A 72,089-nucleotide genomic window follows, 5' to 3' on the forward strand; every position below is an offset into this window, starting at 1 on the left:
ATATGCCTTCCTGGAACTTACCCTGAAACATTCTGATTCAGTTAGTCTGGGGCGAAGCTCATTTGGCTATATTTTTCTAAAACTTTATAGATGATTCGCTGCATGGGCAAGTTTGGACACTGGATGAATTCTAAGCTCTTTGAGATCAGGAAACACGTAAATCTTCCATTCCGTATTCCACAATGGGAACTCAGCACCTGGCACACAGCAACACTTTAGAAATTGTTACTGAGTAAATGAGCAAAGGATGGTTGAAAATAGGGTGGGGAGTACAGTCAGCCTAGCATCTTTTTTCTTTTTTTGAAATGGAGTTTACCTCTTGTTGCCCAGGCTGGAGTGCGATGGCATGATCTCAGCTCACTGCGACCTCTGCCTCCTGGGTTCAAGTGATTCTCCTGCCTCAGCCTCCTGAGTAGCTGGGATTACAGGTGCCTGCCACCACACCCGACTAATTTTTTGTATTTTTAGTACGGACAGGATTTCACCATGTTGGCCAGGCTGGTTGCAAGCTCCTAACCTCAAGTGATCCACCTGCCTTGGCCTCCCAAAGTACTGGGATTACAGGCATGAGCCACCAAACTTGGCCAACCTAGCATCTTTTAAAATAATTTTTAAATTGACAAATAATTGTACACATTCATGGGGTACATAGTGATGTTTTGATACATATCATATACAGTGATCAGATCAGGATAACTGCCATATCCATTATCTCAAACATTTATCATCTCTGTGTTGAAAACGTTCGATATCCTCCTTCTAGCTATCTGAAATTATGGATTGTTAACTATAATCATCCCACAGTGGTATAGAACAGTACAGCTTATTCTTCCTATCTAGCTGTAATTGTGTTTACTTTAACAAACCTCTCCTTATTCATCCCTTCTCCCTCCCCTTCCCAGCTGCCAGTGTCCTTGTTCTACTGTTTACTTCTATGAGATTAACTATTTTTTTAGCTTCCACACATGAGTAAGAACATAGAGTGTTCAACTTTGTCTTCCTGGTTATTTCATTCAACATAATGTTCCTGCATTCTACTTATGTTGCTGCAAATGATAGGATTTTATTCTTTTTTATGGCTGAATCATATTCCATTGTTTTACACACACACACACACACACACACACACACCCCATGTCTTCTTTATCTATCCATTTGTTGCTGGACACCTGGTCAACCTAGCATCTTACCTAAAGGCTAGGCAAGAGTCAATGGAAGCAGGTCAAACCAGTCACAGTGGGGCCAGGGATAGGAATAAGGCCACAGCAGGGGGGTGGAAATAAAAGAAAATGTAGGTAATCTGATCCCCAAGTGGGAGAACATGGCCCCTGTCCTTGAAAGTGCTGCTACTTTCAGTGATGCTGCCACTTGCTGCCCCAGGGCTGGGACTTTTATAGGACTTCTGTTCTCCAGCCCCATCTAAGAAAGCAAATTGGATTGGTCATTTCCCTGTTTAAAGCTTCCAAGGCCCTGTATTACTCTCAGGATGAAGTCAAGGCTCTTTTCTCTGGGAGTCCTGGCTCCTCCCCAGCCCATCACTGCTGCTTGCCCTCATCTCTCTGTGCCCACTGGCCACCCTGCCTTCTGGCAGGTCCTACTGCCTGCTGTGTTCTCTCACCAGCTAATGTCCTCTCTGCCTGCAATGCTCATTCCTCTCCCCCACGTCTCCTGGCAAAGCCCATACGACCATTAAATTACAGCCTAAAAACATCCGCTTCTCTTTTCCCCGGAGGGGCTGCCAGTTCCCTGGGGGTAGGGGTCAGTCTGTTGTGTCCAAAGCCTAACCAGAAGATGCTCCCATGTTTGTTGAATGAACAGAAGTTGGGACGGGAAACCAACAGACAGCCAGGACTGGGGTTTGTTTCTGTTCCTGTAACACTGGATTGATTCTGCAGAGAGAGACACAAGCCCACTGATTTAGATCTATAGAGGATGGGGTAGGGGCTGGGGTGGGAGTTTTGCTAAGAAGTAAAGTAGGTGAAAGTGGGAGATTCCAAAACAGACCAGAGAGAAGGCAGCGTGTCATGCCCAATCTGCCGCTAGGGTCAAAGACCAGCTACCTGGTCACACTCGGCCAAGGCAGGCTGTCGAGCTGGCTCCAACCCTGAGCAAAGCCAGGCAGCCGCCCAGGCGGGCGAAGGCTGCAGATTGTGCTCAGGCGTGACGCCGGGGTGCAGGTGGGAGGGGCGCCCGGGTGCATGGGTGCAACGCTCTCCCGCCCCGCGGTCAGGCGCACCGCGGGAAGCTGTCAGGTGTGCCGCGCGGGACAGGGCGGGGCAGGGCGTGCGCCCCCAGGCTGGTGCTAGGAGCAGGGGATTCATTTCGCCTGCTTGACGCGCTGATGCCTTGATTTGGTCTGGCAAGTGGTGGCTGCTTTGAGAAGCGGCCTGGATTTTTGACATTCAGCAAGCTAGAAATAACCAGCTGGGCTCCTGGCGCTCTGGCTGCAAATGTCTTGCCCTTTCCAGGCAACTGCCAGATTGAAGGGGCTTTTCCCCATGTAGACCTGTGTTCTGTGTGCTTGGAGGCCTGGGTTCCAGTCCAGGCTCAGCTTCTGACTCCCTACTTAAGGAGGAATCACTGTATTGACTGCAGCGCAACTTCTGTTCTGTAAAACGGGCTGTTGCTAGCTGAGCCTCTTCTGCCTCTGGTAGAACATGATTCCAAGTGTCTGCCTTGTCCATCCTTTTCCTGTGGCTGAACTTGTCCATCCTAATCCTGCGGCTGAACTTGATGTCTGCTGCTTCTAGAAGACTAGTGCTCCAAATTACTGCTCTGGGAGGGACTTGTGGATGATTCTGGTTGGAAATGGAGCTGATTAACATTTTGTGTATCATTGACTCTATGAGAATCTGTTCAAACCTAGGGGCTCTCATCCTAGGCAAATTAACATACCAGCCAAATATAGCTTACAAGTACAGAGAGTCGCTGGTTTGAACCACAGACCCCTGGTTTAACAACTGAAATCTGGTCAACTCCTCCTCTTTCTTGAAGGCTGAACCAAGCCCGTAGGGTTTTCCCCACCTTCCAATCTTCATGCACGTGGACACTCTCTTTTCCTGCTTTCTCCCTTCAACCACCTTCCTCACCATCCTCCATGCTACGGCATGTTCAAGAGGGAAATTGTCTTATAAATATCTATAGAAGGCATGGTATATCCTGTAGCAGAAAAAGCAAAAAAATAAAAAAATAATCCCCCCACCCCTGGCAAGGCATGTGCAGAACTCTTCCTGATGCTTCTCTCCCACAAGCCTGGGGGGGTGGGTAAAAAAAGTGGGAGGTGAAGCGGCTGCAGCGAAGTACCCCCTTCAGGATCTTCAGTACCCTTCAGAATCAGCACTGTCATCACTATCACATAAACTACAACTCCAACGTCAACCAGCAGCCGCCTGGCTGGCAGCAGGAAGAGCCAATGCCATTTTGCACAGTGGCTTGCTTACTCAAGGTATCACCTGGCAAATGGGCTTCTTGTGCAATGGGACCACAGGGAGGGGTCTTCTAAATGTACCTGAAAGAAACAGCTCTAACAATGGGTGATTCAAGAGGCTAGTAATTGACACTCACTCTTACTACGTTGTTTTGATAAAATGACATAGCCAACTAGGGATATGAAGGCAGTAAGTAGAAAAGCCAACCTCTTGGCCGGGTGCAGTGGCTCACACCTGTAATCCCAGCACTTTGGGAGGCCGAGGCGGGCAGATCGTGAGGTCAAGAGATAGAGACCATCCTGGCCAACATGGTGAAATCCCGTCTCTACTAAAAATACAAAAAAATTAGCTGGGCATGGTGGTACGCACCTATAGTCCCAGCTACTGGGAAGGCTGAGGCAGTAGAATTGCTTGAACCTGGGAGGCGGAGGTTGCAGTGAGCCGAGGTAGCACCGCTGCACTCCAACCTGGCGCCTAGTGATGGAGTGAGACTCTGTCTCAAAAAAAGAAAGAAAGAAAAAGAAAAAAAGAAAAGTTAACCTCTTGCTACTCAAATTGTGGATGAGACCAGCAACATCCCACCACCAGAAACTTGATGGAAAGGCAGGCTCTGTCCCAGACCTATTGAAAGAAGATCTGCATTTTAACATGATTGGGAGAGGATCCACATACAACTTAAAGTTTCAGAGGCCTAATCCAAATACTTCTGATGATGATCGTTAGAGTCCCAGCCACTCCCCTCTTTCCCCTGGGAAAACCACAACATATAAACCAGATTCCTCTAAGCTCTGCTCATAAGAACCCACAAGCCACAGACACTCCCTCACTCAACTAGAGAGCTCACCCACCTGTTTGCAGAGTCACCCACCTTGGGCTACTTCTTTTCTATTATTTTATCTTCTAGGAAGACCAAGGTCTTATGTTTGGAGATGAAAGTGACAAAGGAGAACCTCCTGAACAGAATCCAGTTTGCCTTTAGCTTTAGCCATCACTCTGACCTCAGTGCTGCTGGACTCAGTTCTGACTATCAAATGCTTTAGGGGAAATGAGAGGAGAAGTCCCTGAAGTTACCCGTGTGCACAGCCTGGCACTGTTTTCACTTGCCTTTGGAAATGAAGGTGCAGAAACCATGGGAGGTAAGGAGGGCACAGACTAGTGACTTCCACAGTGGGACAGAGGGGAAAAGATGGAAGAGAAGTGCAGAAAAACACTCAGGAAAAGACAGGCTAGAGTGATGCCTGCTGAGACACGGCACTGATCTCCCAGGACTTCCCTTCCTGCCTGTTTTCTACAAATACTTAGGGTTTTGTGGTTTAGGAAAAGAGATGCTTAGCAAGCTTATAGAAAAGGTAATGTGGACTCAAAAGCAGATCAGCTTCAAGGTGTTAGCTGCTCTGTTTGCAGCCTTAGAAAGACATCCTTGATCTTTTATGGTTCTGCCTTTGCTCAGAGCTGGAAACTCTCTCTGGGGAAATGGCTTGCCTTGAAAGAGATGCTATTGTAGCTGAAAGTGTTTTAGCGTCACTTCTAATCTCTGGTTCCTTGTGGGAAGTAACTGCTGCTGTGGTTTGTATGCCCTGTGCCTTTTATTGCCTCTTTACCTAAAAGGACACACCTGGTTAAAACTCAGTAGAACTTGTGTTTCCATGGAGATTGATTGAGACAACGGGAAAAACAAGTGTAAGCAAAACTGCACAGTGCAAGTTATAAGATTCAGGTTGTAGAACAAAGTGATTACTACTTAGAATCCTGGATTAGCAAGAGAATCAGAAAGATGCTGAGATTACCTAGTGTTATCACCATCCACGTGAAAAGCAGAATAAAACTTTTCCCCCCATCACCTAGATATTGGGCAGTTTATTATAGATGCTACAAAGGGATTTATTCGATTTTTCCCAAAATGGTTAATTAGAGGCATCCCAAATTACAACTCCTTTAGCACAACTCACAGCTCCAGGCATCCTACTTAATATTTGCCCGGCTACCGACAGCTTAGCTCTCTACCCCAATCCAACATTTTTTCCTGGTATGCTCAAACTTTTCTTCTCCAAGAAGACTTCCTAAATGATCTCAGTTCATAGGGATCTTGTCCTTAATGCAGGGGAAGTTCACTGTTCAGAAACAGTCTACCATACCATCACATTCTTCTCTTTTTGTAATCCTGGAATTCTTCTCCAGCTTTTTTATTCTTGCCTATCCACGCAGATAGATGAGTAGCCTTCAATAGTCTGCCTCTTCTGTTATTTTACAGACTCCTACTATATACAGTAGGTGCTTTTCTTATGTCAGCTGGGTTGACATAGACAGTAGTCTCTAAGTGGCAAGTCCTTGGCTCATCCATCTGAAACCAATGACCTCTTAGGCAGACTGAGAAAGGGTTAGGACTGTTGACTCTGGGACATCCTTGGCTCTGTATGAGTGTTGTTTTTAAAAGCAGGGGTTTTGTCTCCAGTGCATTGAGGAGATAAAACCCCATTGTCAGCATATTTCTTTAGGATATTTCTGTGTTAGATCTCACTGCCAAGCCAGAGTCCCCACACACGGACTCTCACTTTTCCCTGTGCAATTCCCAGCAATAGGCAGAAGTGAGGCAAGTGGTAGAATATGTTCAAATCACAGTCTATTCTTAATAAAAGAAACCAGGACAGCTTGGGGGCTGGCTCATCTCTTCTCAAATTCCCCTAGGTTCTGAACCATATGAAAAGAATAGATTTGTTTTATTCACAGTATTAATGCTTCTCAAAAGGAGTTGTTTGTGTGGCTGGAATATCAGTAATCATTGACCAATAAGGCTTGTAGGTGTGAATCAGAGAAGTATTCTGGACTTCCAGAGTAGAGCTGCCAGCTACTACTTTACATCACCTTCATCCTTACAGAATTACTGAGACCGTTCATTCATTCACAAGCAGTTGTGTCTGCTACCTGCCAGGCACTTGTGGTAGGCATTAGAGATACAATGACAAGTGAAACAGACACTACATGTAATCCACTGGAAGAGACTGGAATTAATTCAATAAATAAAAGTAAGTATATAATTATCAATTGTGATAAAGTCCCTGAAGCAAAAGAATAGGATGTTCTGCAAGAATATTACAAGAGGCTTTATCTGATCTAATGTGTATGGGGAGGGGAAGCCTCAGGGAACGCTTCTCAGAGGAAGTCGCATGAGGAAGTGACATTTGAGCTGAGCATTGAAAGAATAAAAATTAAGAAGTAAAGAGGGGGCTGGGTGCAGTGGCTCACACCTGTAATCCTAGCACTTTGGGAGGCCAAGGTGGGCAGATCACTTGAGGTCAGGAGTTTGAAACCATCCTGGCCAATATGGGTGAAACCCCATCTCTATTAAAAATACAAAAAAATTAGCTGAGCATTGTGGCAGGTGCCTGTAATACCAGTTACTTGGAAGGCTGAGGCAGGAGAATTGCTTGAACCCAGGATGTGGAGATCGCAGTGATCCAGGATCACACGATTGCACTCCACCCTAGGTGACAGAATGAGACTGCGTTTCAAAAAAAAAAAAGTAAAGAGAGGTTAGAGAATGCTCGAGATACCAAGAGCTAGTTCATTGGAGGAACTAGAGTGAAATCCATGTGGCTGGATTAAAGGGCACAAAGAAAACCAGGATATAACGAGGGAGGCAGGGGCTGGATCACCTGCACACAGTGTGGAGGACTTAGGCTTTTATTTTGGAATGGTGGAAAGCCATTTTAAACAGAGGATGAGAACATTAAATTTATATGTCCAGAAGTTTGCTCAGATGAGACAAGCGATGAACAAAAACATCATTACTCAGGTTTCATTCAACTCTCCCATTGTATATTCTAGTAAACCACCCATGTTCTGCTTTCATCGCTGAGCCAAAGTGAGTTATACCTCCCCAGGCCCACTGAAAATCCCAGAGAGCTTACTGAACGGTGTGGGGGACCTGGTAGAACTCATTGTTCAGGCATTTGAATCTCGGCCACTTTTTTACCAGCAGCATTTTGACTCCACTCCCAAGGAATAAATCCTTAAAATTATAACCTTTGAGCCCCCGTGCCCAGGCAGGCTTGCTTCTCTTGGATCACAGCAATCATGGTTTTGACTATGAATTGCTGATCCCAAATTAAATGATCGATGAGCTAGTCTGCTGCCACACCAAGGACAGATTTTCAGTTTCCTGAACTCAAGGCAGATGTACTCCTCAGGAATGCCGTCAGAGGCTTAGAAAAAGAAAGTGTTCCATGTTCCCCAAACATGTAAACCTATTCTTTGATAATCATGTTTATTCTGACTCAGAAGTTCCCAGGATTATTTTCTGGGGTGATCAAAAACTTTCTTTGAGTGGGAAATGATTCCTTACTTGAAAAGTGTTTTTAGCCAAGTTCGTTCTTCCGTAACTGTAAGCATCCTTTGAGGATGATGCTGGCTTTCTTGTGGACTGCCCCACCTTGCTATTTCCTGAAGCTATTGAAACAGTTGAAATAGGCATATGAATAAACCTGGGGTTGCCAAAAAGACACCTAAATCCTTAACAGGTTTTGATCTGAAAAGGAGCAGTTTGTTCACTTGATTTGCTTCACGAATTTTGCAACATTGGCCGGTTGTGTCTGGGCCTTTCCCAGCCCTCCCTGCAGAAATGAGAACCAGGGTTACTCATTCTCCTGTATTTTAAAGGAATTCCAGGAGTGCTCAGACAAGCCACTGGAAAAAAAACTGGTGTTATTTGACAGCTTCTGAGCATGGATGTTTCAGGCCCCAGTAATGCCATGGAAATAGGAATGAACTTTGTGCCAGAGGTATTATTCTACTTGTATCCGATGAGGGGAAAAGGCATGCTGAGTTTTAGGGGTGGCTCCCCAGAAGAGAGGCAGCTTGAAAAATCGGACCTACATGCCCAGCTTTGTCCTTGCAGGCAAAGCTCCTCCTTCAACCCACTTCTTACTCTATGAGCTGATCTGTCCTGACAGCTGCCAAATTAGTCCTCTCATTCCTGGAGCTCGCTTTGGCACTCTCACGAATATTTCTTTCAAAGTCCACTATTCATTTAGAACATTGCTCAGCCTTACTTCAGGAGTGAAATAAACTGCTTTAAAATTTTTTGTAGAAAGGGGCAGTTTCAACCAGCGAATAGGTTCCATAGAATATGTAAATGTGTAGTTCTAGAAGTTACCCACCAAATTCAAATCTGCATTTGGATATAAATGATCTATAAACAATTCTGAAGAACACACACATCAGAAGCAATTCCATGATGCTTGTTACCATCTTTCTGTAATTTTTCAAATTTTCTTTTAAAGTGACAAATAACCATTGTACATACTTATAGTATACAATGTGACGTTTGGATACATGTATGCATTATGAAATGATCATATCAGCCTCTTAATGAATCCATCACATACTTATTAGTTTCTTGTGGTAAAAACATTAGAATGCATTCTTTTAGCAATTTTGAAATATACATTATTATTAATTATAGTCACCTTGCTGTGCAATTTTCTTTCTGATCCACGCATCATTGGAATATCTTTTCTATTTTATTTCTCCAAATTGGACCAGTCCCTCTGTTTGGTTCTAAGGCCATGTTGGCCAAAAAGCAGAATCTGAATCCAGTCTAGAGTCCGATGGGAATAAAAGGATGTGCTCCTCCCTCAGTTACTGACTGATCATCCCATCTGTCACCAACTTATGCAGTGGCCCTGGACAAACCACCTGACTGCTCTGTCCTCACTTCCTTTGTTGGCAGGAAAAGGATAACACTACTCTTACGCACTCACAGAGTTCTTGTCAAACATTCTTACGTGCAGTACGTGGGTGAACTTTGCAAAGTTTAAAAATAGTGTAGAAGTATAATCATGTTATTATGTGAAATAGTGTTCTCCAACCCATTCTCTCTGTTCTTCCTGGAAGACAAACAAACAAAAGTTCCAAACTAAGCATTCGTGATGGCAGGCCTAATGTGTGTCTTGTCCAGAGTGAAGAAAGCTGGCACTATCGTGAGATCCATCCATGGGTCCCTCAGAATACACACACTCTGCATCTCTGCCTGTGTTTGCTTCTCTGCACTGTCTCCATGGCCTGTACCTCAGGTTGGGGGTAGAGGAAAAGTCAGTACCAGTTCCTGGAGGCATAGTCTGTTGAATATTCACATAAATTCCACCAAAAATTTTAGCCTGGCTGCCAGTTTTCAGAGGGCTTGAAAAATAGTTTTGCATGTGCGCTGACTCTCACAGTCTTTCTTACACTGGAAATTACTGGGGACAGAAACCAGTCCCTGCCATTCTTCTTTCATGATGCAGTGACTTCCAGACAGTAAGAAAATGCTTCTAAGGGCAAAAGGCTGTGGTCCCAGGGTTGTCACCAACTAACTGGCACGCCCGGGGTGTGGTTCTCCATTTCTCTGGACCTCATTGTCCTAAGTTGGAGGTATTCAAATAACGTTCAGTGAAATGCTTTGGTATATGTATTATTATTATTATCACTTTGCATTGTGGGTATCTGTATACAGTTTGAGCTAATAGAAAAAGTTTAAACACTGCTGCCTTCAGCACTAACCTTCTAATGCTCCCAAAATTCTGCCAGAACCCCCACTGATTGCTGTATGAGAGATTGATTTTCATCTAGTCCAGATTTTTCTTCTTTTTCCTTCACAACTAATACATATGGAGTAATAGTGGTTAGAAAGAGGTCATGGCCCTGATGTCTGGTAGAGTAGGGATTCTCGACTCGATCCATCCAGTCTGGAAAGATTACCTGTGGGAAGTGACAATAGGGGTTTGGTCAGGTTAAACAGGAACCAGGACTGGAAAGCTTATAGCATGTTCATCTCCCTAGAGAGTACAGGCACAAGGTAGAAAATTGCAGGTAACTCCTGAGCCTCTGTACTAGCCAGTAATGAAATGTGTAGTTCTAGGATTGGTCCTATGTTCTGTCCTCTGAAGTAATCTTAATTAAAATAGACAGACCAACATAAATGAAGAGGTGGACAATTCATTAGAAACCTAGACTGTGTTGTCTTCTAAAAAAGTGCCATAATATGCTTAGTCTTCTGGCTGTCAGTAAGCTGTGAGTGCCATTGACCTAAATGTTGCTGTGTCTTTGCCAAGTGACAAAGGACCAAGATTGTAAGTCTGATGGGCCCTGGAGAATGGCATTGCAGAGGAGGCCCCCAAAGGGGATCTGCTGCAAAATGGGTAAGGTCCTCAAGATCCACCCGGCCAACCCTACTCCAGCCACCATTGCCTGCTGTGAAATCGGGGACATCATGCATCTAGAATCCATGTTCTCTTCTTCCATCTCCAGCAATTATTCCCTACCATGCAACCCTCCCAAGGCTCCAGTCTAAAACTCTCTCCAAACTCAAAAAAGGTTTGTCTTGCAACAGAGAGATCTTGTGAACACATTGGGACTAGTAGATTTTTCTGAACCTATCCTTAAAGCTCTTCTCGAAACCAAGCTCTTCTTGATCCTCTGTCTCTCTTCTCGTCTCTCTCTGTTTCTCCCTCCACCCTCACTCTTCCTCTTTGGTGACACCATAATGTTTGTCCCTATGTCTGCTCTCGTCCTCCATCACAGAGTCTACATAATGCTGAGCACCTGGAAACAATCTCTCAGTAATATGTTGACACTTCAGCAGTCTTCTGAAGTCAAGAGGCCGATTTCTCAGCAAACATTTAAAAGGAGATTGAGTGTCTCTGTTTTGAATTATGGCACATGGAGAGAAAAGTCAAAACAGAGTATTATAATAGGCTTAGTGAAATCCCAGGACTGAAGCTCCTTAAATATGCTTTTATGACCTAGTTGGAATGTGGCACAAGTTGTCTTTTTGGTTCATTTATTTAAAACAATTGTGTGACATCATTGTTTAGTCCCTGGCCTGTGTTTATCCCCAAGGCAATTGCTAATGAATGGTGCTGGCAACTGTAGGATGCTGTTTTATATACAACAGGTATCATGGTCAACTCTGCTAATTTGCAGAATATACAGTTTTCTCACACAACAGATTTTGCTTAATCAGTGAGACAGAGACCCTTCAGAAGGGAAATTATGACTGGTAAATCACTATCCTTTTAAAGGTCAGAACTATTTAGATTTTAAAGTAAAAATATTTTAGATTTAAATACATCTTACAGATTTTTAAACTTTTTATTTTGAAGTAATTTCAAAGTTATAAAAAAAATTACAAAAATAGTGTAAGAGAAAGTCCTGTATACACTTCACCCAGATTCGCCATTTCTGGGATAACTTTTACCACATTCACTTTGCTTCTCTCTGGACATGGTCGCCATCATTATCATCATCATCAGCTGATCCATTTCAGAGTAAGTTTCAGGCATTACATGCCTTTATTCCTAAATATTTTGTGTGTATTTTCTAACAAAGACATTCTGTTACTACAAAGTATAATTATCAAAATCAGGAAATGTAATATAATACTATTATTTAGTCTACAGATCTTGTTCAAATTTTGTTAGTTACCTCAAAAATATTCTTAACAGCATTTTTTTTTTCTGGACCAGCTCTTGCAGGTTGTGATATGAGGAACTTTCACTGTCACTTACTTCTAAATATTTATCATTTCTATTATGAATTCCTCTTTAATCCATGTTTTAGAAGGTTTCCTTTTACTAGTTTCCAAACATGTTATAATTATTATTTTTAACTTTTCATTTTTTATTTCAAATTTCATTTCATTATAGTCAAAAAGCAATGGTCACACACTGCCATGTGTGTACCTATGCAACTGTCTTGCATGTTCTGCACATGTACCCCAAAACCTACAATGCAATAAAAAATTAAAAAACAAAACAAAACAAAAAAAAGCAATGGTCTCTATGACAGCCCTTTCACTCTTGTGGAGACTTCTTTTGTGATTTTAATAGGTGGTAATATTCTGTCAAAATGTATTTGAATCTACTGTTGGGTATAAGAACTTTTTTCTATGTATCTAGTAGATTTGTTGTTGTTTAAACCTTTTCAATTCTTGCTAAATTTTCATTTTACTTAATCTTGGTAACCTACACTACAATTGACGATTTGGTGATTTCTCCTAGTTCTCTCAGCTTTGGCTTCGTGGTTTTCAGAGTTATGCTATTAACTGCACACAAGTTCATGAATATTACTCCTCAGTGGATTACTGCTTCTATTATCATGTAGTGCTTTTGCCTTAATTATATTTAGCCTGACATAAATATTGATATACCAGGTTCTTCTTTATTTTTATTTGCATGGTACCCCTTTTTTATTTCTTTACATTCAGTCTTTCTCTTTGGTTTTGTTTTCATTGTATATCTTATAAGAAGCACATATGGCTGGTTTTTTAAAAAAACAAATTGATACTCTTTACAAAGATTAATATAATCTTCTTATATTTGTTTTATTTGAACTTATGCCTTCTTATGTTGGATTTTCTCCTCACCATAATTTTTTCTTGCTTTGTAAAGAAAATTTTTTTCTTGTGTTTTCTGCCTTCCACTGAATTAATGAAGTTTCCATATGTAGTATTTTAATAAATATAAATTTTTCAATTTCAGTGATTCCCCCTAATTTTTAAAATACATATACTTACTCATAAACTTTTAAGTCTAGAGTTCTTCATTTTCTGTCCTCATTAATATTACATATGCCTCAGAGATTGAACATGATGTTGCTGTGTAGAGTTTTAATTTCACCCTTTCTTAAATGCAAAAAGTTATTAAACATATGGTTAATATGTATGTCCTTATGGTCAATAATTAATTAAGCTAACTTGATTAATTTAATAATTAATGAACAATCAAATTAAATGTTACCACCTTTTACATGCATCATTATTTCTTATATTTCATGCCTTAGGCTCATTTTGCTTCCTAGTAAATAAAATCCTATAATATTTCTTTTAGTGGCGTTCCAACCCTGTTACTAGTGATAAGAAATCTGTTGTCAGTGCAATTATGACTTCTTTGTAAACAATCTAATTCTCTCTGGAGATTTCTCAGCGCTCTAATGTTGATGCCCCGCAGTCGTGCTTCAGTGTGTCTGATAGATGTGGGTTTTCTTTATTTATGCAGCTTAAGTCCCCAAGTGCTCCTTTAGTCCAAGGACTTTTCTCATTTTTCATTATGGAAGTCTCTACTGCATCTCTCTTCAAATATTGTTCTTCCTTATTTTCTTCTTCAGAAATCCTATTCAGCACATATTGCAGTATTCAAATTATGTTCCTTATTTTATTTCATATTTTTAAATCTCTCTGTATCTTTGACCATGGAAGGATAATTCCTCAGTACTCTTTTCCAATTGATTCATTCCCTGTGTAATTCCTGTGAGTCTGGAGTTTGTTCTGACTATTGAATGTCTAAACAACTATAATTTTGATTTCAAAGATTTCAAATCGTGTATTTTCATATTTATACAGTATTAATCTTTTCAGCCTATTTGTGTTTCACATCTTGCTCTTAAAAAAAAAGGAAGCCTGGAGTTTGGAGAGAGGTCTGAGTTGAAGATTTTAACTGGAAGTAGGAAGTAGATAATATTTAAAGCCATGAACATAGATAAGATCACCAAAGGAGCGCATATGGATGAAGAACTGATGAACTGAATCCATGTGTCCTCCAACATTAAGAGTTTGGGACGAAAAGGAAGAACCATTAAAAGGGAAACTAAAAAAAAGGGCGAGTGAGGTAGCGGGAAACCAGGAAAGCGTTATGTATCCTCATGCAGAAAGGAAGAAAATCTGAGAGGATCAGCGATCAGATTCTGCTTAGTAAAATGAGAACTGAGAACTGACCTTTGGTTTTAACAGTCAGGTGGGAGAGAATGCCTGGCTGGAGTGATAATACTTGACAATGATTTTTAAGCTTTCTTTTCATGAGCTGGCAGAAGTGGGGATGCTATCCACTCCCACAACCTTTGGCTCAGAGTGGTAATTAGCGTTCATGCTCTGCCTCAGGTGGATCTCCTTAATTCCCTTCAGTTTGCAGAGACTAAACTCCCACCGATTCCCTTATTTTTAATCTTGGAACATAAGAGATTTCTGGTTTGTAGAGATGTTTATCCATGAGCTGGCAATACCATTTTCTAGTTTCTATTTTCTCTCTTATTACTGTAATTTAAGAGCACCAAAATTAAAGCATAAATTTGAAAGCCACGTGAATGACTGGAAGTTTCTTACATTCTTCAAACATCTGAATATTTCGGATGGTGTGTTGGTTAACTATTGCTGCAGAACAAACAACCCTATAAGTTAGTGGCTTAAAACAGCAGCTACTTATTTAGCTTACGATTTTGCATATCAGCAACTTAGGGTGGATCAGCTGCACATTCTTCTGGTCTCCTGGGTGCTTTCATGCATCCATGGTCAGCTACAAGCCAGCTAAAGACCCCTGCTCTGAGGATTAACTGGCTGCTGGCTGAGGCCACAGGGGTTACAGGGTTGACTTGGCTGTGTGGTCCTTCACTGTCTAGAAGGCTAGCTTAAGCTTATTTACATGGTACATAGGGGGCAGACTTCTGAGAGAGATAATAGAAAAATCCCAAGGCCTCTTAAGGCCTGGGCTTTGGAATGGCACGTCACTCCTGCTTCCATGTATTGACCAAAGCTGATATCATGGTCAGCCCACATTCAAGGGGTAGAGAATTCTCTTTGATGAGAGGAGCTAGAAAACCACATTGCAAAGGTGCATGGATGCAAGGAAGAGAATGATTTTTGGCATTCCTGCAAACGATGAATGAAATGGACTTAACTTGTTAGGGGATAAATTTAAATTAGATTGAAGGAGATAAGATGTCAACTCTAGAGCACGTTTGTAATTTTTGAGCATTGCATGTACAGAGGGCAGCTTTTAAGACCAGGCCCAGCTGGAGCAGAGGTTCTGCATCAGACTCAGGACCAGTTCAGTGCTGTCTGCCATTAAGGTACATGCTGGGAGCCACAGGAGATCACAAGGAATTCCTTCCTGCCTTGCAAGAAGGTATTACTTGAACAGGGAATTCAGGGCAAGCCTCCAGCTCTACAGTGAGGCAGAATAGTAAGTGCTATGAGCTGACTGATTAAGGGAAAATCTTTGGAAGGAGGTGGACTTCCAGCATGGGCTGAGAGGAAGAATCCATGGAAGATTACAGACTCCAAAGGGTCAAAGATGACAGACACTGGTTGCACTTTGGCCAGCATTCTTTCTTACTTGTTGGAGAGGCCAAAAGGCTGAGCAATGCATCAATCCTCAGGAGACTAAAGGGAAAAGAACCAAGTTTTCCCAACTGATGTTTTTTCCTTAGCTAAACCAGGAGGAATTTATTGCTTTTAACTGAAAGGACACTTGTATCAACAAGAATTCTGCACACTTTAGCAAAGATGGGTCCTAGCTTGTGGTAGTTTTGGCAGATTTTTAGAGTGTTACCAATATACCCCCTTCACAGGTATAATGTCGCAGTCCAGCTGTTGATGTTCTTGGTGCCCAGGCCAAACGAGACCATAAAGAGAGTGCAAAGGCAGGTGTTTGGAAGGTATGTTGACCTGTGGGTTTTTAGTCCTGACTCTGGCAATATCAAAAGTTTCTTTTTATTTTATAGACTATGTAAAACTGAAGGCTGCTAATAAAAATGTCCTGTGGCTACATTTCCATTTGTCTAATCCACCCAGTGATTTTTTTAATACTATCAAAACTTGACTAGGATTTCCACTTCCAAAAGTTATTGGCTGCATTCTGACTAATTCTTAGATTGAAGACAGGAACTAGGGCCTGAAAACCACAGCCCCCAAGGGAGCCAGTTCTGTTCAAGGCATTGCTTCCAAGTCAGAGACTCTTCACCAAGCCTTTTTTCTCCTTGGAGACTAATGGAGCAGCATTAATCTGGCACAGATAAGCATTCCCATAATGCTCAACATTTCCAAGAATGGAGAGAGATGATGCAGAGATTAGTCAATCATCTCAATATATGAATTAGCGAACATTGGCAAATGGGAAATTTTTTTTGGGGGGGAGGGGCAAAGTCTCACTCTGTCACCCAGGGTGGAATGCAGTGGCGTGATCATGGCTCACTGCAGCCTCAGTCTTCTGGGCTCAGGTGATCCTTCCACTTCAATTTCCCAAGTAGCTGGGACTGCAGGTGTGTGCCACCATACCCTGTAAATTTTTTGTATTTTAAGTAGAGACAGGGTCTCACTATGTTGCTCAGGCTGGTCTTAAACTCCTAGATTCAAATAATCCTTCCACCTCAGCCTCCCAAAGTGCTGGGATTAGAGTTATGAGCCACCACACCCAGCCAGGAAGTATTTAATAATTGTGTTGTTCATGCATCTATCCCAGAAATGAATTCAAACACTGCATTATGAGCATGAATTTGTGTTACGTGATTCTATTCTAGACTCAGGAAAGAGCAGAGAAGGAAACAAAAATATTTGAGTGCTACCCTTTTCTCACAACTATGCTTTATTTCATTCATTCACCATGTCTAATCAATTCCCCTGTCCTTTCATTTCTGGTTTTTTAATATTTCTAGGATTCAATCCTTTCTCCCCATCCCCACTGCCTTAATCCACAACCTCCAACATCTTTCAGTAGATTTATTATAATAACCCTCTGTTATGGGCTGAATTATATCCCCTTTACAACCTCCCCACACCTCAGAATATGACTGTTTTGGGAGACAGGGCCTTTAAATGGGTAATTAAGGCAAAATGGGGTCATATGGCCAGGCCCTAATCCGATATGACTGATGTTCTTATAAGAAGAGAGTAGGACACAGATGCACACAGAGGGAAGACCAAGTGAAGACAGAGAGAAGCCAGCCAGCTGCAAACCTAGGAAGGAGTCCTCAGAATGAAACCAACCCTTGTGACACATTGATCTCAGACATACAGACTCCAGGATTGTGAGGCAATCCATTTCTATTGTTCAAGCTCCAGTCTGTGGCACTGAGTCATGGCAGCCCTCTCAAAATAACACAGCCTTCTGCCTGGGCTCTGTGTTTCCAGCCTTGCTCCTCTCAAGTTGGTACTTCTGAAAGTGGAATTATCTACCTCAATCATTAGTCTGACCTTGTCACTTGCCTGTTTAAAACCCCCTCAGTAGCACCCCTCCTCTCCCAGCAGTGTTTTCCGCAATAAGTTTACTGAAACATTAGTTATGTAAGATCCCCCTCAGTTATGTAAGTTTGGGAACTCCACAGGTCTCCAACTTGAGGGGTCACTGCATATTTGCATATCAAAGACTCCAAGAAGTTTTGCGTCAGAAAACCCAGTTAACTTTGTTTCACCCAGTGTTTGCCAAACTCATTTTTCTTGGTGTCATCCACATTGTGTCTACTGCAACGTGTGTTCTGTCGTACAAACCAGGAAATGATGCCCTATGCAATTAAGTCCACATGCTTGACTTGTCATGCGAAACGAGGGTCACCAGATTTAGCAAACAGGAATACAGGATCCCCAGTTAAATGTGAAGTACAGGTAAATGTAAAAAATGATTTGTTGTTTATCTGAAATAACAAATTCAACTGGGTGTCCTGTTTTTTATCTGGCAACCTTGTACAGAACGCTTCGTGATCCTAGTGAATAGACTGAACCAAAATGAATTTGATAAGAATTGTTTCCCCTACTTAACACAATAGAAAAAGATAAAGTTAAGATTGATTCTTGGCTTTCAATGGTATTCTTTCCATTTACCATCCACCCTTGTTCACTTAAAGCAGTGGCTCCTCATCCTGGCTACCCATTAGAGTTATCTGAGGAGCATTTAAAAATGTCCATACCCCATCCATAACCAATTAACTTAGAATTGGGGGTTACCGAATGAGGAGTTAGAAAGGCAGGGCAGAGAGAGCGAGGCAAGGCAGGTGTATAGCATGAAAACTTAAGGGGGTGCCCACTCTCAGGAGCCAACCCTGGGCTTGCACAGCCCTGAGAGTGAGAACCTCCTTAAATCTTGTGCCCTATACACCTTCTGGCCTCACCCTAATCAGAGCCTATTTAAAGACGTAGTTAAGCCAGCACACCTGTAGTCCCTAGTGTGAGGAAGACAGGATTGCTTGAGTCCAAGAATTTGAATCCAGCCTAGACAACATAAGGAGGCCCATCTCTAAAAGAAAAAAAAAAAATAAGTTAAAGAAAAAGATGCAGGTAGGTACAGGGCTGTACAGAAGAGATTGCATGGGATTTCTGAGCAGCCCTGGGTCCTAGCTCTGTGTTTCATTGCTTTAGAAGGAAAATTGACCTTTCCCAGCAAGGAACATTAGCTCCGGCTCATAAGCATGAGTCAGGACAGGCTTCACCAGGCCAGGTTTTCCTGAAATATAGCAGGCTCTGCTCTCCTCTAGAAGACCACTCCTAAAAAGTTTAAATGCTTGGACTCCTCATTCTTTTACAGTTCAGGCTGGTGATTGAGTAGCTTCTAGTCACTGGCTTCCTTCCTATAGATTCTGTTTCACACTCAAGCATGGTTTTAAATTTCTATAAAATGTAATGAAAGTATAGGCTTCACTCTTCTCTCCAAGGCTTTATAGACTGTCACCCCTGCTCTCCCTGCTCCCTCTTTGCCTTCTGCCCTTTTCTTGCTGGAGATTTTCTGTCCCATCACTGGCAGCCTGGTCAGAAAGCACCTCGTTAATCCACCCACTGGGACAGTGTGCCCAGAACAGCCAAGGCCAGCCTTGCCTGGGAGGGCAAGTCTCTGAACTGTCTCTTCCTTCACAGCCTCTGAGTTCTGTGATGTCATCAGCATTCTGCCCCTGGCTGGCGGCCAGGTCCTTAACTACTGATTCCCAGATCTCTCCAAGTTGTAAAATTCTAGGAAAAGAAATTGTACTTTTCCAGTGCTAAAAAAGGATGGGAACGGTTGGGTGGAAGCTCCCAGCCCAGCTAAAATTAACTTCCTTCTTTTGTGATAATTGAATGATTTTCAGTGATGTTCTTCCTGTAATAAGATTCAAAAAGTTTCCTCAGAGGAAAATTTAGAAGAGAAAAATACAAGGGAAAGGGTCCTCTCAGGCAGGGTTTGTAGCAATATCCTTGCAATATGAAGCTCATGAAATTATATGGGTGTATCTCACTTAGCTTAATAGACCACGTCCCTGTAAAGTTTCATATAAATGGAATGTTTAAAAAATTAAATCACTATAAGTGCACAAGGAAAGATTGCTAAATAAAGGAATCCTGGGGTGACTCACGTTATAAAATGAATTATCTTTATGTAATGTACATTATCCTCCCCCACACATACATTGATTTATATATATATATAATTTTGAATTTCTCAAAGGCTGGATTCTCATAACGTAGGGGTGCCTCTTATAATGACAACTGGTCTAAGGTCACAGCCGTTCTCAGACTCTGAAGCTGAACTTTTTATAACGTTCTCTGGGGAGTAGGTAGCTGCCAGGGTTCTGTGGGGACTTTTAAGCTCTTACGCTGATCCAGAATCCTCCTGGCCTATCCACGGAGTGATGTGGACTCTGGAGCACCCAGGGAAATTGTCGATGACTGGACAGTGAAGAAGTGATGGTAGATGTGCTGAGGCTAACGGTTGCCAAGTGCAACATGAAAAGCAGTGTGGTGTAGCAGTTAGAAGCATGAGATCTATGGCCAGAAGTCTACCGCCCTGCCTCTGTCCTCTAGCTGGGTGTTTCTCTGAGCCTCAGTATCCTCATCTGTAGAATGGGGATGATTTTAATAGGACCTACTTCAAGTTATTGCTAGGACTAAATGAAGAAGAGGACCTGGCACATAGGAAGAGCTCAAAAGCTTGCTAGCTACTTTTAACTTGCTTAGATATGGTCTATTAGAGTAGGAAGGAAACTATAATGAGAAAAGAAAACCGAAGATGCTACTGTCTACCGAGTGCTTCTCCATGCCAGATACATGCTAAACTCATTCATTCAATCCTTACATCGCACACACGGTCATTAATATTATCCCTGCTTCCCAAAGAAGAAAACTACAGTTTAGAGAGGGTAAGGAATTATTCTAACGCCACACACCAGATAAGGCACAAAGCAGATTACTTGAGGCAAGTCCTGTGTGCTCTTTTCACTCTGTCTCAAGCCTGAGAAGACCAGGGCTTAAAGGTGACTTTTCAAAGATGAAGCCCTCAGACCTGCAGGGTATTTAGATTGGGAATTAAAATGGTTCAGGAAGTGACATAAAGAAAGGAGGAGAGAGAAATTTTTTCAGCAAAGATTGACTGAGGGTCTAGAGTGTGCAGGTTCCAGGTAACAAAGGGAAAGAAGACCCCATCCTTGGCCTCAAAGTCTAGTGGGGGGTGAATCATGTAAAATTACAAGAAACCCCAGCCAGTTGCTAGGATTTGGGCGTGAAGACTGTGCTATTGGATTCTTAAGCAAAAAATGACTAACTTTGAGGAAGACTTCAAAGGAGAGGTGACATTTGAAGGCTTTACAAGTACTATCTTATTTAAATCCCTAGTATTTGGTGAGATGGGCAATACTTTCGCCCTGGGGTAAGGACAGCTGATTTGCCCACCCAGTATTTAAAAGCCACTTTTTAACTTTACATGACAAGGCAGTCTGGGCGGCTGAAAGTCTCTATTTTCTAGTTTCCCTGGCAGCCAGCCATGGCCCATAAGATGGAAGCAGAGATCACCGGGTCAGACTTCAAAAAAACTTCTTAAAGGGGTATAGGCTGCTTACATGGAGTTTCTTGCTCTTTCCTGTTCTTCCTGATTCTTGCCTGTAATGAAGACAAGATGGCTACGGCTCCAGCACCAATTTGTGACCTTGAGAAAGGCAAAGGGATTCTGGTCCCTGGTGACTGTGACTTGCTGTAGCAACCTTCAACTGCCTAGCTCCAGACTTGCTTGTTTAAATGAAAGAAAAATAAGCTGTCTTTCTTAAGCCTGTGTTATTTTTGGCAATTGTTATTAGCATCTGACCCAATCCCTAACTGGCATAAGCCCTTGAGGCCATTAGGCAGAGGTGCTGGGTTCTCACTGCCCTACACTGTTGGGACAAGCCTGTGGTTCCAATGCACCCAAAGGGCCTAGAGTGTTTCCTGAAATTCCAGTTCCTTTTTTGTCAACTCTTCAGGCCCTGGCATCAAGCACACAGCCTGGTACTCAGTCACACTCAATAATGTGCCTTGAAAGAATGCAATGAATAACTGCCCCTCAAACATTTCCTCGAGGAGCTGTTTTTCTGAGGGCTTTAGAATGATCCCTTCTCAGATTTCCACAAGCAAGCATCAATACGAAGCTTGTGGGAAATCCAAAGTGCTTTGAGATATTAAAAGAGTAAAGAATAAGTTGGAAAGATAAAAATTTAAACAAAGAAGATCTATATAAAGCCTCAATTAAGTAGTATGTTTTAAATGGTGAAGCAAAATTGTATGTTTTTGTAGATATTAAAAATATAATTAAATGAAAATAAAATAGTTGCTGTCCCAAATCCCTTTTAACTCTTTCTGTACATAAAAATCATATAACTATTTGAGTAAAAATATGAGCTCATGGTGTGTATATTATTTTGCAACCTTTGATTTTTTTCACTTAGCATCCTTTCACCACATCTGTGCATTTAGATTAACCTCATTCTCTGTAAGGTAGAAAAGAATTCTTTATCCTAATACCCTCCTTTCATAAAAGTTTGTTGGGATGTAATTTTAACCTTGCACTCTAAAGAGTCATCAGGTGTTTACCTGAAGAGGTTGATGAGAAGGACATCATAACCCCTAACTAAAGTGAGTTGGGCCCTGGAGTAGTCAGACAAGCTGGCAGATGTCTACAATGAGAAATAAAAGTAACCCAAGATCAAGGTTTTGTGGCTAGAAAGCCATGAAGCTCAGAGTTAGGAACAAACAGCTTGGGCCCATCAAGACCGTGGAGGAGCTTCTAGAATCCCTGAAAATTGCTGCCAGCTGCAGGTACTGATCACCAGAGAAGCAGGTATCATTCCCCAACCCTGAAGGGCACTGCGCCTCCAGGGTGCTGAGCACTGGCTACTCAGCTTCTGGGTACTGGGGAGGAAGTAATCAAAAACTTGGGGATGAAAAAATACCTCTGCCCTGGGGAAGTGAAGGCTCTAGGTGTGGAGATGAATTATGCGAACCCCACTCCCACCACAACCAAACCCCATAAATCACCCCAGTCAGCTACCATTGCAGGAGCAGCTGCTATCAGCTTGGGCAGCCAATGAGGCCCGGCTAAGAAGCCTTTGGGGAAGAGGTGAGTAAATAAATCATCAAGCAGGGCTTTAAAAGTGGAGACAGGCCAGAGGCCAGAGTAACTCTGGTGCAGATGCTCAGAACTGTGAGAGAGTTGCAGGCTGTGGGGTGGCGTGGGGGTGACAGGCGGTGGGGGTATCAACAAGATTAGCTCAGGCAGGGAGAAGAGAGGGAATGTAAAAAGCACAGGAAGTGGGACAGGGAAAAGAATGGATGGGGAAGGGGGCTTTCCAACCTGTGTTGAGGAGATTGACTTGGATAGATTAGCAATGGGGAACAGCTGTGGCTTGGGCAGAGTTAACTCTGAGGCCAGCCAGGCAGACCATAGCTGCACCTGCTGGGCCCCTTCCTGACATGCACCTGTAAGGAAGCAGCTCCACCAGAAACCTTACCAGCCTCTGTCTTGTGCCAGTTGGGTAATGTGCACCCGGATGCATCCAGTATTATTGTTTCATTAGCAAAGCAGTTCAGGATTTTCTAGCTGACCAGTTGGCCCAACTAGAATTTCTCCCTCACAGATGGCAAAACAGTCGGGCCTGCCTTCCAGTCCACTTTGTCAATGTTCTCTAGCTAGAGAACTGAAGTCAGACAATGTTGGGTTTATGGACTAGTTGCAATGAGGGATAACACATAGATAGCTTGGGGAGCCACGGGGCATATCAGCAAAAGGATGTGATAAAAGACTTCTTGTAGGATTTGGGCTTGGGTTAGGTGATCCTGGTGAGGATTCAGGGAAGTGGGAGATTGCTCTGGATTGGATGTTATCAGGAAGCAGAGATAAGTCTAGGACTGCAGATGTTAATAGTTCTTACCTAGAAGGCACAAGGAATGAGATGAGGCTAAAGGTGAACTAATAAAGAAGCAGCAATCACTCATATTAGCCAGGAAAGGAGCATCTTTGGTCATTCTTGTGGTTTGGACAATATTCTTACTTTTGTCTGGGTCTAGACATGATTATGGAGTCATCTTGTTTTCTTTTGCTCCATTACAGTAACAGAGTGGCTGTATTTGATGTTGATGTTCTGTGGAAATTATAATCAACAGGAGTACATCATGGCCCAGAGGTGAGTGCCAGGCTTGTGTATAAAGGCAGCCAGGAATCCTGCAGAGAAAAGATTCTGGGGGTTCTCAGTGTTCCTATCTAAGCAGAAACTCCTCTTGTAGGGCTAGGGGCATGCTGGAAGAAAGCAGGTGCTCTTGTTGGAAGGCTGCCTCCGGTCTGTTCATCCATTCAACACATATTTTTTAAATGGGAAACATACTCAGGCACTTGGGACAGAGCTGTGACATGGATAGTCCTCATGGGAATACATTTTAGTGAGAGACACAGACAATATGAGTGAACAACACCAGGGCCTGTTGCGGGGTGGAGTGGGGGAGGGAGAGTATTAGAAAGGATGGTAAATGCATGCTGGGCTTAATACCTAGGTGATGGGTTGATAGGTGCAGTAAACCACGATGGCACACGTTTACCTATGTCACAAACCTGAACACCCTGCACCTGTACACCGGAACTAAAAATTTAAAAATACATTATTTATATATACATATAAAGTCATGGGTAGTACTGGGCATTACAAAGAAAACAAAAGTAGTTGTCAGAGAATGACTAGGGGACACTCTGTAGAGGTGGTCAGGTAGATGCTCTCTGAGGAGATGATCAGAAGTTTCCCTGTGAGATTCTAAGGTGACACAAGCAACAGGAAGAAGGCAGGGACATCTGTCATGTGGTGACTGAGGGAGAGATGGGCCGAGATGAAGCTAGAGAGGTGGGCCGTGTTAAGGAGCTTAGGGTTTACTCTCCATGCCCTGGGAGGCCACTGGAAGACCTTAGTGAGAAGAACAGCAGGCCCCACATCTCTCTGTGAGACAGCAGAGGCTTGCAGCATACTGGCCTCTCAGCATCCCAAGGCCTATCCCTGACCCGCCCCGGCCCCCCATCTAGGCCTGGGGTTTTGGGTCTACTGGAAGTTGTCTGATTTTCTCCTTCCCTGCTGAGGTCAGTCATTGTTCGGAGTGGTGTATCAGTTCCCTATTTCTGCTGTAACAAATTACCACAACTCAGTAGCTTAAAGCAACACAAATTTATTATCTTACAGTTCTGGAACTCAGAAACCTAGTATAAAGATGTCTGTGGGGCCTTGTGCCTTCTAGAAGCTATAGGAAGTACCTGTTTCCTTGTCTTTCCTAGCTTCTAGAGGCCACCTCCATCCCTTGGCTTGTGGTTCCTTCCTCCACCTTCCACCTTCAAAGCTGGCAGCATAGCATCTTCAAAGCTCACCCACTGTCCCTCTGAACATGACACCTGCTTTCATCATCATAGCTCATTCTCCGACTCTGACCCACCTGCCTCCCTCTTATAAACCCCTGTTATTACATCAAGCCCACCCAGATAATTCAGGATAATCTCCCTATCTCAAGGTTCCTAAATTAGCCACATCTTCAACATCTCTTTGGCCATATAAGGTAACATAGTCACAGGTTTTGGGGGTTAGGATTTGGACATCTTTGGGGAGCCATTCTGTCTACCACAGAAAGTCAGTCAGTCACCTGGACAGCAGAGAACTGAATTTATCTCAAACCATTCTACTAATCAGATGTGCCATTTAGCCACTGGAAACCTACTCACTTATCTGTAAAAATGAGATAAGTCCTTGCCCCACCTACCTCAGGAAGTTATGGTATCACATGAATTAACACATTTGGAAAAAAAGAAATGCTGTAAAATATAAGGAACAAGTATGATATGTTATGGAGCCTGTCAAACATAGGTACCAAGGGCATGTTATATATTAACATAAAACACTAAAATTGAGGGCCAGGTGCGGTGGCTCACGCCTGTAATCCCAGCACTTTGGGAGGCCGGGGTGGGTGGATCACGAGGTCAAGAGATCGAGACCATCCTGGTCAACATGGTGAAACCCCGTCTCTACTAAAAATACAAAAAATTAGCTGGGCATGGTGGCACGTGCCTGTAATCCCAGCTACTCAGGAGGCTGAGGCAGGAGAATTGCCTGAACCCAGGAGGCGGAGGTTGCGGTGAGCCGAGATCGCGCCATTGCACTCCAGCCTGGGTAACAAGAGCGAAACTCCGTCTCAAAAAAAAAAAAAAAAAATTGGAAGAGCCAGGTTTGAGTCCTGCTGAATCACTTGAACCCAGGAGGTAGAGGTTGCAGTGAGCCTAGATTGCACCACTGCACGCCAGCCTGGTGACAGAGTGAGACTCCTTCTCAAAAACAAACAAACAAAAACAAAAAAACAAAAAAACAAAAACTTGCTGTGTGACCTTAGACAAGTAACTTAAAAAGTCTTTGGGTTTTGTGTGTACAATTTGGAAAATGCTATCTTCTCACAACAGTATTGTGAAGTTAAAATCAAGTAACATAGGCTGTGGTGCTGTGTGAAATGCTACACAAATGTTCTTTACTAACTATTTCCTAGGCAGGTGCACAAATACTTCTTCCTAGAGAGATGCTTAATGAACCCAAGTAGCGGTGGTACCTACCAAACCAATGCCAGCCGGTTTGGAATCTCCACCGTATACAGTTAATGAGAAACAAAAAGAAGATAGCAAACAGGAGTCTCTCCCATTCCCTCTCCCCTCAGCTACTGAGGGTCATAGAGCAGCAGGAAGAGCCTGCAGCATCTAAAATGGTTGGTCAGAAAAATGCAGAGTATATCTACTGAGAACACAGAATCTTCCTGCAACAAAGACGTTTAGACTGAGGCAGACTTTCTCCAGTATAACCATCTGTGGTCATATTTAAGACATTCAAATAAGTTGCTTACTGACAGCCTTGTGTATTCAGTGCCTATTATGTAACTTGAGCAGAAATGAGCAGGAAATGTGTGCCTTCTGAGTGTGAGCTATAGACCCACAGACATATTAATTTATTCAGCATACCATTTTTGAGCACCTAGCAATGTGATAGAGACTCTCCTGGTTCTGGGACACAACAGAAGGTAAAGACAGAAAACCTCCCTGCCCTCATGGAGCTTATTGTCTAGCTGAGGAAATGAACATAAATCAAAGGATCCACAAATGAAAGTAAAATTATATTTATAACTCTTCAAGGGCAAGGTTTACTGTGCTATGAAGCTTACTACAGGGCTTAGTACTTGGCCTCTGAGAGGTAACAGTTCAGCTGAGATCTGACAGCTGAGCATGTGTATTAAGAGGGAAGAGCTTTCCAGGCTGAGGGAACAGCGTATGCAAAGGTAAAGAGGAGGCATGAAATGTTTGAAGATCTCAGAGAAGCCCAGTGTGTCTGGATCTGCATTCAGAGTGATGGGGACAGCTGTCAAGATATAGACTGGAGAGATGGGCAGGGGAGTTCTAGCTACAAGGGTCATTATGTGGGCAGGTACAGTGGCTGACAAAGTCAGTACATAAGGTTTCACCCAGTCCAAGGATTTGTTTTGATTTTAATGCTCCTAGAAGAATCTTATCATTGCATGTTTCTAACTAGAAAACCCCTTATATATGTAGTAATTAATTAACTTAAATTCTCACCTGGGTAAGAAGCACATTAAGTCACCCTGTGTAGGTAAATGAAGGGTGCCCAGGTTGGTTTTATGTGTCCATACCTGGCATTGCAAAGACTGGCTCCAAGATGGGATGCAAAGACCAAACCAGGTCACAAGGGCACTGGCAGCAGTTCTTGCCTCACTCTTGTGCTTTTCCAAGGATTTTACATACATGAGCGCATTGGACTCCTGCAAGACATCTGGGAAATAGAAAGAATGTAGTAGTTGTGAGGAGATGCCCAATCACTTGCCCCAGTGCCGAGAGTGACAGAGGGAAACCTTGAACTCATATTCACTGTTTCTAGACACAAGTGGTTTTCCCCACAGACCACAATTGAGTAACCTACATTCTTTATTTCTCTCTCTCTCTCTCTCTGATCTCTTTAAAATAATAGAACTTAGAATGATCAAACTCAAAGAGGACTTTAAACATCACTCAACTTTCTCTCCTTTGGAAATTGCAACAAGTTTAAATATTTTGAGAAACAATATTTTCCTGAAAAAGATTAAAAGTGACTTCTCTCTTTCCACTAAAGAAAGAGAGAAGTCATTATTATAGTCCTTTCTAGTGACTCATTTTTGGCTCTTGGCGGATATGCTGTCATGGAAAGACTCTTCCTATAATTCTCAGTGACCTTAGAAGGCAGGTCACTTTACCTCAGATACCCTCTGTTTTCTCCCTGTAAAATAAGAATGTAAAATAACTACAATCAGCGATGACAAATTCATCTTACATCATAACCCAGCATACACACACACACACACGAGAGAGAGAGAGAGAGTATTCAAACAAAAGTTCAAGAATCTGCACTTATTTTTACTAGTACAATGTACGCCATTTTCATTCTGTTCTAGTCCATTTCATTCTATTCTTCGAAATAGCTCTTAGAAATCCAGTAAATGAATTTTACTACCCACTAAAATCTGAAGTCCTCGGGTGGACAAGCACTAGTCTGGATAATCTCTAAGGCACCCTGCAATCCTGGTTCTCTGACATCCCTGGGGCTGCCCAGAGTCTCCTGGAGGCCTCTTTTCAGCAAGGCAGGTCCCCTTCTGCAGCTGCAAGAGTGACCTGGAGACTCTCTTTATCAGTCCTTGGGCCTCACCAACTAGTATATTGGTCTTAGGGCAATTCATCCCTGCAAGTGTAAACAAAACACTGAACTCAGCTTTCTGCTCACAGTTAGCCAAAATTAGGTGGAGAAAGATCCACATTCAGAGTCAAACTGCAGAGTTTCAGAGCTTGGCCAGTCTCTGCAAGAATCCCACCCAAGACACCCACACGTCTCACCCATGTACATAGACCACACATGGTAATCCACACCTACTCACCACACATGCCACATACACACATGTACAGCTCCCTCAACATTCACACATAACATGCAGTTATCCACACATAAATACCTACACTCAACACCGATGTTATGCGTACATACATACACACACTTTACATATACACACATTTATATATGTGTACCCACACACATACACATACACACTCACCATACACTACACACATATCACACATGCATACACAACTCCTGAGAATCCCCACAACTCCTTTGGTATAAAGCAAGAAAACATATAATTTGAAAGCGAATGAGTCAGAAGGAAATAATTTTGTTTTTTTGAGATGGAGTCTCGTTCTGTCACCCAGGCTGGAGTGCAATGGCATGATCTTGGCTCACTGCAACCTCTGCCTCCCAGGTTCAAGCAATTCTCTTGCCTCTGCCTCCCAAGTAGCTGGGATTACAGGCACCTGCCACCATGCCTGGATAATTTTTGTATTTTTAGTAGAGACAGGGTTTCACCATGTTGGCCAGACTGGTCTCGAACTCCTGACCTCAGGTTATCCACTCGCCTTGGCCTCCCAAAGTGCTGGGATTACAGGCGTGAGCCACTGCACCTGGCCAGAGGGAAATAATTTAAAGTTAATCCATACTATCTCTTCACTGTTCACTCACTAGCACAGAGTTGGAAAGAGGATTGTTTCAACAGTTGAAACAATTTGCATAAAACTATGCTGGCAATGCACTAAAGGACTTTGCTTTAAAAATTGTGTTTTTAAAAACAGTCAAATAGTATATTGCTACTCTGGTATTTCAATGAAAGTTTTTCAAATTAAATTTTCATTTTATGACTAATTATTTTTCATATTATCTTGTTCATTTGTCTGCTGATTTGTAATAGTGTAACCTTATCCTTATATCTTTATAAACATACACATTTGCTTCATGTTTTGGAACAGGTTTGTAATGTGTGCTATAAATGTGTGCTCTTGTAAAGTACTATATATATCATTTACTGAAGCTTTAAAGTTTATGAATTCTGAATGTTTACAACTATAATAACAGTATCAATCCAAGCATTTCAGGATTAAGTCAAGTAAATCCCCAAATCCTGGTACTATTTGGCCTTGAAAAGTGCTATTTCCCACGCTCCCATCATGATCCTGAAGTGGCTTTCTGTGCCCAGAACAGTGCTTGCTATTCTGAAACGCTCTCAGGAAATGTCTGATGAAAAAATGAGTGAAAAGGAAGAAAGAGAGGCAGAGAAGAATGCGGGGAGGAGAAGAAAAAGAGAAAAAGGTAAAGGAAGAAAAGGAAGGAATGAGATTGGAGGTGATTGGATAAAGAGAGTGAGATAGAAAGACAACTATAGGCTGCTTATGACTTGGATATCTTTTTGCTGTGGAAAGCAGAGACCAAAGACCATGTCAGATCTTGTTCAAAATATTATTGCTGGAACCCACCTTGTGAAGTGGCAACTTCACGGGGCAGTCACTGGAAAATTCAGCTTTCCATCTGCAATACGGGAAGCAAATCTTGCCGAGACATTTGACAGACACAGATGTTTAGTCTTAAACATTATTCCTATGGTCACTTTGCTATGGTAACAAGAACTGTGTCATGGAAATATTTGCATCATTCATCTGCAATTGTTTTCTTTTCATCTCTAAGGCTCAGTCATGAGCTTTGGAAGGAGGGTTATGGTTTTATTGTTTCTCCTAATAATAAAAATAATACATGCTCATTATTTTTTAATAATTAGAAAATAACAGTAAGCATAAGCAGAAAGTAAAGTAATAATGTCTATTATTCAAAACATCCAGAGATGATAGTTATTAACATTTGGTTTTCATAAGATGTGTGTATATATGATTATACTGTATATTCCATTACATAATCTCTTGTTTCACTTAACATATTAAAGACATCACTGTCCATCTTTTAAAATTATTGCATAGCTTTCTGTTCCCTTCTGACAAATCTTTAGGTCTGTCAATGTTTTCTTAAGATAAATGACGTGCTAAAGAACATTCTTATACAGGCATTTTTATGCACTTATTTGGCTATTTCCTTAGGATAAATTCTTAGGTGTGAGCATTTAAATGTGAGTATATACATTTTAAAATACTGTTTAAATTTGCTAAATTGCCCTCCAGAAAGGGTGAATCAGTTTACATTCCCTTTAAAGTGTTTGAAAGTACCTATTATCTCATGCCTTCATCAGCACTAGTTATTATCATTCTTTTAAACCTTTTTCAATTTTATAAGTTAAAAGGCATTTTCATTTTTATTTTTATTGGCATTTTCTTTATACTGGTGAAATGAAAAATCTTTCATGTTGGCCATTTGCATTTCTCCTTCTTTGTGTAACTCGTCTGACCATGTTTTAACTGTATTCTACCTTTTTATTGATTTCCAAGAGTTCATCATAATTCAACAATGTTAACCTTTTGCTGTCATATATGTTATGAATTTTTTTTCGGTTTTTCATAACTGATGGTATGTAGTTTAGACACATAGAAGTTTAAGTGGCCAGTAGTCAATGATTTCCTTATTGTTTCTTATTATTAAATCATGCTTAGAAAGGTATTCCTAATTCCAAAATGATATAATTTTTTACCTATACTTTTTTATCATCTTTTGTTTTCTACATTTATATTTTTAAGCCATTTGGAATTTATTAGATGTGTGGAGTGAGGTAGGGAATCTAACTTTTTCTTGTTAACAAGTTGTCCCAATAACCTTTGGATTGAGTAGTCCACATAGTCTTTCTAATGATTTGAAATGCCTTCTTTGCCATACTCTAAATGTTTACAGGTTCTTGGGCTCTTCTGTCACTTATCTTTTTACTTGCCTGAAGCCCTGAAGTCATGTATGTTAGTCTTTTAGAGCTTTTTTTATTTTGACTATGCAGATTGAAAGTGCTCATTCCAAAGTCTCCTCCAGCTTTTAGAATAATGACTGCCACTTTTAATAGAAAGAGCAATGTCAATTTATTTACTTTGGAGATGTGGTAGAGGAGGGAATTTCCCCCTCACCCCACCACATCCTAGAGTTTCATATGTGGATAGACCTAAACATCTTCTATTTTAATCTCCTAATTTCACAGATGAGTTCCAAAAGTATAAATTGATTTGTTCAATGTTAACATAGCTAGCAGAGCTGAGACTAAGCCAAGACTATACCCAAAACTAATTAGTAGAGAGCTGAGACTAGAACAAAGGTATATATACCTAAAACTATACTGGAGGAAGATGGTCACAGTGAGAGTTTGTCAAACACAGCAAACACAGGATTAATAAAAGGATGGTCCTCTCTGTTCTAGATCTCCGGCATCTGACTTCTTTAAGGGAAGATGAGCAGATTCTGGAGCACCCATTTAAGAGGGGGGTTAAATGTACAGGAGCCCTTTGATGTTAACTGACTGAGTCCTCAGAAAACTCATAAAAAGGAAACAGCACAGGCACACTAAATAGCACACAAGTGCACATGTGCTTCAGTAGTGGTAGCTTACCCAACATTGAGCTTTCAAAGAGAAGTTTCAGATATTTCTCAGTAGTATCCCTATCACCCTGGTTGGCTCTGTTAAGGTCATTTAGGTTAGACATTAGCAAACACAGACAGCTGAGAGGCAGGAAATGTGCGGCTCTGTAAGCAAAGCAGAGGAGAAAAGCTTTTTATAGCCAAGGCATGGGAGGAAGCCCTGATAATCGGAGAAGGGCTGTGTGTTTTCTTTTCTCTATTGGGAAAACTCTCCAACTATGTTCTTTAAAAAGCATCTAAGCGCTCTCTTATCTTTCCCACCTCGTGGAAAGTCATTTGCTAGCAAACAACCTTCCATCCGAGGGCACTGAAGTTTTAAAAATATGTTTAATTTCCTAAAGATGTTTTATAGTTGTAAAATTCAGATGTATAAAAGGATATATAATAAGGAAATTTCCTTCCATCCATAGCCCTCAATGACGAAGTTCCCCATCCTGTGGAAAACCAGTTTCTAGATTCTTATGTACCCATCCAGAGTTATTTAGACAAATTAAAATATATAAGTACATATACATATTCTTTTGTGAAATTTTTTACAGAAAGGGTAGATACTACACACACTGTTCTGAACCTTGGTATTTTTACTTCACAGCTCGAGAATGTTCTGTATCCGTACATACAGAACTAACTTATTCTTTGTCATCACGCACTACACTCTGTTGCATGAAGAAAGCATACCTTATAGTTGCCCTAGAGATGGACATTCATGTTGTTCCAAATTTTGCTATTATAAACAGTGCTACAATCACTATATTATTTTATATATCAGCAAATTTATATCAGTAATAAAGTCCTAGAATGGGAAATGCTGGATACAAGGATATGAGCATTTGCAATGTTGTCAGAAATTGCTACATTTTCCCTCTTAGAGATTCTACCAATTTAAAGCCCTCTCAGTAATATGGAAAGCACCTATTTTTTCACACCTTTTCTGATATAGTGTGTTGCCAGCCTTTTTATTTAACCTTTGTTACCGTAATGTGTTAGGTAAATAATAGTATCTCAGTATAGCTTTCATTTGCATTTCTTGTATTACGAGTGAGACTCAGAATCTATTCATAGAATTTGAAGGTAATTTGTATTTCTGTAAAGTTTTTGAACTCTTAGTTTTTTTAATTTAGCATGTTATTATTATTTTTGTTTTTGAAATGGAGTCTTACTCTGTCACCCAGGCTGGAGTGCAGTGACACAATCTCAGCTCACTGCAACCTCCGCCTCCCAGTTCAAGCAATTCCCCTGCCTCAGCCTCCCAAGTAGCTGTGATTACAGGTGCCTGCTCCACACCTGGCTAATTTTTGTAATTTTAGTAGGAACAGGGTTTCACCATTTTGGCCAGGGTAGTCTCAAACTCCTGACCTCGTGATCTGCCAGGCTCAGCCTCCCAAAGTGCTGGGATTACAGATTTGAGCCACTGCACCTGGCCTGGTCTTTTTCTTATTGCTTCATAAGGACTCCATATACACGAAGAAGATTAGTGATTTATCTGTGACTTTAGTTGCAGTTGCACATATTCTCCCAAGTTTGTTTTTTATCTTCAACTTTACTATTAGAATTTTTTCTTTTCTTTTCTTTTTCTTTTTGCCTGTAATCCCAGCACTTTGGGAGGCCAAGGCAGGAGGATCTCTTGAGCCCAGGAGTTTAAAGCTAACCAGGGCAACATAGTTAGATTTCATCCCTACAAAAAAAGTTTTAAAAGCCAGGTGTGGTGGCGTGCACCTGTAGTACTAGCTACTCAGGAGACTGAGGTAAGAGGATTGTTCAAGCCCAAAATTTCTTGAAGTTACAGTGAGCTATGATCATACCATTGCACTCCAGCCTGAGTGAGTGAACCACAACCTGTCAAATGAATAAATAAATAAGGCTTCTGTGTTTTCAGTTAGGACTTTCTTAGTCTAAGATTATTAAAAATACATATCCTATGGCTTCCTTTCTACTCATTAAGGGTTTTCTTTTGTGTTTTTTGTTGTTTTTTTTTTTTTTTTTTTTGAAACTCACTCTAGATGACATCTAGACTGGAGTGCAATGGCAAAATCTTGGCTCACCACAGCCTTCATCTCCCTGGTCAAGCAATTCTCATCTGTCAGCCTCCTGAATAGCTGGGACTACAGGCAGGTGCCACCACGCCCAGCTAATTTTTGTGTTTTTAGTGGAGATAGGATTTCGCCATGTTGGCCAAGCTGGTCTCGAACTCCTGACCTCAAGTGATCCACCTGCCTTTATCTCCCAAAGTGCTGGGATTACAGACATGAGCCACTGTGCCCAGCCAGGTTTATTTTTAAATATTTAATCTATCTGAAATTTATCCTGATTTAAGGTTTTAGGTTTTGATAAATTTTTTTTTCCAGTTGGCTAACCAGTTACTTTTAACACTATTTATTAAATAAATTTTATTTTCCCTACTAATTTGAAATACTGTATGTATACTGTTTATATTTTAAGATATTTGCATATTATAACTTATAGTGAAAGTTTTTCCCCTTATAACATCTGTTTCCAAAATCTTTACACATCTTACAATGATTATATATGTCTCTTACATTCCCTGGAAAATCACGTTTTTATGATTTTCTTCCCTCTCCTTTGCTTGTAAAATGTTATCCCCTGCAGGCCAGTGCCTCCTCTAAACCTCTCTCCCATTCTTAGCATCAGCATTTCTGCTTTCTCAGACATTACCCCTGCTTGTAGAATCACTTGTGACTCTTCTTTCTCTTTAAGAAGAGATTGCAAGGCCGGGCGCGGTGGCTCAAGCCTGTAATCCCAGCACTTTGGGAGGCCGAGACGGGTGGATCACGAGAGATCGAGGCCATCCTGGTCAACATGGTGAAACCCCGTCTCTACTAAAAATACAAAAAATTAGCTGGGCACGATGGCGCGTGCCTGTAATCCCAACTACTCAGGAGGCTGAGGCAGGAGAATTGCCTGAACCCAGGAGGCGGAGGTTGCAGTGAGCCGAGATCGCGCCATTGCACTCCAGCCTGGGTAACAAGAGCGAAACTCTGTCTCAAAAAAAAAAAAAAAAAAAAAAAAAAGAGATTGCAAATTGCCCTCGTCCAGATGGGCAAACATAAATGGCTATCAGTGTGAGATTAGAGTTTCCAGGCTCTTAGCAGAGGAGCCAGGATTATCCACACAGGGTGGCTGGCCAAGCCCAGCCACTGGAGATTTGCAAGGAAGGATGTGTAGAACAGTGATGGAATCTGAGTCTCAAGTTACACTAATAACGATAAGCATGAAGGAGGAGCCAGAGGAGAAACTCAAGGCAAAGTACGGAAAGAATAAAAGATGAAGAATACGGAGCCTCTGAGGAGAAACCAGATAATACAGAAAGATCAGGGAGGTTTCGGATAAGAAAAACACCACTGGATTTGGTGACGGGGAGATCACTGGTGCTTCTAACGGCAGATCACTTGCCGTATTCCTATCCCTCTACCCTTCCGGTTATAATTACTTCCTCTTCTGGGTAGATGGATTTGCTGTCAGCACACTAGCACCCTCAACTAGAAGAATTAGAAAAGGCAAATAAAATGCAGAAATTACCAATTTGAGGGAAGGTGAGAGCTGCTGAGGCAAGGAATACTGAAAGGGCTAATGCACTGGAGAGAGAAACTTGAGCAGAATGAGCTGGCTTCTGCGGCTGCTTTTACCAGCAGGGCATTTTGCAGGAGACTGAGAACCCAGTGCACAATGCAGTGCAAAGGCTGGCAAAAGACTGCTCCAGAGAGAGAAAATAAGTTTTGAAAGGACCTCAAACAAGTCAGCCTGTTTTCACCTGAGGACTTTTGCTACATACTGGGTTTCTTCAGAGCAGGGATTCTAAAGTGCAAGTGGAAAACCTGCCTCTAAAAAGCAGAGTGCAGTTTTTCAGCATTCTTGTAAGACTAAGATTAGAGTTTACTCTGGCTGGGGGAGGGGTCTTGCAGAATACAATAGGATCTTTGTTGAAAATCTAGGAGGTCAGAGATGAACCTGTGGAAGGCTGAGACTTATGAAAGCTATAATTCAGCCTTGACTCAGCAAATTACTAATTGGATTAACATGATCAGCCACCACTCTGTACAGCAGCAGGAGAGCATTCCCTCTCTGAAAGGAGCTACCATCTGAGTCTCTACAATTTTGTGTAGATAATGTCTGCCATGCCATTAAAATGTAGGAGGTACAACAAAAGACAGGCTCATATAACTGAAAAACCAAGAGAAAGAAGATAGTAGAAACAACAGGTGATCCAGATGATCAATGACTGACAATTGCCTACCATTTTATCTTAAAGAGGAACAGATGAGCAACACTGATAAAAAGATAAAGTCAATTGTTACCTCTTCTAGGGAGGTTTCTTTGATTTTCTCTTTCAAGAAATCGTCTTTTCTTCCTCCATATTATCCTGAAAAATATATAAACTTCTTAATTGCATGTACCACCGTAGAAAGTAGTATCTTGAGGTGGCTAAAAGCATGGAGGTTTTAAACTCACATTGGGTTAAAATTCAAGACCAGCCACTTGTTAACTTTGTGACCTTAGATAAAAGTTCTCTGAGCCTCAATTTCCTTATCTATAAAGTGGAGTTGTGGTGGGGCGCAGTGGCGCAGTGTAATCCCAGCACTTTGGAAGCCCAAGGTGGGTGGATTACAAGGTCAGGAGTTTAAGACCAGCCTGGCCAACATGGTGAAACCTCATCTCTACTAGAAATACAAAAATTAGCCAGGCATGGTGGTGCATGCCTGTAGTCCCAGTTACTCGGGAGGCTGAGGTGGGCGAATTGCTTGAACCTGGGAGGTAGAGGTTGCAGTGAGCCAAGATTGCACCATTGCACTCCAGCCTGGGTGACAGAGAGAGACTCTGACTTAAAAAAAAAAAAATGGAGTGTTAAAATAATTCACTGGGAAGCCATTAAGCTGAAGCGGCCTCAGCACCTTGGGTTCCTAGGTAAACAGACTGAAATCCAACTCAGTGTAAAAGGTAAAATGAAACCTAAGATTAGCCAATAAGAACCACCAACTAAACTCTCACTAAGGTCTTTTCACTGGAGTGATCTAAATAAGGCTATTGCTTCATTCTAACCAAATATTTTATTTGCCTTGCTTCTGCATTCACCCTATAAAAAGGCTTTCCCTTTATGCTCTTCATTGGAGCCCCAAACCACCTGCGACTTAGAACTGCTCAATTTGTGAGCCCTATCTGATCAAATTAACTCTTTAATATTTTAATGTGCCTAAGTTTATCTTTTTACAGAGTCAATATAGTACTGTCCCCATAAGGTTGTTATGAAGAATTCAAATATGTTCATATGATATTCAGTTGCAATAAAAATGCATTTAATTTTTGTCTTCTCTAGTTTTCCTCACAAACTCCATCAGCTCAGTAGTACAGAAACAACCTTAATTTTTGTCCAATCCACCCATTTCATACTGATGTAATACTTTTAATATTTCTATAGGGATATAAGATCTTTGGGGGAAAATGTTAAGTCTTCAAGATGGACTTTGCTTATTTCCTCCAAGATGATATCTGGGTGTATGAGGGAAGGTCTATGGGTCAGTGACCCTGTGGCAGCAGGAGAGATGGGATTCTTAAATCCATCCAGTGTCCTCTGGAGCCTTTCTTGTCTCTGCTGCAGTAGCTAGACAATTCTGCTCCTTGGCCTGGGAAGCAGGGATGTGTACTGTGTACACTGGTCTGTTTTGGCTCAATGGACAGATGCCACTAGATTCTAGAGCCCCGGCTACTTGCCCCTAGTTCCATAGACACTCTCCCCTTTCATGGCAGCTTCAGGCTTCTGCTGGACCATCAACCTTTTCAGCACCTTCCAGGGATGTGAAAGAACTACCACTGCTTCAGGACAGTTACCCTCACCATATACTTTCCTATCTCCTGTTGTTGTCCTTTATAACACTTTACTAAATTAGTAACTTTATTTTTTTGTATGAGAACATTAATTTGATGTTTTCTCCCATACAGCATTGCAGTCTTAGTGGTGCTAGGAATCCTGTCCAGTTTTGTTCATTATTGTGTTGATCTAGGGATCAATCAATACTGCTAAATAAATAGATGAGAAATTCTTAACTTCAGGGCCTTGATATTTCAGAACACAGATGATCTTGCCTTAAATCTTTTCCCATCCATATCAGGAACCTTCTTAGTTTTCTGTCCAACACTGTTCTGTCTGTGTTCTTTCCTATCAGAAGATTGATTGTGTTTGGTTGGCAAAATGTCCAGCCCAGGGAAACTTTATAAATCATGAATTTGCCTAAATGAATCATGGCAATCCTGTTCCCTTCATCAACAATAGATCAGAGTAGTTATACCATGTTGTTCCATCTAATGAACTAGAAAGAAAAGTTGAGGGGCGGCAATTTTTGTTCTTGATGGAAAAAAAGAACATAAGTGGAGCTCTCTTCAGTCTTCTCTGCTCTCAACCCCTCACTTTTTAAATGTGGTGGAACAAGGATGTTGTGTTTGGAGCTATAGTAGCCATCTTGCAACCCGAGAGAAAGACCTGAAGAAATGCCAAAATGATCTCATGAGATCCTGTACCAACCCGGGAACTATACCCCAGCTTTCTTGTTATGTGAGATTATCCATGCCTTCATCAGCTAGGTTACTGTTATTTGAACTTTATATTGCCAGGAGCCATTTTTTTTCTGATATCCTTTGGAACAAATCCAATTTTGCATGCATTTTATGACCTAAAACTGGCTGCAGATCATTAATTCTGTTTTTACTTTCATATAAATTATAGTCTATGTTCAGACAACCTCATTAACATCCTGGGCTACATGTCAGATGTGGCTTTAGGTGACATCTCGGATGCACTCTGAACAATGAATATCTAAATGGTCACACCCAGTGACCAGGTAGTTACAGATCAAAGGAATGGGATGAGAAGGCAGAACTGCAGAGACAGAGTAGTGAGGGCTGAAGCCAGGAAAGCAAAGAGAAGCCAAGAGGGTGTCAGAATGCAAGGAAAATAAGACTGGGGGTGGAGGAAAGGTCCAAGCAAATCGTCATCAATAGAGAGATCCAGAAAAAATTGGAAAGGAAAAATTTAAGAAATAATCTGACAATGCACAGACTTTTTGGAGAATATTTTAATTCCAATAATAGGCATAATCAAAGACTTGAATAAATAGAGTGATATGCTGATTGTGTGGGATAATTTAACATTTTAGGAACATCAGTTCTTCCCAAACTGAAGCTGTAGATCTAATGCAATTCAAGTAAAATGCCCACTCCAAGGTTTTGGGACTTTGGAAACCAAATTTAAAATTCATATGAAGAATAAACATCTACAGACAGCTAATTTTTAAAATGTAGGCAAAAAGGAAATTTGCCTTGCTAGATATTAAGGCACATCACAAAGCCATGATTAAGAAAAGGGGAAAAATTTGACCAAGAGAACAGAATAGAGAACCTAGAAATAGACCCAGCTATAGCAGAGAACATGTTATATGATAGAGGGGGCATTGCAAATCACTACAGAAGTGATAGATTAAGTAGTACATGGTGTTGGGAAAATTTACTCCATTCAGCCCTACAATGGATTAAAGGCCCAAACATTTAATATAAAACTTTGTAGTAATAGAAAAAATATACATTAATATCTCTGTGACTTTTGAGTAGAGACTTTTTTTTTATTGTTGTACTTTAAATTCTAGGGTACATGTGCAGAACATGCAGGTAGGTTTGTTACATAGGTATACACGTGCCATAGTGCTTGGTTGCATCCGTCACCCTGTCATCTGCATTAGGTATTTCTCCTATTCTCCCCTAGCCCCCCATTCCCTGACAGGCCCCAGTATGTAATGTTCCCCTCCCTGTGTCCATGTGCTCTCATTGTTCAACTTCCACTTATGAGTGAGAACATGTGGTGTTTGGTTTTCTGTTCTTGTGTTACTTTGCTGAGAATGATGGCTTCCAGCTTCATCCATGTCCCTGTAAAGGAAATGAACTCATCCTTTTTTATGGCTGCATAGTATTCCATGGTGTATATGTGCCACATTTTCTTTCTCCAGTCTATCACTGATGAGCATTTTGGTTGGTTCCAAGTCTTTGCTATTGTGAACAGTGCTGCAATAAACATACCTGTGCATGTGTCTTTATAATACAATGATTTATAATTCTGGGTATATACCCAGTAATGGAATATCTGGGTCAAATGGTATTTCTAGTTCTAGATCCTTGAGGAATTATCACACTTAAGAAATGTCTTCGAGTGGAGACATTTCTTAAGGAAAACCCAAAAGTACAAATCATAAGGAGGAGGAAAAAAAATGATGGATTTGTCTATAAAACAAAATCAAAGATTTATTTTAACAAATACCACAGACAAAGCCAACAGGCAAATATAAAGAAGATGCTATTGACATCCCAAACCAAAGGATCTAGATCTAGGAACTCCTGCAAGACAGTAATAAAAAAAGAAAACAACAGGAAAGAGGCAAAATATTCAAGAGGAAACCTCTTAATGGCCAATAAGTATGTGCAAAGATGTTGAACATTACTAACAATCAGAGAAATAAAAATTAAAACATCAATGAGAGGCTGGGCACAGTGGCTCATGCCTATAATCCCAGCACTTTGGGAGGCCTAGGTGGTGGGGGAATCCCCTGAGGTCAGGAGTTCCAGACCTGTCTGGCCAACATGGCGAAAACCTGTGAAAGAACTTCAGTGGCTCTGAAATTTTTACGTGCATGAGAGTCATCTGAGATATCTATCAAAAGAACAAATTTGAGGGTCCCCACACAGAGATTCTGAACCTGCACTTTAAACATGCATCCTAGGTGATTCTCCTATACGTGGACCACAGGCTGCACATGGAGACACCTTCAACTAGGTAAAATCAAGCTACCAGGAGGGTGATCGGAAATGAGTAGCAAGGGAAATGGCAGTAGAACATCTGCCCAGCACCGGCAGCAAGGAAATGACGCTGAAGCAGCTGGCCCTGTCAGCATCAGCTGCCTTTCTCCCCACCCTTTTTTTGTGAGCCAGTCTCAGTGGGCTTGGCCTAAAGGAGTTTGGGTGATGGGAACTGACAACTGCCGTCTGGGGAGCATGTCTTGAGACAGGAAGCCACTGGGGGCTTTTTCTTCATGAGGATGCTGCTGGGCATAGCGCCACCAGGAGTTCTGAGATTGACATGATCATCCTGACACACAGTGGGTTTCTCCAGGTTGGGCTGTGGGTTGGGGGAAAGTGGGCTTTGAAAATAGAATGACATATGGGGGACATTGTCAGATGCCAATGCTTGAGTCTGGTCTGATGAGAAAAGCATGGCTGAAACTTCTTCTAGCAGATCTGGTGGGCTCTGGGTGCAGATGGTCCAGGACTTGAGCTGCAGAATCCTGTCATCCCTCCAGTGTGTGCATTGCTCTTGTCTACTTTGGTCCCTGCTTCTGGCCTGTGCTTTAACAGCTGGACTGTTCTGTGGCATATTGTGCACCATGTGGAGGGGATAGTGACTGCTATGATTGTAGGCAGATGAGATGTGATCTTAAGCTTGCCTTTAGGGATGTTTGATGGCATGCTCAGCCCTGCATCTCCAGCCAGAGACGTCTACATCCCTGTGAATGCATTACAGCCACTCCAGTCAAGAAGAAACTCTGGACTCCTTCTACTGTTATTTATCCAGGCACTGTTCCCCAACTGGCCCAGAGAACTAACGGAAGCCTGGATTCACCGTCCCCTTCCTAATATGCAGAATGGCCTGGTTTCCTAAGGACAAGGCAGGTTTTTCAGATTTATACAAACAGACCATGCATATTTGTGGGTATCCAGGTAACAAACCCAGTTTGAAACTCCTTTTGACAGCATAATTCATAGCTCCAGACAGAAATGCTAATGTGAACACAGACACTCCAAGGAACCAGCAATGATGGAAAAGATTAAGAAATGATCCCAAACATAGCTCTCTCTAGAAATCATCCGATTCTCTAACACACCTCATTTTGCAAATGTGAATGTTTTCATGTAAAGAGAAAAGAACCAAAGAGAAAAAGAAAAATGGCAGAGAATCCAGAGACACAAATATTTCAGGCTTGTTAAAAACCAGTAAAGTTTTCTTTCTTAGGAATTTCTTGAAGTCAGTTGTTTGATGCTGATTGTGTGTGATATGTAAGCAAAGGTCTGTGAATCAGAGAATCCCCATGTGCGTCTGCAGGACTGGGTCTCCCTGCCCCTGTTTTAATGAGATCCAGGGCAGCTGCAGCTCCCATTGTGCTGAGTGGCCCGGGCAGGCTGACAGAGCCATTCTTCTCTCCTAGTAATGTGTTTGCTTAAGCATGAACATTAGTGTCAGAAGCGCTTAGTGCAAAGCAACCGTTGAGGGGTGAAGCAGTTATTGCCAAGTCTTTATGTCTGGGAATTTGTTACGTCTGTTCATCTGGGGGTTAAGGTTAGGGTTAGGTAAATCTTGTATTTTCTAATGAAGTTGAAAAGGTGAAAAACATAAACACTATTTATAAAATCATCTTTTTGGGGTGAGTCCAGCTGTGAAAACCCCACTGCCTTGCTCAGGCCATGGCTTCCTGGAAAACCAAACAATAGCCCTTGTTATGTGGGGCATATCCTCTTGCCCTCATCTGCCCTGTCTTCTGAAATGAGTGAAATGAAAGTTATTTTACACCCGACCTTGCACAAAGCTAATGTGCCTAATTAGCGGAAGATGTGCTTTTCTGATGGGAATCTGATTTTAGTCAGTAGTGTCCCATCTTTCACGAGATGAAGACACACCATGGGCAGACTGTGTATTTTTTCTTGTCTTTCTCACAGGAGCAATGAATGTGAACTGAACTGATGACTCTCCTGTCCCTCTTGCCAGTATGGCCAAAGGCATTCATTTCCGAGGCAGCTGGGAGGGCTGAGTTGGGGACAATTAACTGGGCCACAGGGCCTTTGGCTCACAACCTTCCTGCTGGATCCTGAACATGAGGCTTTGGCATAACGATGAGCCACACTAAGACTTCCCTAGTAGGAAACCGTCTTGCTTCATCTTTGTTGATCTTTTGGATAGATAATACCTCGTGTCCTTTCCTCTGCCGTGTCTCTGGTTCAGTGTCCCTGGCATCAATGTGTATAACCAGCTTCCCCTGTAATGGTCCACCCACAGTGGTGTACAACGGGCAAGCAGAGGAGAAAGATCAAGTGCTGGCAATAATGGGGTGATAATTTAAAAACAATAATAAAACTGACTCCTAGTCCGTCTGCTGCTTATTATCAGCAAGTGCTGATGATTTAAACGGTGTCACTGATAAGGCACTCTTCCTTGCAAGCTCTAAACAATTGCTGAAGTTGCAGTTAACTAGTGGATGCAGCCACAGGCATTCCTGTTGAAAGTAAGTTTGAGACAGGTGGGAATCATCCAAGCTCCCTTCAACACATTTTGTGTTTCCAGCTTGTGGGATGTTATACATTCCTGCATGTAAACAGTTTCGAAATGAGCAATAATAACATAGCAATTACCCAGACGAAGAAACAAAATGTGAGTTGTTTCAATCCTGTTTGACCATAAGGAGTGTTTAATTTGTCTCTAAAATTTAAAACAATTAAACAGATTGCAAACTGCATGGTGTCACATTTCTGTTGGTTGCATGTAAATTTTAGTTCATACATGAAATATTTACTGAATTTGAGTATCTTTAAAATTGAAATTTATTCTTTACAAAAATTGTTCATTGTTTAAAAACAGAAGTCCACAAGAGTGAGTGCCTCTTTCCATTTTGTGCCTTACCTACTCCCAGCTGTGCCTTCTACTTGGAAAGCCATAAGAGTTCCTCTGCCTACTCTCTGAGCAGGAACAGCGAGAGCACCGGCAGGTAACCTAAGTGTGACCTACCAAGTACAGCAGAATTCCACCTGGAATTTTGAATCTGGAGCAGGTGACTCAAAGATGCAAGGATGGATATCTTGGAATCATGGGAGTGGTGATGGTGCCAGGAGTGCTATATGTTGTTTGTCAGCAGCAAGCTTTAACCAGACTCTTCCTGTACCATGATTTTGGCTGTAAGTTTGTAACCAAGCCACCTTGGTTTCAGTTTGTCAAGGCTGATTCTCTGGGCTTGACAATGATTATCTGGGCTCCCAGGTATCCTTCTAGTGAATTTCTCTGCTGAAGTTAACCAGAGTCGGTGTCTGTCGTTTGCAGCCAGTAACTTTTACTAGAATTCCTAATTCAGAGGACTACTTTGAGGATGAATTCTGAAGCCCAAGATAATTGTATCACAGACAAATAAAAGCACTAAACATGTAGCACAGCAGCCTTACTGGAAATGTCAAGCATATCTTCTAATTTGTCAAAGCATATCTCATACTAACCTGTCCGTAACCACCATGACCAGATCTTAGTAGATCCAGCAAGACAAAAACCAGAGGATCTCTTTGTTTTGTTTTTGTTTTTGTTTTGAGACAGAGTCTTACTCTGTTGCCCAGGCTGGGGTGTAGTGGTGCGATCTCAGTTCACTGCAGCCTCACTTCCCAGGTTTAAGTGATTCTCCTGCTTCAGCCTCCTGAGTAGCTGAGTCTACAGGCATGCGCCACCACCCCTGGCTAATTTTTGTATTTTTAGTAGAGACGGGGTTTCACCATGTTGGCCAGGCTGGTCTTGAACTCCTGACCTCAGGTGATTTGCCCACCTCAGCCTTCCAAAATGCTGGGATTACAGGCGTGAGCCACTGCAACTGACACTAAAAACCAGAGAATCTCTTTGATTAAAGAGATTTTTCATAGAGTTTATTCTATGTAAACAGGGGCCAAAAACCAATTTAAAAACCTCTAGCAAGAGCTGTTGTTAAGGCAAAAAAAAAATTATAAATAATAGAGCAACAGAAGATAGCTTGTCCACAAACTCTGAAAGCCAATTATAAAATGTCCCATTCAAGTATTTATTTCTGTTAATTGTATACTCTGCTCTGAATACTCTTGAGTCAAAAAAGTGAGAAACTCCTCAGCAATCTGCAGATAAACATTAATTTCATCACATGCCACAGGAATTATTAATGTATAGTGTAAGAATTCAAACTAATTTCCAAAATGATCCCGATTCCATTTTTTTTTTTCTTTTCCTAGACAGGATCTCACTCTAGCCCAGGCTGGAGTGCAGCGGCACAGTCTCAGCTCACTGCAACCTCTGCCTCCTGGGTTCAAGACTTTCCTTCCTTGGCCTCCCGAGTAGCTGGGACTACAGGTGTGTACCACCACACCTGGATAATTTTTAAATTTTTTTGGTAAAGACAGGAGGATTTCACTGTGTTGGCCAGACTGGTCTCAAATTCCTGGCCTCAAGTGATCCACCTGCCTGAGCCTCCCAAAGTGCTGGGATTACAGGCATAAGCCATTGCACTCAGCCTGATTTCATTCTTATTTCCATTGTACCTCTAGCAGATGTCTAGCTTTTATGTTAGGTTCTATGACTTGGAGCCAGCTCTTCAAAATCTCTATGCTGGGGCTTCCTCATACTTCTATTGGGATAATGACTTTATCATGGGAAGATCAAGCTTAGAAGTCTCTGTGTAAAGCACCTTATTATAGTGTCTGACACATACTGCAGCACCTGGGAAATTTTTCCCTCACTTAATCTTCAATAAACACCTACTAAGGACCCAGGACTATTTGAGGCACTGGAAAGCTACTCATATTTTTAGTATATTTGCTGTGTCTTCCTTCTGCTATTCTGCTAAGAGATGATTAGATGGTCTTTCTAAATACCAAGATGAATAGCCACAAGCACTAACTTCTTCAGCCTATCTCCTATCTGCTCTTCCCTCTCACCCCCTCCACACACACACTCACATGCTTACAAACACATGCCCAACCTAATTCAGGGACTCACCTGCAGCGTAGGAAAGGCAGCTTCATCAGTCCCACCAGAACACCTCCTGCTTCTGCAAAGCTGCCTCTGCTATTCTGACACGTCTAGGTCTATTCATTCTGTTGTATGTCCTCATAATAGCATATGTGTTTCCTTTACTGTGCTTACTATTAGGTAATTATACATGTAATCACTATGCAATTACTACTGACTTCCCCCAGTCTCTATCAGGAGGATGGTCCATACTGTCTCTCTCACTTCTGTACCCATAGCACTTGGTATAATGCCTGGTATTCAAAATGCATTGCTTGAATAATTGCAAAACAGCTCTTGAAACCCCATACCATTTATGGGACCTTCTGGGATTTTGGCAGCTCATATTCCCACCACTATGCAAACTGTCTCTAACCCAAACTCTAAAAATGTCATAAGATTTACCCCATACTGTTCCAAGATGGTAAACATACACTGCACGTAGTTAATACGTTTAATTCAGGTATCAATTCGAGGTCCGTAGGGATGGCCTTGATAAGTGGCCAACCCAACTAGATTACTGTTTGACACTTCATTGAACAGGCATTTGTTTAAATATTTTAAAAAATTTTTTAGAAGGGAGGCAAAGGGCTTCATGGGGGTAAACTGACCATTATAATAGAGGTTTGCCTCTCCTTGGTTGTCCGTTGCAGTTCTGCTCTGGTCCCAAACTGGAACATTCCAACCAAGAAAAAGTTCCTATAGTTAATTGGATTCACTACTTTTAGAGGAGAGTTTAGAAACCTTTTTTTTTTTTTTTTTTTTTTTTTTTTTTTAAGACAGAGTCTCACTCTGTTGCCCAGGCTGGAGTACAGTGGCACAATCTCAGTTCACTGCAACCTCCACCTCTCAGGTTCAAGTGATTCCTGCCTCAGGCTCCCTAGTAGCTGGGATTACAGGTGTGTGCCACCACGCCTAGCTAATTTTTGTATTTTTAGTAGAGATGGGGTTTCACCATGTTGGCCAGGCTCTGGTGATCTACCCACCTCGGCCTCCCAAAATGCTGGGATTACGTGCATTAGCGACCATCCCTAGCCAGAAACCGTTTTTTTAAGCATTCCCTTTTCAAGTCTTCTTGCCCCAGCCCAAGTTATTTACTAAATTGTCCTTCTAATCACAAACAATACTCCCTCTGAGAGGGCGCCTGTTGAAAACACTTGTCTCCATCTTCTTACATTTTCAGAGATGTTTCAAGACACATTTTAGGTTGATACCTGATTACATGCCCATCTGGCTCACCTTTAACTTGGCTCTGGGTTGACTGTACCAACTGTTTGGAGTTTATAATAAAGAATGTACATGTTAATTAAATATGGTCATGCCACTTCCAGAAGTCTCAATCCCAGAAAGAAAAAAAAATGCAAAATAAGAAAAAACAACTGTATGCTTTAAGATGTTTTTTATAGTATTTTGATGGGGAGCAGTGAGAACGTATTGAATCATTAAGGGTTTTGCCAGATAATATATAAAAAGAGATTTACTGTGAGGAATTGGCTTATGTGATTGTGGGAGACGGCTAGGTCAGCCCAACTTCATAGACTAGGTCATTAGGAAGAGCAGGCTGGAAGCTCAGGTCAGATGTGAGCTGTAGTCAAAGGCAAAATTTCTTCTCCTTCAAGTAAACCTCAGTTCTGCTCTTAAGGCCTTTCAACTGGATTGGATCAAACCAACCCACATCAAGGATAATCTCTTTTACATAAAGTTAACTGATTGTAGACATTAATCACAACTATAAAATACCTTCACAGCAACATCTAGATTAGTGTTTGATTGAACAACTGGGTACTATCTAGCCTAGCCAAATTCATGCACAAAAATGTTATTTTTCCTCTTATAAAAGCAATTATAGGAAAGTAGACAGAGCAAACACAATACCTATAATTCTATCACTTAAAGACAATTTGCTGTGTTTTAATTTGTGCCTTCCAGGGTTTCCCCACCCCCCTAGCAATTTATTCATAACAGCAGGAAAATGGAAATAAATAAAATGTTTAGCAATGGGGAAATAGTTATGGGAATTATGGTATATGCATATGAGGTAAAATTATGCAGCCTTTAAAAGTTACGAAAACTGGATCAACCTGAGAAAATGCTTCAAGTGAAAAAAGTACAGTACAAAATTTTATCTCCAATAGTTGTGACTATAGCTGTGTAAAAACAGCATATCATGGGACCAGGCAATAGAAGGAAACATTAACAACAGTGAAGCAAATCTCAGTGCCCCCACCACATCTCCAGCACTTATCATTGTTGTGCCCTGAGTTAACAGCTCAGGTGCTGCCAGTCCCCATGACCCTGCCTGAGGGCTTTCTCTGTCCTCTATGGCCCATTCTGCCCAAGCCTGGATAAAATAAAATGGCTGGAGAATGACTATTCCGCTGAGAGCAACCCTCATCCAATGACTGATGGGAATTTCTGGCTATGTACCTGGCCCCTCAGGCAAGATGTCCTGGAGGTGGGTGTTTCACGGTTTTCCGGCAAACCCCAGTGAGACTGGACTCCAGCTGCCTGCAGTGGCAACCTGCCCCAATTACTCTATCTTGGCTTCCTCTCTGTCCCTGTCTCACTTTCCCACTCCCAGCATTTTCTTCCTAAACTACTTACCTTGTCTTGGTTTGGTCTGAACCATATATTCTCAACAGGGGTGATATAGCCGCTAAGGGGCAAAAATTGGTTACACAGGTCAGGAGTTTCCAACCTCCAGGCCAGGGACCAGTACAGTCCATGGCCTGTTAGGAACTGGGCTGCACAGCAGGAGGTGAGTGGCAGGTGAGCAAGCTTTACCTCCTGAGCTCTGCCTCCTGTCAGATCAGCAGTGGCATTAGATTCTCATAGGAGGGCAAAACCTATTGTTTGCACGTGAGAGGGATCTAGATTGCATGCTCCTATAGGAATCTAACTGATGCCTGATGATCTGAGGTAGAACAGTTTCATCCTGAAACCATCTCCCCATGATCTGTGGAAAACTTGTCTTCCATGAAACCAGTCCCTGGTGACAAAAAGATTAGGGACCACTTATATAGGGAACAAAACAATATTGCTCTTTTTATGTATAAAGCACAAATATATACAAATTTACAGTATATCTGAGGGATTAAAAATTCATGGGGACCCATTTAGGAAAAAATATCTACCAAGGGTCCTTGGGAGGGGAAATGATACTTTTTAAAAAAACTGTTGAAAAACACTGTGAACCCGAAGGAACCTAAAGTCAGACAAATGTAAGCAGTTTCTCTGTTAGAATGACTGATCAAATAGGAGCTTTGACCTTTAGTACAAGAATAATAAAGTATTAATTTATAAAACAGATATGGACCCAGCCCCTGAGGTACTTCTGGCCCAGAGACAAACCCCTATCATCAATCTGTTGATTGAAGAGTCCCCATGACTTTATCGCCACTGCCAGAGTCACCTACACACTTCTCCCACCTCACCCCCATCCATCATTTCACTTTCCTTTCCTGATAGCCCGGGTAGAATCATTTTTGATTAAGAACTAGAATCAGGGCTCCTTCATTTCTTTTTTCAGTGAGAAAAAAAAGATCAGAAAACCCTAAGCCTACATAGAACTCCATTGTTAAAATCTGAAAAGGGTACACAGGAACTCAGTTATCGTGAGAGTGAGTTAACTGGAAACATGTGGTCGGGTGCTGTGGAGAGTGTGAGAATGGAAGAGTCGGTCAGGAAATGCTTCCTAGCATGTGGAGAAGGAAGAGACCTCCTGCACAGTCTGGAGGGAAGAGGTCCAAAGGATCCACTGTACTTTCACAGCAAGGGCAGGAGTTGAGAGCAGGCCACAGGTGAAACTTTGAGGTCAGCCTCTATTTAGCCTGGAGTCCAGAGTGTTATGGTGGGATATGGGAGTGCTCAGAGTGTCCTATGCAGAAATGACCCTCACTGCAGAGAGTTGAATATTGGGAAGAGCAAGGGGAATGCTGAGAAACCAGTAAGGTGGTTATAACCAGCCATGAGTATCCGGCAGCCCAAACAAAGAGATCAAATCCGTTCTGCATCATTGTTCACTGACCCAATGCCCCACATTCTTGAAACTGGCCCAAGGAAGATTTTCTTTTATGATATTTATAAAAATGCTAGTCAAAGTCTTCTGTTGTCATAGCTTATTTTCATATACGACACAAGACTGATAAACACCATTATTCCAACTTGGTTCCTAGGCAAGAGGAGGCCCAGGGCTCTGACTTTGGCCAGACTGGGCTCCAGGAGCCTGGCAGGGTAGAGAGGGGGCAGGGCTGGCTGGAGAGAAGGGAGCTGGAGATGCAATTGGTAAGATCCATGAGCTGTTTGCAGAAAGGCAGATTCTCACGTGTGGATGGTGCAGGTAAGAACAAACTAGAAAGATGCTCAAAGTCTCTTCCTTAGCCCTCTGATTCAGTAAGTTTCATTATCTTATTTAAGTGCCCAAGATACTTTCTCCTTGTAAGCTGTGCCTTAGAGAAGCTTATAAAGTTTGGATAGCACACAAGGTAAAATTCCACTCCTGCACAAAGGGCCTCATTTGTGGGGAGTGAGTCACGATGATTTCCAGTGCATCTAGCAAATGCTTCTGGTTGTTAATGGTCTAAACTGCTTCTTGCCAAAGATGAAACTGAGGAGCTCATTTGAAGATGTAACAGTTTTAAGAATAAAAATACCTTAGCTTTACTGAGAGCCACTTTGTAATAATGATTTTATTACTGCAACAACCCTTTGAGGTTGTCGCGTGGTTCTTAGTGCCTGTTTCACAGATGGGAACCTGATGCTGAACTGGAGTAAGTGGCCCTTAGGGACGCATAGCTAGTAGATAGAGTAGTTTGGAGTAGTGAACTTAACTCCAGGGACTATTCACTGCGCTTCTCTCAAAGAGGCAGAACAACAGTTTCATTGGAAGTGTTAATCACTGATTACTTATAAAGATAGGCAGGTAAAGATAACAAGAGAGACCTTTGACTGCAGAGATTGCTTCAGCTTGTACTTGAGATGGCAGAGTTAAAGATCAGTGTAGTCAGCAGTAGGCCCGTTAGTGTAGTTGTCTGTGAACACTATAGTGCCCTTTGGCTTAGCAACGGTGCCCTAACTCCCTGAATTTCCTCCTAGAGAGTGCCAGGTGCACGGAGAAAGTAGTAGAGCTCTGTGACTTTGCAGCATCCTGAAAAGTGTCCTCAGGTTACCTGAGGTTTGTAGAAGGTTGTAGCATCATAAAAAGAGCTCTGTCCTCTTGCCGCAGACTTTTCAATCTACCTGTCTGTGGTTTCAAATCTCAAACGTCTCATCCGCTCCTGCCACCTCAGCTACCTGAGAAACTTCATTCTATTGACTCAATCTTCAACAGATAGAGTCTATTCCTTCACTCCTTTTGAATCCATCAATGCAGGCCTTAATGACTTACATGACCGAAAAAAAAAATCCACAGAAGTGATATTCTCTGGCTTTCAAGTTTATGTCAAAAGAAATGTTGCTGCTTCTACCTGGGTCTCTTGGAAGTGGGTTGCCATGGAAGGAGTGTGATTGTACTGGGACTACCATTCTATAAGAAGCCTTGGAGGGGACAGAGATACCACCGAGCATCAAGGCACCCCATGTGAGGGTGAAGCAGCCACTGGAAAAGCAGATCCTCCAGTCTCAGCCATGGCTGCTGACACTACATGGATCAGTCGCACCATTCAGCTAAGCCCTTTTTGAATTCCTGACCCACAAAATCATGGGGCAAAATAAAATGTTTTCTTTTAGGCCATCTGGTTTGGGGATGTTTTTGGGGTTTGTTTTGTTTTTGAGATGGACTCTCACTCTGTGACCCAGGCTGGAGTCCAGTGGTACCATCTCAGCTTACTACAACCTCCACCTCCTAGGTTTAAGTGATTCTCCTGCCTCAGCCTTCCAAGTAGCTGGGATTACAAGCACGTGCCATCACACCTGGCTGATTTTTTTATTTTTAGTAGAGACAGGGTCTCACCATGTTGGCCAGGCTGGTCTTGAACTCCTGACCTCAAGTGCTTGGATTACAGGTGTAAGCCACCATGCCTAGCTGGGATAGTTTTTTTATGCAACAATAGTTAAACTAAAACAAGCATTTAAACATTCTGAAGTCTCTCTGAGGTTAAGAAATAACAATAAAACGAAAACACTACAGCCTCCTCTAGTTACCACCCAGTCTCTTTCCTCTTGTCACACCTAAACTGCTTGAGTGGTCTCCAACAGAATCCTACAACTTCTCACCTCCCACTCACTCCTTCATTCACCTTCTTCAGCCTTCTAGCATCTTCTGAAACTGCAAACCATCACAACAGCCTTGTTATTGTGAACACCCTTTTGTACTTACCTTACTTGGCCTCCTGTGCTTTCTGACACTTGTCTACTTCCTCTTGAAAGCACTCCTATGCTGGGGCTTCTTCTTTCCCATTGATCCTTCCTTATTATCCTCCTTCTTATTCATCTTCTGGCATCTTAAAGGAACTGGGTTCCCTCAGATTCTGCCTTCAGCTCTCTTATCATGCTACATACTTACTGGAACACGTACCTTACAGAAGGTATTGCATTTATTAAATCCACCAGAGGGAATGAGAAGGTAAGAGTTAAATTAAATTGCAATGTTTTAAAAATGGGGCTATGACAATAGTCAAGAGGTGGAAGCAACCCAAATGTCCATCATCAGATGAATGGATACAAAAATGTAGTATACACAGACAATGAAATATTATACAGCCCTAAAAAGAAAGGAAATCCTGTCACATGCTACAGTATGGGTAAACCTTGAGGAAATTATGTGACGTGAAATAAGCCACTCATGAAAAAGACAAATACTGTATGATACCACTTACAAGAAGTATCAAAAGTAGTCAAATCCATTAAAACAAAAAGTAGGATGGTGGTTGCCAGGGAATGGGGGAAGGAGAAAAGGAGAGTTGTTATTTAACGAGGATAGAGTTTCAGTTTTGCAAGATAAAAATGTTCTGGAGATTTGTTTCACAACAACATGAATTTACTTAACACTATGAAAACTGATTAAGATGGTAAATTTTATGTGTTTTCCACTACAACAAAAAATGTGGAAGAGACAACTCTAGAAGAAATTAACCTGTTATATTTTTTACATATTTCAAAACAGTCTTTATTTTTAAAATGTCAATAAATACCCAGTTATCCAAAATAACAATAAAATTATGTTCCATCAAGGGATAGCCCTAAACCTTGGATGAAACAATATTTGATATAATCCTAGTATGTCCTCATTTGAAGAGGATAACGTCTTTGTTTACATACTTCATGGCATTCTTAGAGTCATACAGCTTGAGAGACTTAAAGATGACCTAGTTCCAGTCTATTGTGTCCAAATGTTACACCGTGAGAGTGATGACAGCTGAGTCCTTCTGATTTCCTTGCCCTCATAATTCATCCACCAATGTTTCCTTTTTGTGCACCATATTATCTTTGCTGATGGAATTGATAGTGGGAAAAACAAAGGAGCAGCAGAAGAAAGACCCCTGAAAACAATAAGAACAAATGGAGCGTTGAGGCTTCTAGAAGGAAGTTCTCTCAAAAATATAATGCTACCTTTTGAAAATACAATAGAATATAATACAGTTGTGAAATATTTACAACCAGCTGACATCTCTTGCACTAAATTCATGTGATCATTGTTTCATGCATTTACTTTTAAGAACAGTAGGACATGAACCGGGAGTGTTTTTCTGAAAATCCTACTTTTTGTAGATCCATTTAGAAGACTACCAGACACTCAAAAGATCTAAAGTAGTTCTCACCAGAACCCTTTGATATCATATCCCAGGACTTAGGTAATATAAGCAGAGCAAAGCAGAATGTAGAGAAAGAGCATTACACAATGGGAGACACGTTCACTGGGTACAGCAGAGCACTGTAGGAAGCTATGGAATTTTACTCCAAAAGTTTCAAGACTGTTGTTCTGGATCCATCATCTTTTAAGTGGCATGATTAAATCAATTTAACAAAGATGTAGTTTGTGACTATTACAGACTAGACTAATGATCTCAAAGTATTTGTAGCTGCCCAGAAGAAATATTGCAAATAACTAAAATGGTGAAGCAAGATCACATAGCATCCAGGGAGGCCTGTGGATAGCCCTGGTTAGCTACAAGACTGCTGCTAATCTCTCTCCCCCTTTCTCAGGTTAGACAGAATCTATCCCTCATTCAACAGCAGCATTTTTCTCTGCTCTGCAAGGAGAAGCTTAGATATGAACAATACATCCCAGGTTTGATTGCTGAAGGGTGGAAGACGATGTATGTAGATTTTCCTGCCAATGCTGGGACTCACACTTCCTTTCTCATTTTTCTCATTAAGGGTAGAAGTGAGTCATTTGTACTTAGTTAAATAAGAGAAGGATTCTTTGCCAATATATCCTTGCAACTATTCTGAATCTGAAACTGTTCCCAGACATAAGGTTTATGCGTGCTAAGTCATCTGAGCTGTTCTCCCTCCCACTTAGCCAAGCCCCTGGTCCTGCCTCACTTCCAGGAACGCTCTCCTGGTGCATGGATGTCAGATAAAATTCTGAAAGTGATGAGTTACATTACCATCATTTCTCAATTCTTTGAAGAAAACATATCTAAAAGATTTCACAGTGGTTGATTCCTTTTCATATGATTATGAACTGAAATGCAATTTTGCACACATAATTTTGAAGATATATGTTTAGTAATAACCATATTGAACACCTACTGTGTTTTCAGGTACTGTACTAACTGCTTCATATACTTTTTAAAATTGAATTCTAACATGAAAGAAAACATTTTATAGATGAGAAAACCAAAGACAAAGGGTTCAAGAGCTTGTCTAAATTCACACAGCAGGTAAGGGGTGGAGCCAAGACTCAAAACGGCCTGTCTGATTCCAAAGCCCATATTTTAACTATACATTTACAATTATTCTATGTGGATTATAAAGAAAATTATATATATCTAATGAACCTAGGAATTTGACTTAGATTTTAGCTGATGTCAATCTGACTGACATTGGCAGATACAGACATAGATATGATTTTTCTTTACATTTCTGCCAATGAAAGAATATTACCATTCTCTTCAATGCTTTGGATTTAATCCTACCCATGGCCCACACAATCCCTTGTGTGGTTAATTTTTGTATGTGTCAACTTGGCTGGCTCATGGTACCTATGTGATCAAACATTATTCTGAATGTTTCTGTGAGGGTGTTTTTAGATGAGACTATCATTTACATCAGTGGACTTTGAGCAAAACTGACTGTTCTCCATAATGTGGGTGGGTCTCTTCTAATCAGTTGAAGGTCTGAACAGAAAAAGACTGACTTCCCCTAAACAAGAAGAAATTCTGCCTTTGAACTTGAACTGCAGATTTTGGACTTGCCAAACTCCATAATCACATGAGCCAGTTCTTTAAACTCTCTCTCTCTCTCTCTCTCTCTCTTTCTCTGTGTGTGTGTGTGTGTGTGCGCGTGTGTGTGTGTGTGTTTACAGAGACACACATCCTATTGGTTCTGTTCTCTGGAGAACTCTAATATATTCCCATATTCTGCAAGTCATAAAACATAACTGAAAAACATAGGCCAATACAGGAATATTCTAAATACTGGAAATCCTCAAAACCAATGATTTGGAACTTATTAAAAATGGAAACTATGGGTTCTTGGGTTCTACCTAAGACTTACTGAATTAGACTCTCCAGGAATAAAACATGAGAAGGTCTATTTTTATTAAAGCTCCATACTGATTGGGACACCACTTCTTTATTAAAATATAACTGTATTATAAGACGCTAGAAACATTGCATGTTAGTCAGGATAGGTGAGGTTTTGGGGTGGTAACACATAACTCAGAAATCTCAGTGTTCTTGTGTGCCCAGTGCTGGTTGGGGGAAGGGTCTTCTCATGATAGTTCTTCATTCTGTGTATTGGTCAAAATCCTGGTAGGAAACAAATGACATACTCAAGTCATTTAGGAATTTAGTAAAGGTACCCTTTGTAAAGGTGAGGGTAAGGTTCAGGGAAGTTAACAAAGATGCTGCAGCACCCAGGGCCAGCAACAGCAGTGACCAGAACCTAGAGAGAGTAGATGTCACCTAACAGAAGATGGAGATCTTTGATGCGGGAATGCAACTAGCCCATGGAGACCTGAAAGGGAGGGAGCAAAAGAATAAATATCCCAACATTGCTCTCCTCTGCCCTCTGATATCTGGCCAGTACCTCTCATTAATTGAACCCAAACAGAAGCCAGAGGACAAGGGAATTTGTTGACATTGTCCATGAAAGGCACCCCCTCTGGCCACAAAGCATCATGGAAAGGGTGCAAAATATCAAGTAGTGCACTCTGGAACTCAGTCTGGCACCATCTGGAACATTGGCAGTCAACACGGGTGAAGGAAAGAGAATAAGGCAAAAATATAAATTGGCTTTTAAAACTTCTGCCCAGAAGTGATGAGGTCACCTCTGCTTATAATTCACTGACTATACAAATCACATGACCAAGTCTGCTTAGAAAGGGTAGAGGAATGCTCCACCAGGGAGGGAAAGTGAATATTTGTGACAGTAACCAATCTACCATACATGGGGGTCTCTGTGGATGTCTGAGAGCCAGAAGAGAGGAAAGTATTTTTTTTTTTTACTGTCTTTTCTTTTCTTTTTTTTCTCCTAAGACGGAGTCTCACTCTGTCACCAGGCTGGAGTACAGTGGTACAATCTGGGCTCACTGCAACCTCTGCCTCCTGGGTTCAAGTGATTCTCCTGCCTCAGCCTCCCAAGTAGCTGGGATTATAGCTGTGCACCACCACACCCGGCTAACTTTTGTATTTTTAGTGGAGATGGGGTTTCACCATGTTGGCAAGGTTGGTCTCAATCTCCTGATCTTGTGATCCACTTGCCTTGGCCTCCCAAAGTGCTGGGATTACAGATGTGAGCCACTATGCCCAGCCTGTCTTTTCTTATCTTTTGAACTTTGCAATGTATAAATATATTATCTACTCAAAACAATAAATAATAGTAAGAATAATAGAACTACTGTGATACACAGATGACTATAGTCCACATTTGTCTTTTGTACTGGCTGTGTAGAACCACTCACCTTATAACCTCCCACTGTGGGAAACTGAATATGCTAGAAACTTGCTTTTCCCGTCTCCTTTGCTGCTAGCACACTGGCATATGACCAAGGTTCTGCCAATCAGATGTCCTTGCCCCAGACTTTAAATTGGAAACTAGAGATCCAAGAGGGGACTAAACCAAATCCTTTCTGGTAATGGAATGGCAGCTACATCCAATTTTCAGAGTCAGTAGGGAGAGCACCCATGCCCAGAGGCCAACACTGGCCATGCTGGGAATGCCATCTGCAGTGCCCATCATGCAGTAGCAGTGTGTGCTCATAGGTGTGATTTCAGCACTGTGTGGCTGTGTATCCTCTAAACCTGATTCCTATCCCTTCCAGAGAGTATAGGAACTATCCAATATCCTTCATTCAATTCCATTTGCTGCCTAAATTAGCCAGAGTTTGATATCTGTTGCTTACAGCTAAGAACTCTTTCAAGCTTTTGGCCTGTTCTCAAAAGAAAGTATAAGTATAAGGCCAGGTGTGGTGGCTCATGCCTGTAATCCCAGCATTTTTGGAGGCTGGGGTAGGCAGATCACTTGAGGTCAGGAGTTTGAGATAAGCCTGGGCAACATGCTGAAACCCCATATCTACTAAAAATAAAAATAAAAAAATAGCTGGATGTGGTGGTGGCAGCCTGTAGTCCCAGCTACTTGGGAGGCTGAGGCAGGAGAATCGCTTGATCCCAGGAGGCAGTGGTTGCAGTGAGCCTAGATTACGCCATTGGACTCCAGCCTGGGCAACAAGAGCAAAACTCTGTCTCAAAAAAAGAAGAAAAAGAAAACAAAGTATAAGTATAGGAACTAGATGAAACACTCTTTAGCTTTCCATAAAATAAAAAGGAATTCAAGAGATTGGATAAATAGGCAAATTGCAGTTTAAGTTCCTCTAGCAATTCCCCACATGCAAAGCATTTCTCAGCTTGCTGCTTGTCACTGCATAGAACAAAAGCTACAAGGTCTTGTTTTATGCCTGAAAACTAAAGAGAGCTTGGCAGTGATTTAGATTTTAAGATATTCCTAGCATTTTCTCTTAATTAAATAATGATATTTTAAAAGTGAGGCCAACAAGTAGAGTAGAGCAAAGGCTGCAGATTCTGGTTTGGGGCTGGATCTGACAGAGATTACCAGACCTCTGTTTTCTCATATGAATCAGAGGACTTTTTAAATCCTTCATCTCTGATACTCTGTGCTTCAAGTTGGTAAAACCCAGAGTGAATTCTGTTCCAAATTGGTTAGAGCAATTCAAAATCCAGCCAGATACAGACTGGATTACCCTGTATTTAACTTCTCTGTTCTTAAGACTCTTTCTCTAAAATGCATATTTAGAAATAGTGCCGTACAACCAGGAAAAGAGATCATCGGTTGTCCTCTATGTATTCTGATCAGTAAATTTATGTACAAGACACAACCTTTCTCCTACTGCATTACATTTTCTTAAGCTCAAAAGTTAAGACTCTGACGACCACAGCTGCATAAGAGACAACTCATCAACAAAAAAGAAAAACCTTACTGATATTATCTGTTCTTGAGTTTATTGATAAGAAGAGGAGGCTATCTACCACTCTACTCAGTGATGGGCAGACAGAGGTGAAGGTGCATTTTGAGGCTCATAGAGGCACACACAAACTGTTCTTTTTTTTCTTTTTTTTTTTTTTTTTGAGGCAGGGCCTTACCAAATCACCCAGGCTGGAATGCAGTGGCATGATCTCAGTTCACTGGAACCTCTGCCTTGTGGGCTCAAGTGATCCTCCCACCTCAGCCATGTTGCCCAGGCTGGTCTCAAACTCCTGGGCTGAAGCGATCTGCCCACCTGTAATCCCACCTTGGCCTCCTAAAGTGTGGGATTACAGGCATGAACCACTTAAGTGCCAAAGAAAAATATACAGTGCATGCCTTTAATAGAAAAATCTATTCTCTTATTCAATTGAATGTATCACAATACTTTCCACCTTATCCTTATTTTTAAAATAAAATCCATAATCCCTCTATGAAAAATCTTGGAAGGAGTTCAAAATTGAATCTCTTCTGAGCTAATTTAATTTAGGTTCTTTGTAGAAACCTTTTAATCACATTTCTCCCCTAGTTGTATACAGCTGTGGAATAGTAAGGCTGTATTCAGAGTTCAGAACAGCCTCTCTTTCTTGTTGCTGACTCAGACTTCTAAAAATTACATTCTGTGGCTGAGACTAGCAATGAAAGACATTCAAATTTGGAAAAATGTGGAGAAAATTCTCCTCCTTGCCAAAGGAAGGACTTTTTTCAAATGATGAATTGGGAAAAGTTTGTCTTTTCTGTTCTAACTTCTTCTTTCTTGGTTTTTCTTTCCCTAAACCCACAAATAACCTTTGCCATCTCTCCATTCATAAAAATCTGTTTTCAGAAAAGGGTTGATAAACATACTCACATTTAGTTGAAGAACAGTCTATAGATTGAAGACTACTATGCAGTCTTCAATCTACTGAAATCTGGTTTTAGTGCCGCTTTCTAACTCATTCCCCACTGAAATTTCTCTCACTGAGGCCAACAGTAAGCTCCTAATTGCCAAATCCAGTGGACACTCCCCAGTCCTATACTAACTGGACTTCCGTAGGAGAGAGACATTGAAAATTCCTATTTTCATATCCTTGCCCAGTCCTCAGGGATGAGTCATGATTGAGCTCAAGTCAGTCATGGCAACCCCTTTCATTTTGTCAGTCATTGATCTATGAAGGGCAAGGACCTTTGGTCAATAAGACATAAGAGGAAATCTAATGCCGTCCCCTGGAAAATATTTTCTTCCTTGAAAAAGAATAAAGCACAAAAGAAGAAAGCCTTATTGTCTCTACTCCCCTTGATTTCTGTTTAGCAAGTTCTCACATGCAAACTTTTTGCTTGTAATGTCCAGCCTGTGACCCTGAAGGAGAAATTTTTTACACCCTGAAGGTGGCAGAACAGAAGAACAGAAAAGGTCTGGATCCTCCATGACATTGCTGGGTCACAGAGCCCAGAAAGAAATCACCTACATCAGACTACTTGATAAGTCATTTATAATGACTGAAGCCATTTTTATTCTGTTACTTGCAGCCGAATGTATCCTGATTAGTGTGCTCTGTCTGTGTAGCTCATGATACTGTAGACCACTGCTTCATCAAAAATCTCTGACTCTCATCTATGTACTCTTTCTTAATTTGACCCTCAAATATGGGTGCCTCCTAAAAGACTAGACTTCCAACCTCTTCTCTGCTTGACCCACATAGTTTCTGAGGGGGCTCTTCTTGGCCCACTGCTTTAGTTACCACTCATATTCACATCTATCAGACTTCTCTTCCACACTTTTTCTCAAGATGTGTGAGATAAAACTTAACCATTTTCCTTTGTGAACATACCCCTCCATCTGTATGCCTCTTCTTATTCAATGCTGTCTTCTCTACCCAATCACCCAAGACAAAAACATAGGCATCAAAGTTATCTTTCTTCTTTAATTATTCATACCATCTTCTGGTCTCCTGGTTTCAGTGAATCGATTAAATAGCCATGCTCAGTAACCTCCTAAATACTTTTTGGAATCTCTCCATCCTCTCTTCTCTCACTCATTAGTTTACACTTTTTCGCCTGTGCTAAAATCATTGCAAGACCTTCTTAACTGACTCATTTTCTAGTTTTGCCTTCTTCATCCAACCCCTTGCATTGCCTCAAGGTGATTTTTCTGTAGATGAGATATTAGAGGGCCTCTCCTCTACTTAACCTTTCATTGATTCCTTAGAACAACATTCAAGTCCCTTCCTTATTCAATTTAGAGTCTTGTTCTAGCTTCCTATCCTTTGGGGTCAAATGAGGAAGGGCCTATTTCTCCTGCAGTCTCCTTTCTACACTATCTCTGCTTAATCTACCTGGTGCACTTCCACTTGTCTTCTGTTTAGGCATTATGTCAGCTGTGAAGAGTCTTTCTTTATTCTCATCACTCTCCTTCCCTTTCTCCATCCACCAGGAAAGAGTTACATATTCTCCCTATAGAATATCGTGCATGTCTCTACCATAGCATGTATTAACCAATTCTGGAATCCCCAACTGCATTGTCCAATCTCCATTAGACTCTAATCACCTTGAGTACAAAGACTGTCTCACTCATGGTTTTACTCCAAGTCTAACAGATAGTAGCAAATGTTTAAAGAAGAAAGAAATAAGTGAATAAATGAATGATATTTTAATGCTCAGGGCATCTACATTTTACAAAAATAAAGCAACAAAACAACTAAGCCATAAAAAGGAATTTCTAATGATTTGATGTCCCACCTCAGGGCCCAGTGAGGAGACACTTTCCAGACGTTGTGGTGAATCATGCTGCATGAATAGCTATTAGTCCACAATAAAATCCTGTCTTGCCTGTTGGGCAAATTTCTTTCAGAAAATGTCAGAAATATTGGCATTTCAACAAGACATTTCAAAGTCTATAAGTTGTCCAAAATTAATTATAGCTTTTAGTGAGCATACTGTCATGTTTTTCATGTAGTTATGAATCTTTTAAGGAACTTGTGTAAAAAGCATCATTTTTCTTAAGAGATGAATTCAGAAATTTTATGGAATGCATCTGCAACATATATAGACATGAGAGATGGTTTTAGTCATGCTGTACACCCGATATCCTGTCATAAGTTGCTAGCCATCGTTGTTAGGCTCAGTACACACTGTGTTTAACATAATGTGAGCAGATGCAGCTATTTTAAAAATATGGTGATCGTTGACAGTGGTAGATGTTGCACTTACTCTTCTGCATTTGCTTGATTCAGATCTATTCTGTATCCCGTTCTGTGCCCCAAGACGTTGACCTCTATGGACTGCATCAGTTAGGCTGCTCATCCCCTGGGTTTTGGACTGAGATTTGCCAGTGAGCACCACCAGCAAAAGATTAGGAGGGAAGAGAGAGGTTGCTTCTTCCTTGCCATGTCATGGTTTGACAATGGCTACATTCCCCAACCAAATGCCACAACTCCTGTTGGGTGAACTTCTCCAGGTTCCTGTAACCTCTCCATCCTCTTGCCTTTTAGGCCTGGAGGCCATAGAGATGGTAACAGTCTTTGCTGCTGCTAGCATAGGAGCATTTCACTAACCTCTCTTGGTTTCCCTCAACCCTCCCCTTACACTTGTATATATTCTCTTCATTAAACTTTGTCTGATCATGCACTTTGAGTGCTACCTGTTTCCTGCGGGGACCCTGGTAAATACACATCCTCAGGATGCTTAGGGAGATGCCAGAAAGTATTAATCTATTTACTCCATCACTCACAACTTTCGCCTTTGTTTGCTCAAACTTCATCTACCATGGGGGCAAAAGTTCCCAGTTTTAGTAACAGAGCAATATTTTAGGGTGGTCATTTGCAGAATTTTGGTTCTCTCTCTCTCTCTCATTCTAATATAATGGCTCTCAGCTGCCTAAGAGGAGGGTAGTCACATGCTTTGGAACTGGTTAAAGCTGGATGAAAGGGCCCCTGGGGCAGCTGCCAATCAATAAGGTGCATTGATACATCACTGGGCTAGAACAAACATGGCAGAAAATGCAACAAGACAGAGAAAACAGTATTACCTAGAAATCACGTCAGGAGGAACACTGCATGTGTTGGAATAATTTCGATGAGTCATTTGGGGAAGGATGGAGAGAGGAAAAAGAGAATGAGAATGACACCCTCCCTCTCCAAAAGCCATGCTATGGTAGTAACAGGTGGTTTGATACCCTGGTTTCTAAGGAGAGTAGGTTGCGTTAACTTGGGAAATTATGCTTGGGCTAAATGTGTTTTCTTGGATCAGAGCTGGAGTAAAATTGTTCTTGAAGGAAAAAGTAGAAAGTTTGAAACAGCCTCATTGGCTCTCTTTTGTAATCATTTCCCCATGCAGCTCAACTAACCCTTGGATTTCTGCCCATCATTTGCTAAATAAAATGATATCTGTGTTACTTGGCTTCTGGGCTTTTGACATATGTATCCCACCTTAGGGCTATAGGGCTCTGCTTCTTTGTGAAGGCTTGGGAAGAGTTTAGACAACACTGTGGACTATATTTGACAACGAGAGCCTTTTGCTGCAGATCCTGTTGTACTCCCTATATTCAGACCTCATCAGATGCCTTTCTCCCATATTCCAACACAAAAATGACCAAAATAGCCTTCCTCTAAACACTGGGCACCACTGGAGAATTAAGATATTTTACTACTAAAATTGAATAATGTTAACCTTACCTAATTCACACACACAAACCTCCCCCATGTCTGATACAGACTCCAGGGGTTGGGAGCCGTGATGTGAGATGTTCGGTTATAGGGGTAGGTAGCTGGTGGGTTGTGGGGGGTGGTCTGGGGATGGACATAAGAATCTGATGTTACATCACTTTTTGGTAGCAAACGGTGGTTTTACAGGTTAACATGATTGTTTAAACATGGCTGAGTGAAGTGGCATTCTCTGATTGACCGTTTTGTATCGTCATGCTTTGTTCTTGTGGATGCCATCCTGCAAGCTTGGACTGTCCTTTTTCTCCACCAGTGACCCCTACCTCATAGAACTAATCTGTTCATCTCTCAAACTCCTGACTAGGTGTCACCTTCCCTCAGTTATTCTTCATTGACCCCAAATTGGGTGAGGTGCCTGCCACTGCTCTGTGTGCTAATGGTACTGTTGCATTGTCCTGGGTAGCTCTGATCACACTGTACTGTGATTATTTATTTGCCTGTCTCTCTTCCCAAGGAAAGAACTGGATATTAGTCTTCTCTCTATCCCTAAGGATTTCACAAAAATATGCCTACTGATAGAAAAGGCTTATTGTATGAATGAAGAAATGAAAGGGTAATGTTCTAGGACAGTCTGTACTCTAAAATCTTCTGAAGCTCCAGGAGCACAAATAAATGAGAGTCCAACTAGACCTCTTGCCACACACAAACACACACAGGAATTAACATGTAACCTTTGTTCCCATTAAAATCTTTTCTTTTTTAATGTCTCTTATAGTTTTGTTCCTCCACATTGGCAAAATGATGACATAATACTTAAAGAACAAGGGTTCTAGAGTCAGATAGTCTGGGTTTGAGGCTAATCTTTATTTTTTGCTGTGACACTGGGACAGTGACTTAACTTCTCTATGCCATTTTCTTATCTGCAAAATGAGGATAATACTAGTATCTGTCTCATGGGGTTGTTGCTATATTTATATTCATGGAAAAACTTATAAATGGCCCATTTATTTTAGCAGACAGTTTTTGACATGGACATATATGCTTATAATTTTGATATTGTATATATATAATATAGCCTTATGAATTAAGTAGATGTTTCACAAGGGACACCATAACACTTAGAAGCCCTGTCATTTGAATAAGTTTGAGCCCTATCAATGTAAAACATGCAGAAAATCTCAAGTCACTAAATTTATGTTCAGTCTCTATTCTGTTTCTTGGCAGCTTTTTAGGACATCAAGCAAGTCTCCTAATATTTTAATCTCAAATTTTTATTCTGTAAAATGAGGCTACTTATATTTGTGTAACTTCTGGGATTTTTTTAATGCTCAAATAAACTATTAGAAAATATGGAGCCATATGATATAAAAGCTCATTATTATTGTCTTTGGTATTCTCCCTAATCTAAATCTAACCATTTGAAGTTTTCCCGAATTTTTTAGGGCTCTATGAAAAGATACTACATTGTGTTTACAAACAACCGTTCTCTCCTGGACACAGGAAGACCGTACTGCTTTGCCTCCCTCCATGGGGCCACCCGACTTGCTGTAGCTAACGAAATGTAAAGCAATGCAAAACCTAGGCATGGTTCTCCAGCCCCTCATGCCCTAGCACAGCACCCAACAGGTCCACGTGCTCCGGACAGCACAGCTACAGGAAAGTAACTAAGCCATTCTAACTTGGTAGTACGTAAGATGAGAGGAGCCTTCTGAGTTACTTTATTTGCATTTCAATTAAAACCTCTGAAGATAAAATGTCATAATACAAATAAATGATTCACGTGATAAAATGTCAGCTCCTATAACTACAAACCCATTAGGGAATATTTTTAAAATAGAAAATGTCTGTTACTCACTTCAATCACATTTAGTACTTACTTTCGTGTAGAGCCAGTTCTGGGTGCTTAGCCAGAATACTAAATGACCACGTGAGCTAACATTAGGGCCGCCAGATTGAGGGGAAAAAATAAAGGACAACCAGTTTAATTTGAATTTCATGTAAATAATGAACATCTTTTTAAATATAAATGTGTTCTATGCAATATTTGGGAAGTATTTATACTAAAAAAATTATTGGTGGTTTACCTCAAAGTCAAATTTAACAGATGCCCATGAAATAGTTGAGACTCACTTACATGTTGTTTTTCTGAGGTTCAAATTTAACTGGGTGCTCACTATTTTATCTGGCAACTCCAGCTGCATGATGCCTTAGTCAACAGTGCTTTTTCCATTTGTTTATTCTTAATTACTATTAAACCTGAAAGGGCCAACATAAACTAGACAATCACTCTAAGCGATATCCGGTTTTACCTAGCTTCAAGCTAAGGGGGCAATAAAATACTTTTTAAAGGAGTATCAGTTTCCATCCTTGTTAAATTCTTCTTAGGTACTCTTAATATCCTCCTGGCCTCACCTCTTTTTGAGGTCCATGGACACTGTTTCTGCTTCAGCTATTTTGATGGAACCAACTCTGTAAACACTTCAATGGGTTTTGCACAGGAACAACTTGACAATGTCCTGCCTTGTCTCCATAACACATGCACCACACCATTCACCCTGGAGCTTTTTAATTGCTGCTGAAATGTGATGCTGTGAGGCCCACTTGCTACCCAAACACGGAGCAAAATTTTCATCAATGGGGGACAGGAGCTGGTGAATAGAGTGTTTCTCTTCCTCCCCCAACACTGACTGTCCTGACATGAAGTAGGTTATATGACTTTTCATAAGACCGTCCTGGGGATTAAGGAATCTGTTGCATTTGATACCTAGAGGTGCCTACATTTTCCCTTGGGTTCTGCTTTCTGGAAAGCTCAGGCTGAGATATCATATAACAGACATCTAGTAATGAAGCAGGCTGTATGGGAAAAGAGTAAGGATTTTCATTCAAAGGACTTGGGCTCAATCTAGTCACTGCCATTTACTGACTGAATGCCCATAGAAAAAATATTTTACTTTTATGGCTTTCAGATTCTTCATCTGTAAAATGGGGGATAAGAATGAGCACCTCATAGAATTGTTATGAAGATTCAATGGGAAAGTATACAGAAAAAGCACATTAGTAGAGATCACTGATAATTTTCTATGTGTTGGGCACTGTATTGAGGGATTTGTGTCTTTATAATCAATAACTCTGCGAGGTAGGTTCCATTGTCATCTCTATTTTACAAACTGAGGCACCGAACCAGATGACTTCTTCAAGGTAACAAAACAAATCCATGAGGAGCCAGAATTGGGAACCAGGCGGTCTGACTCCAAACCTATGCCCTTAACATTACATGGTACTCTTCATCCAGTGAACAAAACAGTGCCTAGCACAACATCCCTTCTTTCCCTCCTCCTTAGCAACAGAACCCTGCATTTATTTGAGGTAGCAGTGTACCCAGCTAAATGATTACAGCTCTCAGAACTCTGCTGCAGTTAGATGTGATCACATGACTCAGTTTTGACCAATTATGTACAAGTGGAAATGTTAGTTGTTACTTCCAGGGGGTTCCTTAAAATGGTGGGAGGTGGGCCCTTCTCTTGCTCCTCCTTTCTCTTAACTGGAATGTAGACATAAAGGCTGGAGTGCAGGTAGCCACTGTGGACCCATAACTTGACATACTAAGGATGACAGAGCAGCTAGATGTTGTAGAGCCACCACATGAACCACAGACAGCCTGTCTCAGATATTTTTTAGATAAGAGAAAATTGCTTTTCCACCTGTCTCAGCCAGGGGTGTTTGGTTTTTATATTTGCACTGGGTGTATGTACGCATATGTATGTGTGTGTGTTTTCTTTGTTTATTCTTGTCGACATAACCAAATATAATCCTAACGTATGCAGAATTTGACATCTTTGGCTGCCTGCCTATCCATTTATATTACAAACTATAAAGTAGCTTATATATTTTAGTTGTAATTATTACATTTAATATAGATAAAGGGAGTATCCTTATGAACCACAGTCCCTACCTCAGCATAACTTTGGTTGGAAGTCAGGAGGAAATGTAAGCATACTTATTTCAAGAATCAAAATTGGTTGATATTGCTATACATATTGTAGAACAGCTGCTGTCACATAAATCTAATTCCATCTTTCAGCCAAGGCTCATCTCTCCCCAGGCAATATGCTACTTGCTTCATGTAAATATATTCATTTTTCCCTACAAGACATGGGAAGGAAAGAATGTGTTCATTTACCAAGGTGAACTCTGAAATGTGGAACAAAACCTACATCCGTAATTATTTTTGAGACCAATGGGCAGGCAGACCATGCTGGTAAAGACCTGAAAATAAACACATTAACAAAGCAGCCAATATTTATTCCTGATTATTGCTCAATTTGGCAAAGAATTAGAAATTAATTTTATGATCACCTCTAATTTTTGTGTCAAAAATGTATATTTTTTGACTTCTTACAAACTTGCTATTTATAATCATCCCTATTTACAAAATCAATGAAGTTATATTTCACCCTTATAAATAATGCCCATGTTGTCAAAAACAAAACAAAAACAGATGACTTTGGATAAGGAGACTGTTTAAAAAGCAACCACAAAGAATTTATGCATGTAAATGCCTACTTTATTTCATATTTATATTGTTTAATTTCAGTATGGTTATATGTCATTTACAAATAACTGATTAATTTTTAAAATAAGAAAAATAGGCTGGGCACAGTGGCTCACACCTATAATCCTAGCAGGTGGATCACTTGAGATCAGGAGTTCAATACCAGCCTCATCAACATGGTGAAACCCCATCTCTACCAAAAACACAAAAATTAGCTGAGTGTGGTGGCATGTACCTGTAGTCCTAGCTACTAGGAAGGCTGAGGCAGGAGAATCACTTGAATCCAGGAAGTGGAGGCTGTAGTGAGCCGAGGTCATGCCACCGCCCTCCAGCCTCAGGCACAGAATGAGACTCTATCTCAAAAAAAAAATTTTTTTCAAAAGAAGAAAAAGTAAAGTTACCAACTACCTGAACAAAATCAATTGGTACGGCTAGACAATGAATCTTATTTGAGTTTTTTAGTGACTTTTATAAAAATAGAAACATATTGAGCTATATATTAAGTTATATTGGACTCCTTGTCTGATTAGAAAAAGCAAATACAATTTTTCTAAGTTTTTTAGTTTTTCTAAACTATAATTTTCTAATTTTTCTAAAATAAAAAGTTTTCAATCTGGTTTTATGGATAAATTACTACAGGGTCCTTAGAAAATGGAAAACAATGTCTTCAACTGCAATTGTGTAAAATTATGTATTCTAGGGGACTTTCCCTATGTTGATCCTGTATAAAGCCTGAAGGTATAAAATTATAACTCCGTAAAGGGATTATATTGGTGACATTATGTGAAATTATATAAAAAATTTATTTTTTCATGATCTGATACTTTGGTTTCAGCAAAACAGATATACATGTATGCTCAAAAGTTTAGCAAGTTGCCACTAAAATTTCACAGTTATGTCTCTTCTTTCTTTCCCATTCGAGAAAGCACATCTGAATGCAAATCAAGGGGACATTAGTACATGTATAATCTTAATAATGCTTTAATTTAGAAAAGAAAGTAAATCATTGACAGAATTCAACCATCCAACTAGTATTAATATCAAATTGTTTGCAATATGGGCTCATTGCGAAAATGGTCCTCCTTTTCTCTATTTCTATGATCCCTCTCAACTTAAATATTGAATTATTTAAAGGGTCTATATTTAATTTTTAAGTAATGAACATTACTAAATGGGATAGTTTACTATTAATAAGGTTCAAAATATATTAATTTAATTTCTTAGTACAACCCTTATGTTTTCTCATAAAAGAAAGTGTTGACTCCAAGAAACTCCATACCTTGATAATTTTCTTTTCTTAAACTGTACCTGATCCTCTATTTACAACAGCGTTAATAGCAGATGACAGATTTATAGACTCCTCTACTTGAATGTTGTAGGGATTAAGTCATAGAATGGCCTAACAATAGCCCCATTCCCCCAAACTCAGAAGGATTTGAAAGAATGACTCAGATATACTGCAATTTACTTACCAAAATCACAGACCAAAAATCCTAAATCTGTGGCTTCATCATGATTTCCTCCTTCCTGATATTTTCCCAGTGGCGTCAAATATGAAACAGCCTGACCTCACGTCAGACTTTGGAGAATTAGGAGGGAGTAAAGCCTTTTTCTTAAGTAGAAAAGCAAATGACAGAAACATTATTCCTTTTATTACATAGAGAATATAGCATTGTATGTAAACATGATTTTGTATTTAAACATTAAATTTCATCTGTATATAGCATGTGTTATTAAATAAGGTCATTAAAATTCAGTCCTGGAATGCCTTCCTGCTTATATAATTCTGAGAGTTTCTCAAAGGGCATATAGGTATATGTAGACACTGTGGCTGAGAAGCTGCTCCAGCTCAACACAGGTAGAACACTTAGGGAACCCAGAAGAATAACCAGGTGACATCCCTTGGTTTGTGGCTTTCACATATCAGACATCTCAAGGAAAGCCGTGGAAAATATCAGAGGGCATTTTCTGACACCAAGAAGTAGGGAGATGCCATTTTTGACTGAAAGGAAATCTAGCCGGGCACTTGAGAAAGTGGGAATGAGGGAAGAAAAATTATCCTTCAGAATTTGTCAGAGAGCAAGTCATTCCTCTTCAATGCTGGCATAAGTTAGAGAGTGCCTGGTAGTTAGGGTAAAGTTTTCCAGAAGACAACCTTTGAGTCTATCCATGCATGTAGATCAGTACTTTGTTGACAATATAGAGTTCTGTGCCAACATGGAAAACATGGTTTCAACATGAAAAAATATTAAGACTAGGTGTTAACAATTGAATGTCTTGATTATGAAAGAACTTCACTAACTCATCCAGAAAATATCTTATTTTCCGTAATACTATTCTTTTTTAGATTAGGAAGGATGGATTAGAAGAAAAATATAGGCCAGGCATGGTGACTCAGATCTGTAATCCCAGCACTTTAGGAGGCCTAGGCAGGAGGATCACTGGAGCCCAGAAGTTCATGACCGGCCTGGGCAACATGGTGAAACACTCTCTCTACAGAAAAGTAAAAAATGTAGCTGGGCATGGTGGCATGTGCCTGTAGTCTTAGCTACTCGGGAGGCTGAGGTATGAGGATGGCTTAAGCCCAGGAGGAGGAGGATGCAGTGAGCTGTCATGCCACTGCAGTCCAGCTTGGATGACAGAGCCAGACTCTGTCTCAAAAAAAAAAAAAAAAAAAAAAGAAAAAAGCAGAAGGAGAGAAACAGGAAGAGGAGGAAGAAGAAAAGAAAATACCCAAAATGAACACCATAAATTAACCTGACCCCTAATATCAAGCTCAAGGCCAGATGCAAGGAAATTAAGGGTCATTGATAGAAGGAAATAACAAGTGAATGAGTAAATTATCTATTTGATGGAGTTGTTTCATGTTTCAATTTATTAAGGAAGAGTAATATCAGCTGAGAGATTTTAGCTTTGCTATGCTTCAGGCATAATGCTCTTTCTGGAAATCATTAGTCAGTAGGTTCATTTGCTTTTGTTAAAAAAAATAAACCAAGTCCTCGGTAAAAACTTGTCTTCCTTTTTGCTCTTAAGTGGAAGGCATGCATCCTGTTTTTTGCATAATGGGAACAAGTTATTTAAATATATATTGGAAAGAAGAGATAGAGAACTTAAATACAACCCTATTTTCTAGAATTTAGGGCTGGAGTTTTAATTAACACAAAACTTTGATAGCGGTGCCATTACAAACACAGAAGCATCAATGGCCAGTGATCTGGAAACAGATTATGTAGTTTGGTCCCTTGCTTATGAAGTAAGATAGATGAGGACATTGATAGGCACTCTAAAAGGACTTTCTTTACTCTTGCCAGTTTTTTTTTCATGAAACAAAAGAGAACAGAGAAAGTAATGAATTGTCACCACAACTTCTTTATTCCTCATACCAAGTATTAGACTGAAAAACTTGACCCTATAATTTGATAATTCAGAGCTGTCCAACAGACCAGTGGTCTATAATTTGAGAGATAAATGGTTCCCTTTTCCTGTTAAAGGGAACAGTAAACTGTTAATTATATGAAGAACCTCAGCCTAAGGCTCCATGTTTTAGAGGAGTCCATCTTCTATATATTTCAGTAGCCAGAGGCTCAGAACCTTGCCAAACATAACTGACAAGGACCTAGTCCCATGGTCACCTATTTCCCCAGCCTCCCTGAGTTCTTGGATTAGCCTATAGGCTCTTATTTACCACTTCTTGGCAATGGCTTATTATTTACAGAGACACTTCCACATTAATGCCTGATGTTCCAGCCTCATTATTAACACTCCTTTTCACTTTGACAGTGGTCTCAGTTTGAACAATAAGTTATATGATTACCCTCACCTTTTATCAACCTGCTGTGGAAGTCACTCTTCCAAGGGTTTTCTATGAACATTAAACTATGAATCTATCCGGTCATCCTAGATTTGTAAATATTTTCAGTATTACAGGCAATCAGTTAAAGAAGAACAGTTGGTATAGCGTATGTCAACTCTGTGTGACCAGAAGTAGGTCACTTAAATTTCCTGGGTCTCAGTTTCCTCATGTAAAACAAATATATTAAAGTAAATTATCTTTTTAACAGCAAATGTCATTTTGGCTGACATAAATCCAGGTTTAGCCTTCTACTCTTTCACCAGTTCACTCCTGTGGACCGGACTTCTTTTAGAAAAGAAAGTCTTGGTCAGTAGGTTCTGTTTAGCACTTGGACATGCCAGAAGGAAGGGTCAGATGTCCTGTCATAGCCTACTCAAAGCTCATGAGTGGTCGAGATCACCACTGAAGCTGCTGTGGATTCGTTATCCCTTTTTGTAGGTTCAAACAAGTCTGTTCCAGAGACATTCAGACCAGTGTGAGGGAGGCAGGGCCACTAAACTGCTATGTACAAAAAACTTGGGCCTCTCATCCCAGGTTGTCTCTAAGTATCATGTTTGAGAACAACAGTGTTCTTTTCAACTCTCTGGAAGACTTGATTCTCACTTCTAAGACATGGGTACATAAGTAGACATATGTCATGATTTTTGATTCTATA

General features: G+C 41.0%; 1 protein-coding gene across 5 annotated transcripts; it reads right to left on the reverse strand.

Annotated features, from left to right (window-relative positions):
- Positions 1-2,171: 2,171 nt before the first annotated feature.
- Positions 2,172-45,765, reverse strand: LOC144577419 (uncharacterized). Of its 5 annotated transcripts, none has more exons than XR_013521247.1 (5): positions 45,733-45,765; positions 36,230-36,294; positions 29,837-29,888; positions 27,142-27,281; positions 2,172-10,163 (listed from the first exon to the last, which is right to left on the reverse strand). XR_013521247.1 is itself a non-coding variant. In XM_078335066.1 (5 exons), the coding sequence occupies exons 1-4, from the start codon at positions 45,756-45,758 to the stop codon at positions 9,969-9,971; spliced, it is 426 nt and encodes a 141-aa protein (XP_078191192.1). In that variant the 5' UTR covers positions 45,759-45,765; the 3' UTR covers positions 2,172-9,313; positions 9,966-9,968. The 5 variants fall into 5 exon arrangements, 3 of the variants coding, with proteins under 3 accessions (XP_078191192.1, XP_078191193.1, XP_078191191.1); XR_013521246.1 differs by having other exon boundaries at positions 27,142-28,990; XM_078335066.1 differs by lacking the exon at positions 29,837-29,888 and having other exon boundaries at positions 2,172-9,313; positions 9,966-10,163.
- Between the last annotated feature and the right edge of the window lie 26,324 nt (positions 45,766-72,089).

The sequence above is a fragment of the Callithrix jacchus genome, chromosome 8 (genome assembly GCF_049354715.1).
Source record: "Callithrix jacchus isolate 240 chromosome 8, calJac240_pri, whole genome shotgun sequence".
NCBI lineage: Eukaryota > Metazoa > Chordata > Mammalia > Primates > Cebidae > Callithrix > Callithrix jacchus.

Coding starts and splice junctions, on each gene's coding strand:
- LOC144577419 (XM_078335066.1), bottom strand. CDS start 45,758: ATGAAGCTGCCTTTCCTACGCTGCAG. Junction 36,295..45,732: donor CTGCCTTTCCTACGCTGCAG/GTGAGTCCCTGA, acceptor TATATTTTTCAG/GATAATATGGAGGAAGAAAA. Junction 27,282..36,229: donor AAGAAACCTCCCTAGAAGAG/GTAACAATTGAC, acceptor TCTATTTCCCAG/ATGTCTTGCAGGAGTCCAAT.